At 36.4% G+C, this 55,631-nt stretch overlaps 3 protein-coding genes across 8 annotated transcripts; 2 read left to right on the plus strand and 1 right to left on the minus strand.

Annotated features, from left to right (window-relative positions):
* Positions 1 to 193: 193 nt before the first annotated feature.
* Positions 194 to 6,311, plus strand: LOC140821554 (uncharacterized). Of its 2 annotated transcripts, none has more exons than XM_073182058.1 (17): positions 194 to 545; positions 1,002 to 1,136; positions 1,747 to 1,906; positions 2,142 to 2,238; positions 2,618 to 2,668; positions 2,867 to 2,922; positions 3,019 to 3,100; positions 3,200 to 3,262; positions 3,832 to 3,879; positions 4,455 to 4,516; positions 4,766 to 4,844; positions 4,920 to 4,985; positions 5,083 to 5,145; positions 5,409 to 5,474; positions 5,559 to 5,603; positions 5,679 to 5,755; positions 5,975 to 6,311. In XM_073182058.1, exons 1-17 carry the CDS (start codon positions 371 to 373, stop codon positions 5,988 to 5,990), a joined length of 1,341 nt encoding a protein of 446 aa, XP_073038159.1. In that variant the 5' UTR covers positions 194 to 370; the 3' UTR covers positions 5,991 to 6,311. The 2 variants fall into 2 exon arrangements, with proteins under 2 accessions (XP_073038159.1, XP_073038158.1); XM_073182057.1 differs by having other exon boundaries at positions 5,972 to 6,309.
* A 1,608-nt stretch (positions 6,312 to 7,919) lies between these two features.
* On the plus strand, positions 7,920 to 13,907 carry LOC140821556 (splicing factor U2af large subunit A-like). Of its 5 annotated transcripts, none has more exons than XM_073182063.1 (15): positions 7,981 to 8,096; positions 8,202 to 8,290; positions 8,550 to 8,651; positions 9,110 to 9,381; positions 10,077 to 10,190; positions 10,529 to 10,599; positions 11,204 to 11,274; positions 11,354 to 11,398; positions 11,469 to 11,528; positions 11,889 to 11,949; positions 12,037 to 12,149; positions 12,315 to 12,761; positions 13,026 to 13,164; positions 13,277 to 13,482; positions 13,567 to 13,907. In XM_073182063.1, the coding sequence occupies exons 2-15, from the start codon at positions 8,288 to 8,290 to the stop codon at positions 13,702 to 13,704; spliced, it is 1,842 nt and encodes a 613-aa protein (XP_073038164.1). In that variant the 5' UTR covers positions 7,981 to 8,096; positions 8,202 to 8,287; the 3' UTR covers positions 13,705 to 13,907. The 5 variants fall into 5 exon arrangements, with proteins under 5 accessions (XP_073038162.1, XP_073038160.1, XP_073038165.1 ...); XM_073182060.1 differs by having other exon boundaries at positions 7,982 to 8,096; positions 8,538 to 8,651; XM_073182061.1 differs by lacking the exon at positions 8,202 to 8,290 and having other exon boundaries at positions 7,920 to 8,096.
* A 2,154-nt stretch (positions 13,908 to 16,061) lies between these two features.
* LOC140821549 (uncharacterized) lies at positions 16,062 to 23,118 on the minus strand. The gene is made up of 27 exons (XM_073182052.1): positions 22,584 to 23,118; positions 21,632 to 21,770; positions 21,430 to 21,501; positions 21,260 to 21,331; positions 21,083 to 21,154; positions 20,888 to 20,959; positions 20,632 to 20,703; positions 20,449 to 20,520; positions 20,285 to 20,356; positions 20,142 to 20,210; positions 19,951 to 20,022; positions 19,770 to 19,841; positions 19,613 to 19,684; positions 19,464 to 19,535; positions 19,312 to 19,383; positions 19,154 to 19,225; positions 18,996 to 19,067; positions 18,857 to 18,928; positions 18,699 to 18,770; positions 18,529 to 18,600; positions 18,370 to 18,441; positions 18,221 to 18,292; positions 18,060 to 18,133; positions 17,824 to 17,955; positions 17,415 to 17,750; positions 16,742 to 17,112; positions 16,062 to 16,593 (listed from the first exon to the last, which is right to left on the minus strand). The coding sequence occupies exons 1-27, from the start codon at positions 22,699 to 22,701 to the stop codon at positions 16,228 to 16,230; spliced, it is 2,973 nt and encodes a 990-aa protein (XP_073038153.1). The 5' UTR covers positions 22,702 to 23,118; the 3' UTR covers positions 16,062 to 16,227.
* Positions 23,119 to 55,631: the final 32,513 nt, after the last annotated feature.

Genomic DNA, 55,631 nt, shown 5'->3' on the forward strand with positions numbered 1-55,631 from the left:
TTTTAAATGTTTGAAATTTAATAATATAACATGGATATTTGAGATTTAGATGTTTAAAATAAATAATAATGGGAATATTATTAATAAGGGCATTTACGTAAATATGAGGGTAACATAGGACCCCACAAATTCAAATCGCTACTGTATATATAAACGACAGTTTGCCATATTGCCATTCTTTCTCCTCCTCTGCTTTTCAACGAACGCGAAAAACTCGCAATTTTCATCACAAAACACCAAAAATTACCTCAGATTCGTGCCTCTTCGTCCTCCTCAGAATCGAATCCTCCAACGGCGCCGCGAAGCGGGAATCGGATGGTTTCAAGTGCATGAGATAAGGCGTTGTTTCGCAGATTGCTGTGAAATTGAAATGGATTACGTAACGGAGGATTACATAGATGATTTTTACTCTGAATCTTCGGGGTTCGATGACGAGTACGAGTTTGATGCGTCTCGGTTCTTCGATTTCACGAGGGCGGAGTTTGATTCTGAAATTGAGGAGGCCGAACGCTGGTTTGAAGTTTCTGGCGACTATCCCAACTCTCGTGAGAACCTTTCTTTTTCCTTCCTTTTTTGTATCGGGATTGGGAAGTGTTTTTTCGGTGCTACGATTTGTTCATATGAGGTGGTTTTAACGAGAGCTACATGCATGTTCTTGTTTGAAAGTAGGCCTTAGAACATTTGGTTCTCATTTCCATCATTCATGTTTTAATTTTAACATGGCAAGTTGAAAATGAATTGAATACGTATTGATTTGATCATTTTTGTTTTTTATCGGCATGAATGCAGTTGTGTTCATGAATGTAATATAATGACGTCTTTCTATTTCTTAAGTTTAAGGACACAAAGAGGATGAAACATTTCAAAGAAAAGACAGAGGAAGAATTTTGAGGGAGCTATGTATATTATATAATATGGAACTCGGCAACATTTGAATCTATTTGTTCCCCATTTTCCCAACGCTTTGCTGATTCGAGTTGTTTTTTTTCTTGTTTATTCAGCTTTTATCGTGAAGTTGAATTTGGAAAAATTACTTTCTGTCGAAGCTGTGTATGATAATGCGAGTGCAAAAGGTAGCAGCAGTTTAGATATCGACAGCATACAAGGATTTCCCACCTCAGAAAAGAACACCAAAGGTATTAAAGTATTTTTACTGGTTTTCCATGTGAAAGTATTGAAGAATATCTGCAATTTGAAATTTTTGTTGTTAATGTTCAGAAATGAGTGAATCTAGCTCTCTAAGTAAAATGGCTATCTCAAATATACAGATCACGCGGCATAGGCTACTCAATATAATACTGCTTCATACATTTGATTCCTGGTTTTCGATGCGAACTATGCTTAAAGGTCTAAGATCAACTTTATATATGGTGTTGTCTCCAAGGCAAGCTTTAGAAGATGGTTTTAAAATTTGTCTTCTGGTTTTTCATTAATATTTTGCTATACCTTTACGAGTTCATTTGTTTAGTGCTTACTAGTTCTCTGTCAAACTTAAGGTTTATTACTTTCCGTAATATTCTCCTTTCTGTGCATCTTCTTAACGTTAAAAGGTCCACAAGGACATTTTTTTCATTTTTGGATATGTTAAACATTTTTTGCTTGGGTCATTTTTTCATTTTGGTTGAGCAAATAATGACTCAGTTGCAGTTAATCTAAAGCAAAAGTGGCGTACTTTATTGCTCTATTTTTGGATTCTTTATGCATTGTTCTCTTTTTTTGAAAAATGGAGATTTTGTTTCTCTGTAGGAAAAGGTAGTCAAGTGCTACAAGATACCTCAAAAGCTAAAAAATGGTCCGCTGGCAAACTATTTCAAACAAGGGGTTCAACTTTGATGAAACCTACGGCTAGTCATCTGGCAAAACAAAACAAAATGCAAGACATGAATTCCAGCTGCTCATGTACAAGGTAAGTCTTCCAAGTTGTAAATATTTACTTATTTAATTTATTATTGGATTTTCTTCTGCTTCTTCATCTTTAGAACTGGGTGATTCAGATAGACTTGCGTATCCTAGATTAGCATTTTTGGATCGTATCAGTTGAGTTAGTTCTTGTTAATTCATCTAATATAAAACACCCTTTCTTTCTTTCTTTTTAAGTTGCTATCTTACTTTTATGCATCTTCTTTTTCTTTCTACACTAGGTTGAAGAATTCAACGATTAAGGTTGATGGAAGGCAGAGTGGATTTGATAATCTTGCTACCAAACGACAAAAACTTGAGATTGGCTACTTAAGAAAGGTACATTGGTGTTCCAATCTTTCATTGTGTTCAATATCCTTTAAATGCTACGACTATTAAATTTTCACCAAATTATAGCAACCTCATAATTTTATCTCCCCATGCAAAGAACAGTAATAGACTGATGATATTCACTGCCATTCATCATGTTTGCTTGAACAATGTCTCCGAAAAAGGAGATCTTTGCTTTAGCACCATTTTTTTATTATTGTTTGGTGGTTTGATCATCTTAACTATGATTTATCAACTTGTAGAGCTTCTTATAATTAACATCTGAAGCTGAGAAAATGATTTTCCTCTTTGTTACTTAAAAACATTTTTACAAGAATGCTCGACTTAAATCTCATGTTAATCATTAACATAATCTTATGTTAACCAGGTTGCCCTTTTGAAGCATCAAATCGTGTTATTACACAAATCATCAAAGAAGGTACAGTTTCTTGAGAGAGAGTGTGAGCATATCCACTTGTATTGTATGATGCACTTAACTTTGGCAAGACTAGGTGTATAGGCATTCTTTTTTATCTTAAAGACATAACACTTTGAATTTTGTTTATTTTATGTGAAGCACAAAAAAATTTGATTCGACTATAACTCACTTATATTTTTTAATTATTTATGTTTAAAGGTTACGGTTCCAAGAGAACCTGAACTGGAGACACAGCTTAGAGCCCAACGCCGAAGGTATCTTCAATTTTTATTCATATATACAGTTGTTGAAATTACAGATATGGCACTTATTTTCTTATGAACTAAATATTGCCCATTCTTGAACGATAGGTCCAAGAATATTTCTGCACCAAGTGAAAATGAAAGAACGAAGGGAGACTGTACCTCTAAAGTGCATCCATTGAACAAAAAAGTTGGTATTGGAAAACTGAACTTCTTATGTTAATAGAAGTTCAAATACGTCGTGAAATGCATTTAATTTACAACCATTGTTATTTTTTCTTCTTTATAGATTCTGCGAACTTCTTCCTTGCCTAAACCAATAAAGAGCCAGCCACAAGTGCCACAGTTTCAAGTAAATATCTCAAACTCATTCAGAGTCATGCTCTTTATGATACCGAGGCAAAAATATCATATGGAATTTTCTAAATGTAGAAATTCTCTTCTCTATCTATTGTCAAATTCTTTTGTAAATATAGCATGCTGAAATACTCAAATAATCAAGAAAGATCAAAAAAATTCCCTTCCCTTGCAGTCTTAATTATGAATAAGTGGATATTTGGTGATGCATTACAACATAAAGGTCCCTCTATAAATCTTGACATATTTCATCAATGCTATCTGCAAGTGCCAAGAATTTTAGGGTGGATGAAACGGATATGAGTGGAAATGTTGAAGAAAAAATACTTGATTTTCTTACTTCCCACCCATTTGTATCAGTCTCTATCCTTGAAATCTAGTACAACGCAGTGCACACATCAAGGGCCTGTTGAGGTCTTCAATTAATTTTCTTCCTCTCGCATAACTATGTTATTTCTTTAGAAAACAAAATTTCATATATCTAGAAAAACATATACAAATTTCTCTTTTTTGATATTTTTCATGGTTATGGATTACAACTTCATTTTTATCCATGCCCATCAGGTGTTTAACTTAAGGACTATGCAGAGGGCCAGTCAACATTCTGCTAAGGTAGGTCGTTTGTATTATTTTGCATGATATTGGTACTATTATTTGGAAGCTGTTTTTCCCACAGTATATCAAAATGATCCCGTGCAAATGTTTATATCTCATCTCATTTGTAAAATGTAAGACTGGAAATAGTGGTGCAAGTGGGGTAGATTTGTTATCTGACGTATATCAATTTAAATCTACATAGCTTTTTCTAAAATTAGGCTAAAAATTACTGACTGGAAATGCAGTTTACTCTGTTTTATCCTAGTTAATTTGCCATTAAAGAGGCTTTTACTCACATTTGAGAATAAACTTCGAGGAGTGACTAGAAACTGTGGGTCATGTAACCTTGAGTAAACAAGAGCCACTTGAGCATAGTATAACTGCTGGTTGCCTGGTCGAGTATTGCATTTACGCCATCATCACGAAGAAGATAAACAGAAATTAGTGACAACCACTAAAAGTTAAAGTATCTTTCAATGACAAAACAACAGCTTTCAAGGACAAAGACATGAATTACTTGCACGTACTCAATCTGTATTCATATGTTTTTATCGGTTCAGCATGAAACTAAAGATGTATTATCATGACAGGTATCATCGCCGGCAAATAAAACCAACCCACATGCATCAAGTAGTGCCACAGACTTAAAGAGGTCAGAATGTTGCAATTGTTTTTTGGTAAACGTTAAATGAAATAAGGGTCTTCTCATTCTATCACTTCACGTCATGTTGCATAGGATATTTGTGTTGGTATCTCTATGTCTTCAATGTTGTTTTATCCCAGTCATTATCATATTTTATGCAAATGATGCCTTAGCATGGTCGTTTATGTAGATTCGATTTTGCCTTTTTTGCCGACTTTAAAAAAGTATAGTTTGCTCTAACATTGTACCTTTGTTCAGGCCAAGTTCTAGAGGTTCCTTGAAGCCTGAGAATCATGTGGCATCAATTAAGTCTAAAGGCGCTTTTCTCAGAGAGAAGGTCTGGTTTCATATTTGGACAGGAACATTTGAGCTTATATCAGGACATTTACTCGAAAAAATATTCACTCTGCAGGTGTCCCCAATAGCAGCAGATGTTGATCCAATTGACGATGTAAATCAGGAAGCCACGACTCTAATGGTGGATTTCAGCACACTGTACACTTATACTCAATAAATTCTTCTACTCATGGAGTAAATTTACCGTTCTTCTTTATATTGAAGACCAATTGTTTCAGGAACCCAAGTTTTCGACCAATGACAAGCTCTTGGAGATTCCACCTACAGAACAATTTAATATGGTAAATTAAATAGGACAAAAAACAATTTATATGTAGGGCGGTATTTAAAAACTTTTAAAACATGATTATATGCATGATATAATGTTTAGAAAAATGAATCATATTGAAACTGAAATTTGTAAAAGTTTGCATACCAAATTTCGCTCAATTAATAGGCTCTCCCACCAGTTATGCGTGCTAGATTTTGTGGATTATGAGGCCAAATTTGTGATTTAAATTGATCTCTGAATCAATGTTACTTTTATTCTCTCTGTATTTTTCAGCTCTCTCTAGGACCAGATATCAATAGCAATAATGCATCCCAACTGCAAAGGCGTGTATCCATCAAGGCAAGTTTAGAAAGGCTTTGCTAGGATAATTCTTGTTTTGACAAAAGACTCATAATAAATTGTCAAAGTTCAAATTTAATACAGGCATCGAAAGAAAATGCTCCTAATTCTTTCCAACCTGAATTCTGGGTAAGAAACACTCTTTCATGTCAGAGTTCGGGATCCATTTTTAGCTAAATCTGACTCTCAAAAATAAAACTGTAGAGATGCCATGGAAAGCCTACTCCATGTGGAGATTCTATGAAAGTTCATGAAACCGGTAGTTGGTCGAACTTGACTAGGTAAATTCAACTTACGTAACTTACCCAAAAGTGCAAGTTTTTTGAATCATATATCATGCTATAGTTAATTCCTTGAAGTATATTTTAAAATTTACACAAACACAACATTGCGATATTTCATGAATTGTATAAATGCCGATGATTAGCTTTCCTCAACTTTGAAGGATAGTATGTCGATTTTTTTTGTGTTCTTACTTAATCGTCGACTCATTTCAGAAGCTTGGGGATACATTGAGAGATCATACTCCCACCAGAAGCAGCTAACTTATGTTGCTCACTTCAAAATCACATTGAAGTTCTTGGAAGGACACATTTTTTTATGTATATACACCCCTTTTTGATGAAGTGTCTTGGGGTCGTCGCTGGAATGAAAGAATGTCACATTAAATTTACGTTGATTATTGGGATCAAAGATATTTATACTTCATAAAAAAAAATATGTAGGATAGATAGAATCAACTCGAGTACGGAACAATTGGGATTTGGGAAGGGATTGAGTCATAGAATCATGTTTTCTTTACTTCTTTTCATCTGCTTTTAATATATATAAGAATTTATATGAATCAAATATTTATCCTGTTTTGTTTCAATGAAGTGTTGGACTATGTGTTAATAGTTGCTTTGGCATTGGGTTGGGAGTTTACATGAATAAATTGTAATTTCTTTATGAAACTAAAGAAATTAGAATTGAACCTATACCTCAAAATTTGTTTGGAATATTTTAATGTTGATACGAGGAAAACTAATCTAAAAACACATTTAAAATATATTTATATCTAAAAAATTATCATAACTATTCTTGAATAGAAAAACCCAGTCTAATCTCTTACCTTGTATGTAAAAAAAAATGGAATTGCAAAGATTTTCCAAAGAGCCCTTAGCTCATTTTATTAACAAATCATTTATTATATTTAATTTTTTTTTTGTTAAACGGTCGGTGGAATTTTATGTTGTCTCTTAATTTACCACCAAAAGTCTGCATTTTTCTGGTGGCGTTTTTCAAATGATTTGATACCAATAGATGTTGATCTGATGCAACATCATGTACCAACTTCGCAAAGTTGCTCACATTTTGAGTTTCACGAGAGTATTATTCATGCTTTATTTTGAAGTCCGAACTCGAAAGCCATTTGGAAAAAATTTGGTTTCGGGATAACTATTAAGCAAGTAGGAGATGTTGGTACTACAAATTTCATCGAATGGTTGAAAATGCAAATTGATAGGAAATCATTTGAGAAGTTGGCAATTATCACATGTGCAATTTGGAAATCCCGAATGGAACAGGCGCTCAAGGCTAGTAACAACCCAATGCACCGGAACGTAACATGGACAACCGAGTGGCTCTAGATTTCCACCGAGCAAATGAAACATCAAAAGTCAGTACTAATAGCGATCCAAACAGAAACGAGGCAACCACTTGGCAGCCCCGTCGTACTATACATTAAGATTGGAAGTTGATGTCCTGTCAATTATGAGAATCATATGTTTGGCATTGGAGGAGTGGTTCGTAACTAAAATGGACATGTCCGTTAAGGGTTTTCAGAAAACAAATTCTAAGGCAGACATCAGTGAAAGACGGATAATTAAGAGCAATCAAGAAAGGACTTGAGAAAGCAATCCAATAATGTGAGATGATTAACCAGATAGCTTTAGATTCTTTGTTGGCGATGCAAACAGTTACAAACCTGAAGGAAGGCAAGGATACTCAGATATGAGCGTACGAGAGATTCAGAAATTAATTAGATACGACTGGATTAGAAATCATTAATGTACGATGAACAACTAAATTTACATGTTTGTTCAAAAAAAAAACATATACCTTAGCATTACTATATATTTGATTGCGTTAACTATTCTGATAATTTTTCCATAATTAAAATAAACAATGGAAAATAGTACTGACTAAAATTATTTTAAAAATAAATTGTTAGTATTTAAAAAATAAAACTGTTAGTATTTGGAATATAATAATGAAATTTCATCTAGAAAATCTTTTTTTTATAAAACATCTGATTTATATGAATTGATTGTGATTTCATATTATCAAATTATTTAATTCGATATAACTGTGTGTGTGTGTGTGTCTATCTATATATATATATATATATATATATATATATATTAGTTAGAGATAATGAAGAATTAATTTGAAAAATAATATATATTAGATAAATAAAAACTTACATCGATGGGCAAAAGTGGAAAACGAAGAAGAAATATGTGATATTTAAAGCGCGCAGATCGAAAATTTTGTAGAAGAACGCAGAATCTCATAAAACACAGAACTAGGGTTTCTAAAAAGAGTGCGATTCAATTTGTGCCAAATTCGTCTTCTCTGATGGTATGCCCCCCCTTCTCTCTCCCTCTGTATGCACGCGCGTGTTTCTCTTTGTGCGTTCTTTGCTTCCCTATTGATTTGTGGATCTATCTTTGACGAATTGTTTAGTTTTTTCGTCAACCGCATGGTTGTGGAATTCAGTTGACCCGAATTTTGACGAAATCTCTTGTGTACGCAACATGAATTAGAGTGATATGGTACTTTTCCAACAATTTTGTTATTTAATTGAAGTTACTGATCTTTTTCGGAAAGAGTTGATTGTGTAGGAAACGTATTGTATGTAATTATGACATTTTTTGTGTTAAATCAAATAAAGAAGGTTTGGAATTATTAGAAGAAATAATTCAATCCCATTTTGGATGTATTGAACTTTATTTTTAAGTATCATTGGTTGAATTTCATGGCTGGGCCAATGGCTTATTGATGTTTACTTAATGAATTTAGATGTCGACTCAGGAAATTGCTGGGAACTACTACTCTCCACCTCCTATGGACTCACCAGAAGCTGCAAGCTTGCAGCAACCAGCTCACAGAGGATCATCGAGCCCAAATTCCATGGTATGCGACTTTAACAATGTCATTATTTCAGCACATGTTTTTGTGTGGGCACTATGACTTACAAGAAAGGTATTATACCAGGTAATTGTGTTTGGAGGCTTAGTTATATATTAGGATTTGATTTCCGAAAGGTTTGAATCTCAAAAATTTATACTCAAACCTATGAATACTTAATTTAGGCAACCATAAAAACACTTGGTTCGGTGACTATGCAACAAATGTCAATCTTATAGCATTTGTTGATAGCTTACCTTTCCCTTTCAAATATCAATAATTAATCCGTCAGTTCGTTATGGGATGTTTCATAATCATGATATTCTTGTCTTGCTTTACCAACAATTGATAGAAATTTGCTGCGATGTCTGGGAAAAAAAGATATATACTATTTATGGTTCTTTTCAATTATTTTTTGGTTTGACTTGTTTATGATTCATTCTTTGTGATGGTGCTTTACGCAGCATACCTCTGTGGACCATGAAAAAGATAGAGAGAGGGAGTCCTCCAGAAGCAGGGATAAGGGTCGAGAAAGAGGTCGTGATAAGGGCCGAGACAGGGACAGGGAGAGAGACCGGGACAAGGACAGGGACAGGGACAGGGACAAGGATAGATATCGTGATCGAGATCATCATCATCGAGACCGTCAGAAGGATCGGAGTGAGAGAAGGGAGAGGGAGAGAACCAGAGATCGAAATGATGATGACGACTATTATAAAAGTCGAGACTATGAGAGGTAGAGAAACTCTGACTTATTGGCTGTTTTATAGTACTAATAGCCTCTGTCTGTCTTCTTTTATTTGCCCCTCACGATTTTTAAAGTTGACGGATTTTCCGTACTGTTTTGAGTTTGTGAATCCAGTATTACATTCTATCTGTCACCTGATATATTAACTGAGGAAAAATGTGTGGCTTATTCTGTTAGTTGATGAGTTGCTTGAATTTGCTGAAAGTAATATGTGTGAGGCGCTTTACTTAACTTGCATTCACCTTCTATACTGCATTGCTGCTTAGATGTTACAGTCAGTGTTCTCCAAACCGGACCGGACCGGCCGGTCGGACCGGTTCAACCGCGAACCGGCCTCCAGACCGGTCCGGATATAAGTAAAAAACCGGAAAACCGGTTAAACCGGAAAAAACCGGTTAAAACTCGGTTAAACCGGAAAAAACCGGAAGCAGTCGGTTCCAAGCAGTGTTTTACTATTTTATGTATTATATAAAATAAATAAAATATTCATTTTATTGATCCGGTTCGACCGTTCGGTGGAACCGGTTGAACCATTTTTTAAGGCTTGACCGGTTCGATTAACGGTCCGGTTATAAAAACACTGGTTACAGTGTCTGTCCTTTCTATTAATCTTACAGATATTGTTTCTAAGCCATCGTCTACAAAGTGTGATTTTCTAATTCTGTTTTTTTACGGACTTGCAGGCGGAGAGACTATGACAAAGATAGGGATGACAAACCCAAGCATAGGTCCCGGTCTCGCTCCAAGCCTAGATCAGATCATAGATCGGGGTCACGATCTCCTTCACGCTCTAAAAGGTAGTTTGTGATTGTAATCTTCCCCGGTTTCTTTTTAAGAAACCACTTGACTCAAGTCGACTAGCTCAAACAAAGCTGAACCGCATCCCCTCGGTTTTTTGTTAGTAGTACAGAATTATTAAGCCCGCCATATTATGGTATGTAATGAGCTTTATAACTAAATTTAACTCAAATCACTTCATCTGCTATACAAAGTTAGTGTACGCATCCATCTTTCTACCTGGCATCTTCATCATTGCCATCAAGTTTATTCATTGGTCTTAATTCATGAACCAAAATCTCTGCCATTATCATCTATAGTTTTTATTCTTGTCATTGATGAATATGTATTTTTACAGCAAAAGGACCAGTGGTTTTGACATGGCACCTCCTGTTGCATTGCTTCCGAATGCTGCTGCGGCTAATGCAGGTACATGCAACAATTGTTTTACCATAATGTCCATTATGATAACTATTATTCTTTCCCTTGATATAGTGTGGAAAGTTCATATCAAATACATGGTTTCATTTTGGTAAGCGTACTCAGTTCCTAAATTCATATATATCTCGATATGGAGCATTCTTCTCTAGATTGGCTATTCAGTTTTCCTTTAATTATCTGCTTGGTAACTGAAACTGAGAGGGTTTTGGTTTCTTGTTGTGTTTGGTGTTTGTTTGTTTGTTTTGTATGTCCTAAGTTATGTACTAAGAAGGCAATGTTGGGCTACTAGCCCCACTGTGCTGACAATGAGCGTGAGCCGACCTCTGTAGCTTTTTTGTACAAGGCAGAACGAATACAGGTCTTGTCCATCTTCAACCAGGATTTGCATGCTTGGTAGATTTTATAAAGAATTTTAATAGAATGTCATCTTTCCTTCATAGTTACATTTATTTCCAAGATGATAGTTGGTCTAAGAAATGATTTTTTTTTGTTGCATGAAGACACATTATAGAAATCGATAATTCTTGTTGTTTAAGATTAAGAAGAGGGTGTACTTAAATTCTTGAGATGTAACTTGGTTTAGCTTCTACAGGTCAGATGCTTGGGACCACCCCTGCCATTCCTGGAATGTTTCCCAATATGTTACCTTTGGCACCGGGACAGGTTTTTTTCCAGCTCTTTCAATTTTCTTGTTGCAAGTTTTATAAGTCAGCTTCTAAGATTAATCTTGACTTTGTTGCAGTTTGGAGCACTCCCCCTAATGCCCGTTCAGGCAATGACTCAGCAGGTTGCGTTGTCTATTTATTTTTTTCATGTGTTGTCTTGGATTTTAGTATCATGAAATATTGTCTTTTCAGGCTACCAGACATGCTAGACGAGTTTATGTTGGAGGACTTCCTCCCTCTGCCAATGAACAGGTAGGGTACTCCATCTCAATGTATTTATCATATTGGGTCATTAGTTGGATATACGGCTATCTGTCTTTGGCACTTCATAGATGTTTGTAAAATGACTCCATTTCTCTATAACTTCAAATAACGAGGACACAAGGCTATCTTTTAGATAAATCTTATTCTTTTTATATTCAATTTCATTGCTAGTGAATAGACTCTGGCAGTTAATTGCATGTACCCTTGCTATGGTTATTTGAGCTGTAGACTGATTAGCTTCTATTATGTATGTATAGTCTTTTCATACTGCCTTTTTTGTCCCTTACTTTTACTGGACTTTGAATTTATTTGCCACTTTACTAACTTTTACTTTTGCGATGATGGCAGTCTGTGGCGACCTACTTTAGTCATGTTATGTCAGCAATTGGTGGAAACACCGCTGGTCCAGGTTGATCTATCGAAATTATGATTTTTTCCTGAATTTTTTAATTCTGAAATGAGTCGCAGTGAATAAAATTGTTCTATTTCATTTCAGGGGATGCTGTTGTAAATGTTTACATCAACCATGAGAAGAAGTTTGCCTTTGTGGAAATGAGATCTGTTGAAGAGGCTAGTAATGCTATGGCTTTAGATGGAATAATGTTTGAGGTATTGAGCCTCTTTTGTACCTTTAAGTTGAGTGGGGGCATGTTAAATCGAGTTATTGACTTCTATTTTGAATTCCTTTTCAATGGTATTGTTATATTTGATGCACTACATCTGTAACCATAATTACGTCAAAATAGTGCGCGCTTTATCTACTCATTTGTTCAGGGTGCACCAGTTAAAGTGAGAAGACCGAGTGATTACAACCCTTCGTTGGCTGCGACTTTAGGCTCTAGTCAACCTAGCCCCAATCTGAATCTTGCAGCTGTTGGGTTGACACCAGGATCTGCTGGGGGTCTCGAGGGTCCTGACCGTATATTTGTCGGTGGCTTACCATATTATTTTACAGAAGCGCAGGTTAGGGAGCTGCTGGAGTCTTTTGGACATCTCCGGGGCTTTGATCTGGTTAAAGACAGAGAAACAGGGAATTCCAAAGGCTATGCATTTTGTGTTTACCAGGATTTATCAGTTACAGATATTGCCTGTGCCGCACTAAATGGGATAAAAATGGGCGATAAAACACTTACTGTTAGGCGTGCTAACCAGGGTACAGCTCAGCCTAACCCTGAACAAGAGAATATATTATTGCACGCCCAACAACAAATAGCATTGCAGGTAGTGTGATTTTATTTTGTTTGTCTTGTTCATGTTTTTTAATTGATATTGCCATCCTCAAAAATTGTCCATTTTCAGTAAGACATTTTACAGTGCCAAAATAAACTTTACTATTTTGAAATTTAGTTGTATGAAGACCTTTGTTTTGATTTGGCATATTTTACTGCTTCCCTCATTGTTAGTGTTTGTCCTATTGTGATTATTTATTTCGAATAATAATTGCCCAGCTTAAATTAGGCTCCAAATTATTTATTTATTTTACAGAAACTCATGTTACAACCCAGTGTAGTGGCGGCTACAAAGGTTCTGTGCCTTACAGAGGTGGTTAGTTCAGAGGAGCTCAATGATGATGATGACTACGAAGATATCTTAGAGGACATGAAAATTGAGTGTGGAAAATTTGGTAATCTTCTTCAATAACCATTAGACCTCTATAACTCACGAGCTTTCAATGTTCACAATCTTCATCTACACTAAATATCTTTTCGTTTTGTGTTCTATTCTCTGTTTTACAGTGTTCTCGGGTCCTATATTCTGCATAACAGAAGCTACCAACACAGAAAATTCCAGAACCTTATATTTAAACAAAAACCCACATACTTTCCCGTTTTATTCAAAAACAAGTGTCTCAGCCCTTGATTTAAATTATGCAGGTACTCTTGTAAATGTGATCATCCCTCGCCCACCTCCCAACAATGAACCAGCTCCAGGTGTTGGAAAGGTCGGCCTCTGAGATTTCTTTTTGTGCATACATTATGTCATTGAATTTTTGTTGATTAAAAAAAACATCAATTTTTTTGTTCAGGTGTTCTTGGAGTATGAGGACGTTGAAGGTTCTACGAAAGCTCGACAAGGACTACACGGAAGAAAATTCGGGGGAAAAGAAGTTGTGGCTGTTTTCTATCCAGAGAACAAGTTTTCCGAGGGTGTGTATGATGGCTAGTCCATAGCCATTCGCTCTGAATGTCCAATGCAACCTTTTCCTATTTGATTTTATGCTTTGCTTCTCTTTTTTTCGCCTTTCTTTTGTTGGGAAGACCTTTTGTATCAGCTCGAGGACTCGATTTCCAACCAGGTTTAGTGTTTTCTTGATGTCTATTATGATAATGGTTTTACCCAGTAAGGTAATTTCAAATCTTGGCTACATGACTCTTTCGCTTTTGTCTATTCTTTTTAGCCTTTAGAACACCGAGATCGGTCGTTATTTATAATGTTCATACCATCGTCCAGATTTAATTTTTCTAATTTTTTTGGGCAAAATTAATTGTGGATCTTATCTTTCATAAAACGATGTTCGATCCTCGATCTATAACGACGTTTGAAATTGTGATTGTATTAAATTAAGGATAAATTTATGAAATATTATCTCTGTTTCAACGAAGATTCAGTATATAGCCACATTTTTTAAGAACACAATATTATAATTTTAGTTCTCTCTGTACAAACTCAAATTTACGTTTTTGTCATTTATTATTTAAATAAATGTATTGTTTTATCAATAAAAATTATACATGTCTTCTCGAATATAATTTTTTTAAAATATTGTTTCTCAATTATCATAGAATAAGCGTAAATATTTATTTTGACATACAAAATATCTATTATGTAGTTTCATATATTTGATTTCGTTCTTTCAATATTTGAAATATATCAAAAAATATTATATTTTTGAGTAATCACCACATATTAAGACATAATTGGTCTTTTCGTTAAAAATACATTATGATGACTTTTCGTCAAATATTTGTGGACTCGAATTATGTCTTATATGTATTAATTTAGGTATCACATTTTTACTTCACAAATGTTTCATCAGTGCCACTCAATATTAACTTCAAACTATATTGTGGCATCCCCAAATAATTAGTTTCTTACACATTTGAAGTATTCAGATAATCAAATCAAAGATTTGGAACCCCAAAATAGGTACTTTATCGGTCAAAATAAGTCAAAATAAGTATTTTTTCTAATTCCAAGATGAGTGAAAAACCGTGTTTTTTCAAAAATTATATGACATGAATAAGTCGTCTTAACTCATTTTCAATGAAAAACCAACAGTTACTGAATTTATGGTGATCACTCGAAAATCAAATATTTTTTCACATTTGATGTATTTAAAGAGTCAAATCAAGAATTTGAAACTCCAAAATATGTACTTTGTATGTGAAAATAAATAATTAATCTTATTTCATAATTAGTGATGAACTATTTTTTTTATAAAAAAAAAAACAATGACATGAATAAGTCATCTTAATGTATTTTTTATGAAAAAAATCAATTATGACTTAATTTATGGTGATTACTCGAAAATATAATATTTTCTATATATTTCGAGTATTAAAAAAGTGAAATCAAGTATCTGAAACCTCATTATAGGTACTTTGTATGTCAAAATAAATACCTACGCTTATTTCATGATAATTGAGAAACAATGTTTTTTTTTTAAATTGTATTTTAAATTAAGAAAAAATGTGTAATTTTTGTGATAAAATAATGTTTATTTAAATAATAAAAAGATGAAAATGTAAATTTAAGTTTGTGAGAGTTAAAACTAGGAGAAGTCGGTGAAAAATTCTTAATCAAAACATTTCTTTGGGTTCATTCACTATCCACAAAATTATAGTACTATGTCATACAAAATATAGTACACTTCATGTAGAAATATGACACTTCATATAAAAATGTGGTACTCTAAAAATATTCAGAGATTGAATAGATAAAAAATCGACGGCTGAGAACTGAAGACCAATTCCCCGTTAAAACTACAATTGTATCATTGTCGGGTATTATTTCTTAAAAAATTACGACTATATACTTGATCTTAATTCAAACATTCACAAAAATAATTTCAATATTTTACTGTTAAATTAACCCATGAGAATATTGAATAACTTGGATATAATTCTGAATAAAAACTAAAGAAATCAAGTATACTTCGATATAATAATACATAAAACGAACCAGAAAGATCGTTTGGATAATAAAATGTCTTTTTTTCTTTCAAAATGATTTATTAAACTTAAATCTTTTCTGGGTCTTATTAAATTTACTATGTCACAAAATATTATATTTTAATGTCATAATTAATATAACATTTGACCATTTGAAATTTTTTTATTAATCTAAATTTCTAAATGGTATCTTATTATACATATTCTAACATTATAAAATAAATCAAGTGTTCAAAATAGTTTAAAAATTAATAAATTGAATAATAAATCAGATCAGCATTAAATTAGAGACCACTTAATATTTCCAATAGCGTGTCTACTCATTTATGATCCCTATCACACCACTGAGGAATGGAAACAAATTGCATAAATATAATGACAGCGGGTGAAATTTTGTGCTCTCGTTCAATTGTCCGAAAACTAAATTTTCCATGCACGCCCGATAACTGTGTTAATAGCTATGCACTTTCATTTTTTACCTTGAATGGAACAAAAAACGAAGGTAAACCAAACCATTAAACACTGTTCTTGGATATCACCTCTCCAAATCTTACGTACCATTGGGCATCTGATGAATTGTTCTCTGGTTCGCCTTGCCGACGAGGCATTTCTAGATGGGGTTGTCCTTGACTGATCACAAACTGTGCATAGTCGACGCTTTTCGGAGGAGTCGAGCGAGGTTTTGATGGTGGAGGTGGTGGTAAGAATGACAGAAGAACTCCTGAAACCTCGTGCATAGTTGGTCTTTCGGATGGGTGGCGTTTCGTGCAAAGCAACGCCAGCTGAAATGTTTTTCTTACATGAGATAAATCCATGCAAGTCACTGATACTTCAGGGTCGAGGGTTTCCATTATTGTGTTGTCGTCTGCTTTAGACAGCACCTGAATATATAGCATAGAAGGACAAGGTTATCTTTAGATAAACCTAAATAAAGGACTAGTAGTTATAAGTTTAGCGGTGTTTACAGGTTAAACATGATCAAGTTATACACCTCAAAATGGTATTAAAAAAGGGAACAAATAATGTTACCAGGTGATGCAAGTTTGAGTCGTTGTCAACAGCCTTCTTTCCGGTCAATAGCTCTAAAAGCACAATGCCAAAGCTATAAACATCTGATTTTTCAGTTAGCCTTGAAGTCCTGGCATACTCTGGGTCGATATACCCTATTGTTCCAAGAACATATGTAGACGCATGTGTTTTTGCTGAGGGTAAACATTTTGCGATTCCGAAATCAGATAGATGGCCCTCGAAATTTTCATCAAGTAGGATATTTGATGATTTCACATCCCTGTGAATAATTCTGGGGTTGCAATCATGGTGCAGGTAAGCTAGACCTTGTGCAGCACCAACAGCAACTTTCAGACGAGTTTCCCAGTCAAGTTTGACCTTTTTCGATGCACCTATCATGTATTTCAGCCAAATATCAGAAACGTGGATTGTTTAAAATTAATTTGAAAACATGAAGAACAGATGCTAGTTGTGCTTTAATATAGAAAGATATAACACGAGATTTTCAAGATTCTGATCATATTGATTGAAGGTCAAGTAGTGTCGCTTACAGAAAAAGACGTGGCATCATATTAATCTTTTAATTCTAAGAAAATGAGTGACAAAGCAAAAATCCAAGCGAACTTAATGTCAAAGCAAACCCAAGCGAACTTAAATGCATTATTACAAGTAAACTTGAAGAGAAATTACTAACCATGAAGGAGATCCCAAAGAGAACCATTTTCCATGTAATCATAAAAGAGAAGATCTCCCTGGGGAGATAAGGAGTAACCGTGCAAGCTGACAAGGTTTCTGTGCCTTATGCGGCCAATAGTCTCAAGTTCAGTCTCAAACTCACGAGAGTTCGGATACTGATTATAGAGTCGCTTAATGGCGATAGGCCTGGAATTTTTTAATTCACATTTATATACCGTGCTTGAAGCTCCATATCCTATTATGTATTTCTCACTCAAATTCTCAGTGAGTCTCATTATATCCTCGTATGTATGAATAGCCATATCCATGTGAAGAACAACCAGTTTTGACGAACCTGTAGATGAAACACACGTGAAAAACAGAAGAAAGAAAGAAAAAGAGAAGTGATAAAAATAGTTCCACGTGACCTTGCATACTGTTATTAGAGCCCTTTATGAATGGCTTAGGTTGGTTGGTCTTGTATATGGTAACCACGATCAATGATAACATAGTAATAAAGCCCAACGTGATGCAAACAACTGCTGTTCTTGAAAACATGGCTAGTATAGAGATCAGAGGTAACAGTAGGTGTTAAGATCAAGGGTAAGAACAAAATACAAGAATTATGCAATAACATCAGCAGTACCAAATCATATGTTAGTACCTTTGGATTTTGGGGGATATGGATAGCATATTGAACCCAACCAGTGACCACACAGTAAAGGGTTCCCAATGAAGCTGGATACAAAAGATCAAGATGACCACAAAGACAACAACGAAGATGAGAAACAGTGTATTACGCATAGATGATTTATTTTATCTTACCTATCAGGTGGAAAACGAGAGAAGTTTCTTCCGAGTGGAACTGAACCGGTAAAGTTGTTATAAGAAACATTCCTAAACAAAAGAAGCTTTTGTTACACCAAGAGACTTGGAAAAATGACGACTTCAAACAATGAAATAATAGAACTCACAATCTGTCAAGACTCAAGCAATTGCTCAGTTTATCAGGTATTCTTCCAGTTAGATAATTGTTATTTAGAATGCTGCAACACAGAGCAACTTGCCTTAGGCATAGAATCAGTCAAGTGATTGCATGGGAAAAAAGGATAAAGTTGAAAAAACAAACATACAGAAAAGCAAGATTTTGCAGCTGCCCCAACTCTTCAGGGATGCTGCTTGACAACTTGTTGAACGACAAATCCCTGAAAATGATATGCGTGTAAAGGACACCACATCTAGTATGTTTGTACTTAAGTAATTAACATTTTCAGTAAAACTACATTTTTAGATAGAAGCTTACAGAATCTGAATGCTCCTTAGGTTCCCAAATTCGATAGGTATGGATCCATCAAGATGATTATGACTTAAGTTCCTAAAATTAGCAGAGTTTGCATATGATTACAAATACCACGACAAGAATAATCTATTTCACTGCTGTAGCCTGTATACATGTCTTACAAAATAAGAAGGTGTTCCAAATCACCAGCAGAGGCAGGAAGAGATCCTGAGAAGTCATTGTTCGCCAGGTCCCTGAGAGAAAACCGTCATACAAAGATTCCCAAAGACATAGAACATTAAAGGTTAAACTTCAACTCACAATGTATCAAGATTGATAATGTGCCCAAGCTCAACAGGTATAGAACCATGAAACTGGTTGGAGGAGAGATTCCTGCAGAAAGCAGATCAAGAACAAAATTTCAGAATTTGTACATGAAATACACAGGTAAAAAAACAACTATAAGATGAAAAACATACAGATATGTAAGGCTCTCTAGGTGTTTTAGCCCAGATGGAATGGATCCATTTAATCGGTTGCCATGCACATTTCTGAGTAAAACCAACAAGATAAATACATGATTTACTCATGTTTTGAAATGAGTATGTTTGAATTAAATATGGATCCAAAATCTTACAGTTGATTCAATGCCGTGCATGAGCTGAGATTTTCAGGAATTGGCCCTTCCAGATTGTTATTAGCCAGATTTCTAGCAGAAAATGATACACTATCAGTTTGTTCACTAGAGTAGAGAGGAAAAAGTAAGGCAGTTAGTAAAATGCGACTCACAGTTCAAAGAGTTGTTCCAAATTCCCAAGTTCAGCAGGTATACCTCCAAGCAGTTGATTGTCATTTAATTGCCTACAAGATTAAATCAATCAGCAATGGAAATAAGGAGAATATTAACATTCGTATATTTTGCAGTGAGAATTTCTCACAAATAGCTAAGCTTCGTCATATTTCCCAGCTCAGGTGGAATAGGCCCAGTAAGTTTGTTACCATGAAGGTACCTGAAATAGAGAAGTAAATGTGATATAGTACGAGGAAAAAGAGAGATGCTTGATAATTCATAAACTCAAATTGCCCAGAACTAACAGCTTTCCGGTGTAAGTAAGATTTCCAAGAATTGCGGGAATAGAACCGACTAATTCATTCTCACTCAGATCCCTGAAAAAAAATTGATGACAAATTATATTATTTAAAAATGCCTGCAAAATTGATCAAAGACCAGTTTTGTTGGTGCAAAACAGGTTCTGATTGGAATGTCAATGCTTACAAGACAGCAAGTGCTTGCATCAGACCTATCACCTCAGGAATCCTCCCGGTTAGCATATTTCCTTGCAAGGACCTGTCCAGGAATCAACCAGTCACATGGATCATTGATCCTATGATCCATGCATTGTATAGATACATCTTGCAACACATTGTTATCGATGGGCAAACATAGAATCAACACATTAAACTTACAGAGTAGCTACTTGCAGGAACCCAATATTGTAAGGAATCTCTCCAGTGATTTGATTATATGAGATATCACTGACACCATTAACATTTAAATCATTATTCTAAATTGTTCCAGTAAACTATAAAATGCCTTATCAAGAACTTACAGGATCTGGAAGCTAGTGCAATTACCAATATTATCTGGTATAGTTCCAGTCAGGTTATTGCCCCTTGCATCACTGCAATACTCGAAAAAATCTCGAACTTGGTTCTGGCAACGACTGGTTGCTTTACTAAAGTTAATAAAGTTAAAAATAACATATGTACTTACAAATACCAAAGGCCGGTCAATTGGCACATATCAGGGGACAATGTGCCAGTAAGCAAATTTCCTCGCAAGCCACTGTTAAAATAAACTTATGATAACTGAACACTAATAGGGATATTCTAGGGAAAAAAATGCAAGGGAAAGAAGAATGGCTGGCGAGTAAAGAATGCAGCCCGCAGGACTTACAGATATTGGAGCACTTCATTCCAGTAGATTAATCTTGGTATCTCACCTGTAAGCTGGTTTCGAGCAAGGTCTCTAGGAATACCCACAAAACAAAGTTTAATCTCGTCACAAAATCGACAAATAAAAACACTTTAAAAGTTCTGATTTCTACTTTTAAATGCAAACTTTCCAATTAAGTTCTTTTGAATAAGTAATTTTTGCTGCTGATTGGAGTGACAAGTCTTGACGTGGAAATTTAACAAGTAGACCCACTCACAGTGTCTTCAAGTTAGGAATTTGGGTTAACGTTGAAGGAATTGGACCGGTCAACTGGTTGTTCTTTAGGTTCCTGTCAGAACAAGCGTCTTGTCAAACCATGACCACCATTAAAAATCAGCTCTCGCGTGATGCGTAAAAAAATTTAATAATCACAATTTACAACTGAATAATATACGACACTACAGTTACTTACAGTACTTCGAGCTGCTTAAGCTTAGAGATTGAAAAAGGTACATCTCCATCTAGCAAGTTGTCAGACAAATCCCTGAAATAAGACACTTCAAACCTAGGTAAAATTGAAAAGGACAATCGTGGCAACAAAACACCTATCCAAACTCATAAATAGTACCAAGAACCGTGTATAACTTACAGCAGAATCAAAGAGACACAGTTGCCAATCTCATCTGGAATCTGACCAGTTAATTTATTCCCCTGAAGATCTCTGCAAAATCGAGAGTATACAAGTGCATTAAAGAGTTAAATATCACTAAAAGTTACCAGAGAAGAATAACTTCACTATTTTTATCGTAAAGATCTTACAAGGATTGAAGACTCTTCATTTCCCCAATAGCTGGTGAAACTTCTCCACCCAAGTTCAGATTAGACAAATTTCTTCATATAACCGTCCATAATACAAGTTAGAATCAATAGAATTCAGTGAAAACCACGTATAACCCAATGATCTTTATATTCATTATATTATATTATAGATTAGAAAAAGAAAAAGAAAAAAAAAACATACAATGCTACGACAGAAGTGCTGAAATTGCCACAATATACGCCGCGCCATGAACAGAAGTCTTCATTTTGAACATAATCCCAATCCAAAAGTACATTGACCACGTTGCTAAAAGAAGCTTTAATGGACATCAATGCTTGGCCTTTTAACAGCAGTCACAAATTAGGATAGAACAAAAACTTCATCCAAATATCCATTCAGACATTATTGAAAAATAGATCAAAAACAGAATCCACATTTAAAACAAAGACAAATCAAGTGGTATCCATCTCACACCTACAAATCCAACGCCAAAAATAAAAGTAAACAATATTTAGCATTATGACTTTCCTATATGACAACATTTAATCCCGCTTCTAATAAAACTCGTGTGTATCAAATACTCATAAGCATAACAGGCAATCGGTTAAAAATATTCGAAGTATAGAAAGAAAATCACCGCAACAAATTTGAAATAGGATTTTCCAACACCGACTGCATATCCTCCATAAAATAATACAAAAATAAATTCCAGTCAAGAAATGAAGAAAAAATATCAACATTCGGAAGGAGTAAATATTGACCATTTGGGACTTGGAAAGAGCTTTAAATGTTCTGAATCCATAAATATCAAACAGTTTTCCAAACAGTTCTAAAACCAAAAAAAGGACATGGAACTTAGGGAAAAAAACTCATTCTTCATGTCTGCGAAGAAAGAATATTCACTGGCTACCAAAAAATTCAAAATTATGATTCAAATAATTTTACGATGAACAGAGAATGGTAGCACAAAAAATGTAGAACACTACTCAAAGTTGCATTCTTCACAAGCAGAAAGCTAAAGGCCAACTTTACAAAGATTAACCGTGTAACCCATCAAACCCGAAAGGTCAAAAAGGATGAGCAAAAGAAACAAAAACACAATGTGAAGAAAAATATATACATTTCCAGAGTAATAATCATAACGAAAAAGAACCTTCATTGCCGAGAGACGAAACCAGGGGAAAGAGAACCAAGAGCACCGCCACATACAAGAACAGACCAACTTCCCGTTTCCTCCTCCTCCCCATAAACAACCCTTTTCCCTCCTCCATGCTCCCAACCCACCCACGAAAAATAGGCCGAAACACACACAGAAACACAATAAAAATGTGTTATTCCAGCACAACTTCAAACACCCAACCTCCAAATCTCATCCATATCTCCTCTCAACTTTCAGCATGAATATTTGTCACCACAAAACCGCATCAAATACGTGCAAATGCGTACGAAAGCGTCCGTAAAAACCAGCAAGAAAGTTATGGGGGCAGCGGAAGCAGGAGTTTAGCGTAAACTGTAAGGCAGAGTAATAAGAGAGGAGAGAGCGAGTGAGTTTCTGTGCAGAAACAATAATGTTCCAGAGATGCGTTTAATGTATTTGGCAACAACACACTGCAGAAACACTGTGCAGTACCCAAAGACTACGCCATTTGCGACATTTGCTTTAAGATGAGAGAGAGAGAGAGGGGATTCAGTGTACGGATAGTGACAGATAAACGGCGGTGAAGCGACGTTAAATAGTCGTTGCGGGTCATGGGCTGATTCGCTGCCGCCGTCATCCGTACCGCCGTTACCCCAAACTTCTTGATTTTTTGGACCTTAATTATTATTGTTTTGATAGATATGATATATCTAAATTAAATTATATTTTATTAATGAAATTCATATTGTTTTGGTCTTTTTACAATATATATGTGTATATATATCTATATACATTACATGTAGCATCGAAATTACCGTAATTATACGATCAAAATCTTTTAAAATAAATAATCATTCAAAAGATCGATATTGATCTCTCAACTCATCCGATTATTGTTTTCTAGCAATTTAATTTGGATTCATTATAGAATTTTTCACTAATAAAATCAAATTGTCAAAATTAACCGGTGAGAACGAGGAATTCAACCAACGTATATCAATATTTTAGATATCGAGTTCGGTCGATCTCGAACATTTGCATCAATCGGGATCGAGGCAAAGTTGAGGACTTTTGATATTATTATTATTTTTATATATTTTTCGAACTTGTAAAAATAAAAAAAATCATAAAAATTAATTATTAACTTTTCTTTAGTCATTTAATGTTTTGGTGGGAAACATTTCTCGAGCACATCACTAATGCATGCATGTGGAGTGGGGGAACCACGGTGGTCCTATAGAGATAGGGTGGTCGCGGCGTCCGATACACGGTCATCCTGTACGCGTGGTTATTATAGCTGGGCGTGCTGTGTAGATTATAGGGAGTCAGAAAATGGATGGTTTAAAGGACACAACAAAAATTGCTATTTCCACTCTCCCCTCTTTCCTACTGCCAGAAAGGGTCATGGTACATAATATTATATATTTTGTTTTCTTGTACTACCTTTTGTTCTGATTCGAATTATAAAATTATGAAATGATTAAGAAATAAATGATAAAAAACAATTATTGAAATAGAAATATAATATATAATGATAAATAATATTATGTTTGGTATAATAGTTAAGAATTAAATAATTAATAATCTTTTGATAAATTGACAAAATTATCCATCCACTCCGGACGGTGTGGTGGCTGGCGACGGGCGGTCGGTCGGTGTGCGGCGGCGGTTTTCGGCCGGTAGTGGTCAGTGGTGGTGAGTTTGGATATAGGAGAAGCATAAAATTGGAAAAATATGATGGATTAAGAGTTAGATAAATAATTTTAGAGGGTGATGAGTGATTATTTTATCTCAGTTAATATAACCTAATCATTTATAAGAGGGATTAACTTGGTTAAATAAGAATCTTACAGAACATGAGATTGGGTGGGTTAAAAAACCATAAACTCATATAATTTCTCGTACCAAACTTAGCCTTAATATATAATATATAGTCAAAAACTTGTGTGAGACGGTCTCACGAGTTGTATTTGAGAAACGGTTCTCTTATTTGGGTCATCCATCAAAAAATATTACTTTTTATGCTAAGAGTATTACTTTTTATTGTGAATATAGGTAGGGTTGACCCGTCTCAAAGATTAAAATCTGTGAGACGATCTCACATTAAACCCGCTCTAATATGTAAACGTGACTAAAATCTTAAATTATAATGCGATTCATATTTGCAAAATATCAATCAATTTTATTATTTCCACTTTGTCTCAATATATATTAGAAAAACGATTTTTTTTTTTTGCGCTGAATTAATGATTAATCAACATTACTCATACAACTAAACTAAAAACCGACTATTCAAAATAGTATTCTGATGATCTGATCAAACTAATTTTTGATTTTGTTTCTTTTCTCGAGTTATAAGTTGCATCACTTTGATTTCAAGATTTTTGTGTGCGGAGTGCAAACGTAGCGACTAACAATTGAATCATTTTGAATTCAAGATTTTGGTTACTTGAATGTAAAATCCCATAATGAGTGTGCAGTAAACTAAGCAAAATTCATCCCAAAATGCTAAAAATCTCAACTCAATGAAAAATTCTTGAATTTTTAGTCCAACTGATTTATCATTGAAGACATGTCAATTTTTTTTTTTAATTTTTTACATAAAAATATTCTCGTCTAAAGAATATACATCATTTTAAATGGCAAAAAACACCCATTTCTTACAAGAAATGTGACAAACTTTTCACCTGTGTACAACAAGACAGAATCCATTCTCCTGATAATCTTGAAAAGAAAATCAAATTTACCCAGTAAAACTGTGACACTGCAACAAAGTTTTCAAAATTATGTAGGGAATCATTAAAGGGTATCATTTTAATGAATTTTGCTTTGCTGATAAAGGGAAATAATATATACATACATGGTCAGAGAATATATTTTGTAACTTGTCGCCAAATTTCATTTTGACTGCAGGCAGATTTTTCCAGTGTCCCCTCTCCTCTACGTTGAGATTTCTTTGTTACTGCACGGTAATAATTGAGATGCCGAAAAAGTACGACACTTTTAATTCAAGATCCCTTGGCTTCATGAATACTGCATGTGAGAAAGGTCAATGTTTTCAAAATATACAGCTTATTACCATATCTGTGATTGACAAAAGTTGCTTTTACTTTGTTACTTTTTGTGTTTGGGGTAAGAAGTTCCACTTAGAAATTAATAGGAAAAAAAAAAACCCAAAAATTAAATAAGGAAAAAAAGTTGGTGTGCATGCATTATTGCATAGATGATTAAACTTTAGGCTTGTAATTAAATTTTGGACATAAGTGTATTTTGCCTTATTTAATAAGATGAACTTCAGAGTTTTTTCAGCTTTGCAGATTCTTTTGTCTGCGTTTTTGCATGGTCCGAGTCATTCTTTGAACTCAATTCTATATATAGTTATATGTCTGGAAATGAGTAGTGGTCCATACTTTGGATATTTATCCCAGTCTATGGTCACTTTTGGGATTCATATTGATTATAATTGAAGAGATCATGTACATCGAATAATGTTCAAACCATATTTTTTTAAGAACTGATAATTTAATGTTGATGTTACGAGTTGAAACAAAACGTAGAGGCAAACCCTTTTTTTTTATATTTACCGATGATATAATGTTTCCATGAGTTGCGAATTGGTATACAGAGTTTATGTTCGTCAGACCGTCGCACCATATAAAATATGGTGAGTTGGGAACTTTTTGTCCAGTTAGATTACATATAAAATTTGGTTAGGCTCGTTGTGTCGTCGTGTTAGTCTGTTTTGTCATCTCTATCGACATGTTATTGAGATAAAAAATAGTATGGGAATTAAAATTGTCTTTGTTGGGAAAAAATATGGTGTTTAAGTTGTTGTATACTTTAAAATATTTTAATTTGATCATTTCGGCAACATGTACTTTTTTTGTAAAACACATATAAACATTTCTTATTAGTGATCCTATAATATTTTAATTTAGACAAAAACTTATGTGAGACGGTCTCACATGTCGTATTTTGTGAGATGAATATCTTATTTGGTCATCTATAAAAAATATTACTTTTTATTGTAAATATCGATAGGATTGATCCGTCTCACAGATAAAGATCCGTGAAACTATCTCACAAAAGATCTACTCTTTAATATATATACATCTTTCGTTGTATGAAAAAGTTAGAGTAAGTTAAAATTATAGAAATATTTATATTTAGCCATTAAATCATCATATGATATCACCATGGTTCATTGAATATCCCTTAGCTTCATGACTAGAAAAGTAGTGCATGTGAAAGGTCAATGTTTTCAAAATAGCTTACCATATTTGCGATTTAGATTAGTTCCTTTTACGTTGTTACTTTCTGTGCATATATAGATTTTAAACTCGTCTATTTAAACTTTTGGACTGTAATTAAATTTTGGAAAGAAGTACATTTTGCATTATTCAGCCTATTAAAGGTCAATGTTTTCAAAATAGCCTAGAACCATTGATCTTAAAACGGTTCATTCCATCCTACATGTAGGGACACTACCTCATGATAGAATCAAGGGTCCAAATTTAGCCACACATACATGGTGTCCACTAAATTTTTTTAAAATCACATATGTGTGTGAATCTTGTTCATCCAAACCATGTGGGGCAGTGCCCCCACATATATCATCGAATCTACCCTTTAAAACAACCATTGATTTGACTAAGCTCGATTTGAGCTCGATTTGGGTTCGAGTTTAAATTGTTCTCTTCGAGTAATTATATATCATGTTTATGTTTAGAGGATATATAAATAAGATTATTTTTGTCTACATATATACAAAATTTAAACTCTAGCTAGTTTATCTACAGTTGAATTTAAATTCATTCATGTGAGAGTGAATGGATTTTAATATGTTGTCTATTCACTCTGCCTAATTTCGTGTTCACTAACGAGATATGACTCATTTATTATATATGATTAAAAATATTAAACTGTATATCTAATAAATGAGTGACAACTCATCGGATGCACGATGAGTTATATATTTATATGTGTGTGTTGTGATTGATTTGATACACATACTTTTGAAGATTCATGAACACACAGTTGCGTAAATAAGTAAAAATTATTTATATTGAAGGATAGTTACATATTTTTCAAAAATACTGATTGATTAATTAAACATGTTGAATTGATTTGAGTTAATTGCAATAAATATAGTAATGACTTATTTAACGTTTTTATAAATCAAATCAACAAGTAAATAAAAATTATTTATATTGATAGATAAAAATATCTTAAATAAATAGAAGTTATTCGAGCTTAAATACTAATTCAAAGAAATAAAACGTTTTTATAAATCAAATCAACAAGTAAATAAAAATTATTTATATTGATAGATAAAAATATCTTAAATAAATAGAAGTTATTCGAGCTTAAATACTAATTCAAAGAAATAAATCAAAAAAATCTCAATAATTACAAAATCCATAAGAGTGAGTCTCATGTGAGACCGTCTCACGGGTCATAATCCGTGAGACGGGTCAACCCTACCCATATTCACAATAAAAAGTAATACTCTTAGCATAAAAAGTAATACTTTTTCATGGGTGACCCAAATAAGAGATCCGTCTCACAAATTTGACCCGTGAGACCGTCTCACACAAGTTTTTGCCAATCCATAAATATCTATGATTTTTTTTATAAATATCTATACAAATAATGCAAAATAAATCTACAAATATACTCTTTAAAATTATGATACACAAATTTTCAATCTTTTCGATATCGAATAACTTGATATTTTCATGAGCTGAATTTGAACTTGAAAATGAATATTCGACAAAGTTAAAATAAAAAAAATAAATAAATCAAGTCGAGTCGAGTCAATGCGATTCATTCACACATATTAGAACTGTGAAATTAGATAACGAACATAAAAAATTGATGGGAAAAAGTCATCATCAAAATATTTGTTTAAAAACGAATTTATTTTTTTATTGGAACAGCACAAAAGCTGGCTCTGTAGGGAGGGGCAGCGCAGAGCCTACGAGTAATTAAAAGAATCATGCACAGCCTTCGAACAGCGGTGGCTGCAGGCAGCAAACAAACAGCGAAGCAGAGGCGCATCGGCCGCCGCCAGCCTGCGGCTCAGCTTGGCATCCTCTATTATTTCTTTTTAAGTTCTTGAAAAGGATATTGTTGGCCGTGGAGTCTCTTTCAGTGGTTTCTACACTTGATGCCCTATTCCACTTGCCTTTATTCATACAAAACTAGGGTGTCCACTACCATTATGACAACAGTGATTATTTTGTGAGTTGATTTTAATAGTTTATATTTACGAGAAACATAAAAATAATAATAATTTTTAACACAAGTCGAATATTTGTCTCGTAAAATTGTTGGTGAAACGGTATCACATGAGTTTTGTGTTATAAATAGAGTGGATCTCATTTGAGGCCGTCTCACGGATCTTAATCTGTGAGACGGGTCAACCCTACCCATATTCACAATAAAAAGTAATACTCTTAACATAAAAAGTAATACATTTTCATGGATGACCCAAATAAGAGATCCGTCTCACACATATTACTCGTGAAACTGTCTCACACAAGTTTTTACTTTATAAATAGTAGATGTGGTCACGATTCAATTTCAATTATTATAAATTTGAAAAAAAAAATCTTTATAAAATTGGGAAAGATTTATTTATTTATTATTATTAAATTTTAAAATTGTAGTTGAAGTGGGGACATGGATAAAACTGGAATTGATTCCAACCAAAACGATAAATTGGAGTATTCTAATTTTTTACTCCTCTTGATTAGTACCGAATGTAGTCAACGATTAAAGACAATTTCGGATTAGGACTCAATGGTAAAGTTCAATCATTTTTTTAAAGTTTTGAGAAAATATTTAATAACTATATAATAAAAATTTGTGTGAGACGGTCTCACGGATCGTATTTTGTGAGACAGATCTTTTATTTGGGTAATCCATGAAAAAATATTGATTTTTATTCTAAAAATATTAATTTTTATTGTGAATATAGATAAGACTGACTTGTTTCATAAATAAAGAGTATATATAGAGAGTATATTATATATTGGATTATTATATATTGGATTATTAATCTATGATGTCCTTAATGACCATCCCGATTTTGAAATATCAATTAATTTTTACGAAAATACTATGTTCATTCTATACAAAAACAATATAATTTTAAACTTACTTATTTCTTCAAATAAAATAATCCACATAAATATCGTGTGTATGCCATGTCCAACATTTTGTCTATAAGAAATTAAAGAGGGGATATTTATTAAGGCATCATAGGACCCGTGATAGCCATCATATCATACAAATATGTTGAAGTTTAAGACACATAAATGTGGCTGACATTCTTTCGACAATATCTCCCCCTTTCCATTGTAGCCCAATTGGTATTAGATCCAAATTTTACGATGAAATCTCGAAACTCAACTCGAACTCAAGTTATTTTATAAAAATGTTATTCATATTTCTGTAATTATAAATATTTTTTCGTGATTAAATAAAAGAGTTGGTCTTTTCTCCCGTAGACGTAGGTAATTCAAAGCCGAACCACATAATCTCTTTGTCTCTCATTTTTCCTTCTATGTTTGAGTCTTGGTACACTAGATTGTGAGGAGGAAACGCGTTAATCATCTGATTGATTTGGAAACAAATCTTAACAATAACATTATCTTGACATTTGATAAGTCAACATATAAACAATTTTAAATGAGTTATAAAGGTTGTTAAAAAACTTAAAATATATAGTTTTTATAAGAGCACCTATAAAATAAATATGTTCTAACTTATCGGGCTTTGTAGGCCTTTTAAGTGTTTTTCAGAGTTTGCCTCTTATTGAGATTGTTTTTCTTCTGAGGGGCAGATCATTTCTTTCCCTTACCTTGTGGGTCATTTTCGTCTGACGAGATGCCCATGAGAAAAACAATAATTTCATGTTTTATGGTGATGTCATAAGTTATAGGCGTATTGACTAGCTCATCAAGGCTATCATCTATCTTATTCAAATTGAAGTTCACCATAACCCCGTCAAATGAGGAAGAGAAAGACAACAAATCGATGTCATCAACTAACTCGTTAGGAATCACATATTCCAGGCCCACCACATTTTCAGTAAGCTCAATCATATGTACATCACGCTCATAGGCCAGAGCCCCATCTTGCATGCATGTAGTCATGAGCTTTTAAAATAGTGTGCATCAATGTACGAGTTTAATATACCATGCAACTCTTGCATGTTTATTCGAATGTCAGCAACATTCAACATTTCTTCAAACTGTCCCTACAGTTCATTTGACATAGAAGCAAGCATGTTACACTTTAGCTTGCATACTATGGTCCTACCATCTTGCATGCTTTGTCAGTTCAACAGGACTGACATTAGTGTGTATGCTATTTTCTCTGAATTCAGAACAATTTTCCCAACCAGTCTTGAAAATTAGATTCGATTAGCTTGTTAATAACAAAATAGGATTATGTGACGAAATCGAAAATATACTGATACGGAAACAGAATAATGGTTGCTGATTATTTTAAAATAATTTTAAGATATAAAATATGGATTTCATTTTATAAATTACCCTCCTACTATTTTGACATTTCCACCACCCTCTGATGAAAAAGGGAAATCGTATTTTCTTAGTAGGCACGTAGAGTCCAATTAGCCAATTATAATCCCGAATAATATCAGCCAATTATAATTTCTAAAAGGTAGAGTCCAATTGCATCCCTATGCAACCTCCGCGTGTTTTGCCTCACGTTTAATAAGGACCTGTGGGGACCCGGGCTCTAACTCTGTTCTTTGGGATTAAATGGATCATTAATATAAAAAAGTGGGTCAAATTTTCGCTTTTCAACATTCATTCTAATGTTATATAAACAACTGTCAAGTCTTTATTTAATTTACAATCATACAAACATGTCGTATACTAATACATAAATCCAACTAGTGTTTAATACAATACCAAATACAAATAGTCCAAGTCAACTAAAACCACTAGTCCTCTGCTGCGCCCGTAGTCTCCACGCTATATCAATCTCGTCTCTGTCTCGACCCAGATCCTGCCCCACCTGTTGTTATGCACACATACAGACATAACAACAGCCGGAAACTCCGGTGAGAACAAATCCCAGTATAAACATGTATACATGCATATAATCAATCTAAACATGCAACATGCTATGATGAATGTCATCCATATAAACATGCAATGCAATGCGAATCAAACCATATCTGGACTCGACTCGACTAGAACTCTAGGGATCCCGGTGTGAATAAGACGATCTATCACCTACCCTCCCAATCGGGGTGACAGTATGTCTTATTCCTAGACTCCGGCCTGATCTGTATCCACATCTACAATAGGAGAATGATCTTCCCCTAAGCTGTGATATCACCGAACATCTAGAAGTTTGACGGATCTGTCAAGACTCCCTATCTTAAATGCAATGCACGACAATCTGTAAACAATGCATAATCATCTCAAAAGATTTGAATACAAGTCTATAAACAAATCACAATCATAATTCAAGATAAACAATAAATCTAGTATGTGATTTTGGTTGGGAAACTCAAATGAGATCTCATTTGAGTTGTATCTCCCCAAACAAAACATGGCTTATACCTTTCGTCGCACAATCGTCGAAGTCTCGAAGACGAATCTGTCACTATCAGATCTGAAATACAAATGGGAATACATATTCTATTAATCTCTAATCTAATCAACCCATATCTAATTCTATACATGATCTCGGTACAATTTGACAGCATAACGACGTAATTCTTGATACCGGTCAATTCAATTCTCAACATATATCAACATAGATTATATCCTCAATTCATAACCATCACAATATCTAAGTCAAGATCTCAAAATCTGCATAATCTCATCTCAATATATGTTAAAATTCATAACAAATGCAGGCGATATCATTTCTTCGATCCGCTTACGAATATATATTCAATAACTTCACAAGAACACATAATCTAGAGTAATTCATAATGTCCCCAACATCCATATCTCAAATCATGTAGGAATTGAAGGAAACTTACATCACCTTGTAGCTAATACGGAGGGGAGTTCAAAACCGAAGTCGGATTTATGTTTGGATGATTGAATCTTGTAAAATCAAGTCTTAAAATTATTGAAGCTTGGAGGGGATTTCTGAGGTTTACGTTTTCCTTCTTTCGTTGCTACTGAGGAAATGAAGAAAACTTATATATATTGCATGTAATCTCCTACGTGTCTTCTTTAAAACTTTAACACATTTCAGACGGCGCTCGGGCGGTAAAAATGTACCGCTCGGGCGCGGAAGGTTCTGCCCAAAACATAATTTTGTTGAACAATGGCGCTCGGACGGGCTCTTTCTACCGCTCGGGCGCCACTCATTCTGTTCAAACCTTGCACCCTTCACATTATTTGATCAATCTAATCTCGGGATGTTCCGTCTATAACTATATCAATCCCGATTAACTAACAAAATCGCAATTTTATAGATTTAACATTTCCGGGCTTTACATTTCTCCCCCTCTTAGATATAAGTTCGTCCTCGAACTTGCAATAAGAATTTAAATCATATGAAAGGTGTAATGAAATCGAAAATTGAATAAACACTCACATCATAGAAATAACTCGGGATGTTTATGTCGCATATCTGCTTCTGTTTCCCAAGTCGCTTCTTCGATGCCATGACGACTCCATTGGACTTTCACTAACGGGATAGTCTTCGTCCTGAGCTTCTTTTCTTTCCGATCAAGAATTTGTATCGGTTGTTCAATATATCTTAAGGTCTGATCAAGCTCAGCTTCGTCAGGCTGAATGACATGAGAAATATCTGGCATATACTTACGCAACATTGACACATGAAAGACATCATGTATCCCAGATAGCGAAGGAGGAAGAGCAAGTCGGTAGGCTCGGTCACCAATCTTCTCTAAGATCTCGTAAGGACCAACGTATCTAGGAGACAGCTTCCCACGCTTGCCAAATCTGACAACGCCTCTGAATGGAGAAATCTTCAAAAATACTCTGTCTCCTTGCTCGAATACCAACGGTCTACGTCTGACATTGGCGTATTTGGCTTGCCTATCTTGTGCCGTCTTCATTCTTTTCTGAATGACTTTCACCTTCTCAGTCATGTCACGAATCATATCCGGCCCAAGTTCTGGTACCTCTGAAATATCATCCCAGTATAGCGGAGATCTGCACTTCTTACCATATAAAGCTTCAAACGGTGCCATCTCAATGCTCGTCTGATAGCTATTATTGTAAGAGAATTCACAAAGAGGTAGAGAATCTTGCCAACTAGTGCCAAAATCTAGCACTACGGTTTTCAACATATCCTCTAAAGTCTGGATAGTCCGCTCTGACTGTCCGTCTGTCTGAGGATGATAAGCAGTACTCAGGTGTAATATCGTACCTAAGGCCTGTTGTAAACTGTGCCAGAAGTGTGAAGTGAATCGTGAATCACGATCTGATACGATAGACTTCGGTACACCATACAATCTAACTACCTCTCGGACATATATCTCCGCCATCTGATCATGTCGATACGTCATTTTGTACGGAATGAAGCAAGCTGATTTGGTTAGTCTGTCAATGATGACCCAAATCGCATCACAGCCTCTAGAGGATCGAGGTAATTTCGTCACGAAATCCATGGAAATGTGATCCCATTTCCATTCAGGAATGGATAGACTCTGAAGTAACCCTCCGGGCTTCTTTCTCTCCGCTTTTACCTGTTGGCAATTCAAGCACTTAGACACAAATTCTGCAATATCTGACTTCATTTGCTTCCACCAGAACTGTGTCTTCAAGTCATTGTACATCTTCCGACCACCAGGATGAATGCTAAACCGGTTGCAGTGTGCTTCTGATAGAATCTGATGTCTCAAATCTGAAACATCTGGCACAACAAGTCGGTTATTCACATACAGTACATGATCATGTACCTGGTATTCTGACAAATGCCCTGATCTGACCATCTGAATTGATCTCTGCACATTCTGATCCATTCTTTGTGCTTCTTTAATCCTCCAAATCAAATCAGGTTCAATACGAATAGTAGCAAGTCGTAGTGGCCTACTATCTGTATCAAATTCTAATCCAGACAAACAGCAATTTTCAACCAACTTTGTAACACCTATCGTCGATAATGATAAGGAACAAACCTTTCGACTCAAGGCGTCCGCTGCTGCATTTGACTTCCCTGGATAGTATTTGATCTCGCAATCAAAGTCTTTCAGCAGATCAAGCCATCTACGCTGCCTCATATTCAGTTCTGATTGAGAAAATAGATACTTCAGGCTTTTGTGATCGGAGTAAATCTCAAATTTCTCGCCATAGAGATAGTGACGCCAGATCTTTAATGCAAATACGACAGCCGCCAATTCAAGATCGTGAATGGGGTATCTAACTTCATGTGGCTTCACTTGTCTCGAGGCGTATGCGACCACATGACCTTGCTGCATAAGAACACATCCCAAACCTCTGTGAGAGGCATCACAATATACAACGAAATTACCCGTACCTGAAGGTATCGTCAGTACTGGAGCACTAGTCAGCTTCTTCTTCAATTCCACGAAGCTAGACTCACAATCCTCAGACCATATAAATGGCGCATTCTTTTGTGTCAATTGGGTGATGGACTTCGCAATACTGGAGAAATCTTTGATAAATCTTCTATAGTATCCTGCTAGACCCATGAAACTGCGTATTTCTGGCACAGAAGTCGGTCTTGGCCAGCTGATCACAGCTTCCACTTTACTGGGATCTACAGCAATATCATCTCCAGATATGATATGTCCCAAAAAGACAACTCGATTCAGCCAAAATTCACACTTTGACAATTTAGCATACAGCCTTTCATTCCTCAATGTCTGCAACACAATTCTGAAATGTTCTGCATGCTCATTTCTGTTCTTTGAATACACCAGAATGTCATCAATAAAGACAATTACAAAATCATCTAAATACCTCTGAAAAATTCGGTTCATCAAGCTCATAAATACCGCTGGAGCATTTGTTAAACCAAAAGGCATGACAATAAATTCGTAATGCCCATACCTGGTTCGAAATGCTGTCTTCGGTATATCCACATCTCGAACTCTGAGCTGATGATATCCGGATCGCAAATCAATCTTAGAATAAACGGAAGATCCCTGTAATTGATCAAAAAGATCGTCGATGCGCGGCAATGGATATTTATTCTTCATTGTCGCTTTGTTCAATTGCTGATAGTCTATACACAATCGCATCGATCCATCTTTCTTTCGCACAAAAAGCACTGGTGCGCCCCAAGGAGATATACTGGGTCGGATATATCCCTTGGCTAGAAGATCTTCCAACTGTGCTTTCAGTTCTTTCAGTTCAATAGGTGCCATCCTATACGGAGCTCGGGATATAGGAACAGTACCTGGCATAAGATCTATGTTAAAATCTACCTCTCGAGCTGGAGGTAACCCCGGGATTTCATCTGGGAACACATCCACAAACTCCCGTACTACTGGTAAATCTGCCAATGCCGGGCTTGATTTCTGTACATCTACAGCATAAACAAGGAACCCATCTGCTCCTCTCTGCAACAATCTATTCATAGTCAAAGCCGAAATCAAGGGAATCCGAGATCTGGAACCCTTTCCGTAGAACTTCCACTCTTCTGCCATTTCTGGTCTGAATCTGACAATCTTGTGGAAACAATCCACGGTGGCTCTGTACTTTGTTAACATGTCAATCCCAACAATGCAATCAAAATCATCTAACCCCAGTACTATGCAATCTAGATCAATTTCATGACCCTCAAATTGTAAGATGCAATGTCTAACCGTAGTCACAACTATCAAACCACTTCCCAACGGAGAAATAATAGACACTACATCCGACATTGACTCAACAGGCAAGGAATGCAATAATGCAAATCGTTCTGAGATGAATGTATGCGATGCACCAGTATCTATCAATATATAAGCAGGATAACCGCAAAGAGAACAGTTACCTGCTATGACATCATCTGGGGAATCTTGTGCTTGCTCCTCTGTCAATGCAAACACCTGAGCCTGTTGTCGAGGAAGTTGGCTCACGGTCTGGCTACCTCTGGCTCTAGGCTGCGTCTGTGTCTGTGGTGGCTGGAAGGAATGAACAGATGAAGCTTGCCTCTCAGGCTGAGCTACGGATGCAGATGACCCTGCACCTTGAAATCTTTGTGAGCTTCTTTGGGGACACACTTTAGCGAAGTGCCCCTGTTGTCTACATATGTTGCATCTCCCTATCACTCCCTGGCACTGTTCAGTCGCATGTCTACCCCCACAAGAACTGCAGTAGACACCTGTATACCTTGTATTCGGATCAAAACCACTCTGTCTGGATCCACTGGAGCTCGATGAACTGCTCCCAGGTCTTTTGAACTGCTTCCCTTTTGCTTTCAGCTGATCCTTCCGCCCGCTGCTACTACCACCGGTATCGAATCTAAGAGGAGGTTGTGCTAGAGGTAGTGGTGGTCTCGGACTCGGAGCAACATACGGAGCACTCCGTTGCCTAAGCAATCCTGCTTGTGCTCCTTTGGCACGGTTCAATGCCTCAGCGAAATTGTTGGGTCTTCCAGTATTTACCAACGTAAAGATATCATGATTTAAGCCGTTTATAAACTGATCTGCTACGGCCTCATCACTACCTGAAACATGAGGTGCAATGCGAAGCAATGAAGAAAATTTAGCGACGTACTCTTCGATGTTCAGTTGCCCTTGCCTCAAGTTTGCAAACTCAGCGCCTTTATCTTTACGGTAGGATATAGGAAAGAATCGCTGATAAAACTCTGTCTTGAACACTTTCCATGTAATCTCCGTGCCACGCTATTCCAATGCTCTTTTGATATTCAACCACCAATTCTTAGCCACGTCTTGCAGTTGATGGCCAATGAGTTTCACTCTTTTCTCATCATTGTATTCTAGAGACTCGAACAACATCTCGATATCCTCCAACCAGCTTTCACATTCGATGGCGTTTTCTGTACCCCTTAAGGTAGGTGGTCTGAAGGACTGAAATCGTTTTAACAGAGTCTCCATGGGTGTAGCAGTAACGTCCATTGGATCCCCGGATGTGCTACCCTGTTCTGGTGCTGTGGGTCGTAGAGACACTCCTGCTCTTCTAGGAGGCATGTATCTGATATTCAACAAATTAGTATACAAGCTATACAAACTGTCTCAGCCCTCCTCTGATCATTTACCTCTGATCCAGAATCGGCTCTGATTCAGTCTTTACTAATACATGCTGTAATGCAAGTCAGATAACAATACAACATGCAATAATGAAAGCAATAAATCATGCTAGCACATCATAAAGCAAGGAAGAAGACTCGATCTACCCCGCTCATTCTATCTTATCTCAATCTAAAGGATCTATCGCTCTGATACCACCTGTTGTGGGGACCCGGGCTCTAACTCTGTTCTTTGGGATTAAATGGATCATTAATATAAAAAGTGGGTCAAATTTTCGCTTTTCAACATTCATTCTAATGTTATATAAACAACCGTCAAGTCTTTATTTAATTTACAATCATACAAACATGTCGTATACTAATACATAAATCCAACTAGTGTTTAATACAATACCAAATACAAATAGTCCAAGTCTACTAAAACCACTAGTCCTCTGCTGCGCCCGTAGTCTCCACGCTATATCAATCTCGTCTCTGTCTCGACCCAGATCCTGCCCCACCTGTTGTTATGCACACATACAGACATAACAACAGCCGGAAACTCCGGTGAGAACAAATCCCAGTATAAATGTAATGTCCAAGAATTTGATTACCGTAATCTGAGATGATTTGTTGATTATGAATGGATATGAGTATAGTTGGACCGCTCCGAGACCAAATTGGTTAAAACATATGAGTTATGTGATTTTCGGGCAGAACCTGTGGCGCCCGAGCGGTAGAATATTACCGCCCGAGCGCCAATGTGTGATAAGAATAATGCTCGGACAGAAAGTATGGCGCCCGAGCGGTAGAAAACTACCGCCCGAGCGCCAATGAATAATAAGATAGGTATCCGGGCAGAAAGTGCCGCGCCCGAGCGGTACTTTCTTACCGCCCGAGCGCGAGACGTGTTGCATGCGGGGTGTGCCATTTGCTTTGTTGCATGTTACGGGTATATATATATATAGGAATTGCAATTATTCCTCAGAATTAGAGAAAGGGGTCGAAGCTTTGGCACAGAAAATCCTTACGCCTTTTGTGAGAAATCCGCCCGTCCGATTTTGAATCCGATTTCGGTACTGAGTTCCTATCAACGTAGGCTACAACTGGACGTAAGTTTTTCTACGTTTTGATATGTTTTGAAATTATGGTATCATCAGAATCTGATATGATTCTTATATGATGTTCTTGGTATGTTAGACATCTTATAACTGAAACCGGACTGAGGAACAGATACCATATGAAATTGTTATGATTTTTAGAGTTGAGTTGAATAAGAATTGATATCCAGATTGAGTGATTAGCGAGTATAAGACGTTAGAATTTATATCTGACTGATATGGTATTGCTGGATATATTGAGATTATGATGATATGCCGTTGAAACAGAATTTGATTGAATTCTGATTATATCCAGTATTGATTTAGTGGTTTATTGATATCATACCCTCGATATTGTTATTGTCAGATTGAGTATTGACAGGCTTTGAGTTCGAGAATTCGACAGGGTCAGAATATCAGAAAGAAAGGTATAAATTAATGTTGAGTTGGGATTGCACAACTCGAGTGAGGTTTGACTCGAGTCTCCCTAAATCACATACTTTCATTTATTGCATTGATATTTGCAATTGATGAGACTTATGATTGTAGTCTATTGATTTATAGCCACTGCATGTAATGACTGCTGATTCGCTAGTCGTCGATTGATTTGCTTAGATACTGAATGCATGTATTGATTACTGAGTCGTTGAGTCATTGGCTGATTCGTCTAGTCACAGGCTGATTCGTCTGGTTATTGACTGATTCATCTAAACTTAAGCTGATTCGCTTAGTCACAGGCTGATTCGTCTGGTTATTGGCTGATTCGCCTAATTCTTGACTGATTCGTCAACTCTGCGGTTGATTCGCCCAGACACTGATATATGAATTATATCGATGTCGTTTAGGGATTGATTCATTCCTATCGACTGAGATTCGATATAATTACCTATATCCAGACATCGGAATCCCTAGGTTAGAGTTGAGTCGAGTCTGAGACGACGCGTCAGTGAAGTCGAGTCTGAGACGACGCGTCAGTGAAGTTGAGTCTGATACGCCATGTTGAATTACATTGGTCATATCATTCATGTTTATTGAATGCTTGATATTGATTTATGTTTCTGATTTGAAACATATTATGAATAATTCTTATATGCTTTCGTGTATTCTTTTATATGATTGCATGTATACATTGTTTATAATGGGATATTTATATCTCGCCGGAGTTATCCGGGTGTTGTCTTGTTTTGTATGTGTGCATGACAACAGGTGGGGCTGGATCAGGGTCAAGAAGAGGATGAGAGAAGATTAGATAGCGTGGAGATCCGGGCTTCGAAGCAACATAGGATTCAGAACTGATATGTAGTTGAACCTAGTTGAATTCTTGTAGATAACACAAGATTTGTATGTTCATGTTTAATATGTAATTTGAGTAAATTACATTACGTTTCCGCTTTGTATTTTTTAAAAAAAAAATTTAGACCATGTTTTATAATTGATTAATTAGTCCCAATAATGATTAAGAACTGGATTAGCGTCCGGGTCCTCACAATAAACATGTATACATGCATATAATCAATCTATACATGCAACATGCTATGATGAATGTCATCCATATAAACATGCAATGCAATGCGAATCAAACCATATCTGGACTCGACTCGACTAGAACTCTAGGGATCCCGGTGTGAATAAGACGATCTATCACCTACCCTCCCAATCGGGGTGACGGTATGTCTTATTCCTAGACTCCGGCCTGATCTGTATCCACGTCTACAATAGGAGAATGATCTTCCCCTAAGCTGTGATATCACCGAACATCTAGAAGTTTGACGGATCTGTCAAGACTCCCTATCTTAAATGCAATGCACGACAATCTGTAAACAATGCATAATCATCTCAAAAGATTTGAATACAAGTCTATAAACAAATCACAATCATAATTCAAGATAAACAATAAATCTAGTATGTGATTTTGGTTGGGAAACTCAAATGAGATCTCATTTGAGTTGTATCTCCCCAAACAAAACATGGCTTATACCTTTCGTCGCACAATCATCGAAGTCTCGAAGACGAATCTGTCACTATCAGATCTGAAATACAAATGAGAATACATATTCTATTAATCTCTAATCTAATCAACCCATATCTAATTCTATACATGATCTCGGTACAATTTGACAGCATAACGACGTAATTCTTGATACCGGTCAATTCAATTCTCAACATATATCAACATAGATTATATCCTCAATTCATAACCATCACAATATCTAAGTCAAGATCTCAAAATCTGCATAATCTCATCTCAATATATGTTAAAATTCATAACAAATGCAGGCGATATCATTTCTTCGATCCGCTTACGAATATATATTCACTAACTTCACAAGAACACATAATCTAGATTAATTCATTATTTCCCCAACATCCATATCTCAAATCATGTAGGAATTGAAGGAAACTTACATCACCTTGTAGCTAATACGGAGGGGAGTTCAAAACCGAAGTCGGATTTATGTTTGGATGATTGAATCTTGTAAAATCAAGTCTTAAAATTATTGAAGCTTGGAGGGGATTCTGAGGTTTACGTTTTCCTTCTTTCGTTGCTACTGAGGAAATGAAGACAACTTATATATATTGCATGTAATCTCCTGCGTGTCTTCTTTAAAACTTTAACACATTTCAGACGGTGCCCGGGCGGTAAAAATGTACCGCTCGGGCGCGGAAGGTTCTGCCCAAAACATAATTTTGTTGAACAATGGCGCTCGGGCGGGCTCTTTCTACCGCTCGGGCGCCACTCATTCTGTTCAAACCTTGCACCCTTCACATTCTTTGATCAATCTAATCTCGGGATGTTCCGTCTATAACTATATCAATCCCGATTAACTAACAAAATCACAATTTTACAGATTTAACATTTCCGGGCTTTACATGTAAGGCTCGAGAATTATCAGCTGTTATGGATGTGAGATTCACAAGTTGGAGAATGCATGACATTTGAATTGAAATTGTGAGGTTTGGGCCGAAGCCATACCGCACCCGCGGTGTTAGAGATACAGCACCCGCGGTGCATTGAAAAGAAATTGGTGAATTTGTGCGAAGCCACACCGCACCCGCGGTGCTAACAGAACCGCACCCGCGGTCCGAGAATTTCAGGAAATGCAAGGGCTGCCGTGAGCACAGCGCACCCGCGCTGCTAGTGTACCGCACCCGCGGTCGTGCGTGTCAAATGAAAAATAAACCACTTGTTCCTTGTCATGCATATATGATATGTGTCTTCTTTCCCTTCTATTTCAGAAACTGAGAGCCGAGAGAATGCTTAGGAGAAAGCTTCATGTCCTTTTTTATTTGAACTTATGATTTTGAAGAATTTAACCATCCGATTTCAGATACGACTTTGGTTTTGAACTCCTCTCATCATTTGCTATTCAAGGATGTAAGTTTTGGTTATGTTCAGCATGTTTTAATATATATGTGTTGGGAGAATTCATGATTTTGTTAGAAATATGAGTTCTTGATATGTTGAGCAGTATAGAATCACAATCGGATTGATTTTCGGACACCGTATACTATTATTCGAAATTTCAGCATGTATGATGTTAAGATTGTACAGATTTCAGCTTATGTATTGAGGTGTTGATGAGATTATGAGTTGATGGTGATTGAGTATGTTATTGTGGGGTTATCGGTATCGAAAGAATTACGCCGTTACGCCGTCGAATTATATTGAAACCGATTTCAGCCTTGTATATTGAGTTGCTTGAGATGTATATGACTGAAGTGCACATTGTTTATGCCATTTCAGATTTGTATTGGCTATTGTGAACTCGAGACTTCGACTACGACACCGACTATTCGACAAGAAAGGTATAATTCATGTGGTCACGGGATTGCACAACTCGATTCAGATTTGATACGAGTTTCCCTAAATCACATACTAGATTGTTATTACATTTGATTATGTAATGTCTTGTTTATTGATTTATATTCGAGTCCTAAGATAGGAGATATTGGCAGATTGGCCAAAACTAGACGTTTCGGTGTATCGACGCATATGAGCAGATTTGCTATATGTGTAGATCCTCGATACAGAGTTGACCGAAGTCTAGGAATAAGACGTACCGTTGCCCCGAGTGGTTGGGTAGGTGACAGACCGTCTTATTCACACCGGGATCCCTAGATTAGAAAAGAGTCGAGTCAATATTTAAATGTTGAATACAGATTTGTATTCTTCTACATGTTTAGATTTACATTCATGTTATTTGATATATGCTATGCATTTGTATATGATTATTACATTGCATGCATCCATGTTTTATACTGGGATATGTTCTCACCGGAGTTATCCGGCTGTTGTCGTGTCTGTATGTGTGCATGGCAACAGGTGGGGCAGGATCTGGGTCTCGAGCTAGATGAGAGATGGATGATAGCGTGGAGATCTCGGGCATTGCAGATTACTAGTGTTTTATTGTGAAACTTGTACTACTCATGTTGGTAGTTGATATTTAAACACTAGTGTATGGTTGTATTAAACAGACTGGTATGTATCTTATGTCGTTTAGTTAATATATAGACTTGTTATGCTTTAGTTATACATTTGAATTAATGTTAAAAGAAAAATTTTGACCCACATTTTCGAACAAAGATCCAATTAAATCCCAAAAGAATTGAGTTAGAGCCCGGGTCCCCACAACAGGTGGTATCAGAGCAGTAGGTTCTGTAGACTGAGATAGAATAGAATGAGCGGGGTAGATCGAGTCATCTTACTTGCTTTTGAGATGCTAGCATGATTATTGCTTTCCCTATTATATGTTGTTGTATTATCTGAATTGATTTACAGCATTTCAAGCCTGAATCATAACCGATTCTCGATCAGAGGTATATGATCAAAGGAGGGCTGAGACAAATGATAGTGATTGTGTACTAATCAGCTTGATAATCAGATTTATGCCGCCTAGACGAGTACCACAGCCAGTAGCAGGACAGATGCCGGAGCAGGGTAGCACATCAGGAGCTCAGATGGATGTTACGGCTACTCCGATGGAGACCTTATTGAAGAGATTTCAGTCTTTCCATCCGCCTACCCTGAAGGGCACAGAGAGTGCAGTAGAGTGCGAAAGCTGGCTTGATGATATCGAGATGTTGTTTGAGTCTTTGGCATATACTGATGAGCGACGTGTGAAACTGATAGGGCATCAGATGCAAGAGGTTGCCAAGAGCTGGTGGTCGACTACGAAGAGAGCCTTGGAGCACCGAGGCATTGATATCACGTGGAAAGTCTTCAAAGATGAGTTCTATCAGCGCTTCTTCCCCGTTTCCTATCGAAAAGATAAAGGAGCTGAATTTGTGAATCTGAAGCAGGGACAGTGGAACATCGAGGAGTATGTTGCTAAATTTTCTGCATTGCTATGATTTGCACCGCATGTGGCCAGGAACGACGAGGCAGTGGCCGATCAGTTCATCAACGGGCTGAATCCTGATGTTTTTACTTTGGTGAACACGGGACGACCTAATACTTTTTCAGAGGCACTGAACAGAGCTAAGGGAGCCGAGGCTGGCTTGACCAGGCAGCGAGGCGCTTCCTACGGTGTTCAGGGGCAGAGACCGCCACAGTCCACGACCGTACAGTTTCCACCACCTCCTCCTCGTTTTGACAGTGGAGCTAGTGGTAGTGGTAAGAAGGAATTTCTGAAGGCTAAGGGCAGACAGTTTAAGAAGTCCGGGAGTAGTTCATCGAGTTCGAGTGGATCTCGACAGAGATGTCAGGGTTCAGATTACAGTAGCGTATATTGTAGCTCGTGTGGAGGACGACATGCCACGGAGCAGTGTCAAGGAGTTATGGGACGCTGCAACATCTGTAGGCAACAGGGACACTTCGCCAGAGTTTGTCCCCAGAGAGGTGCACCACGATTCCAGAGTACAGGGTCATCAGCACCAGTGCCACAGATGGAGAGACAGGCATCCTCTGTACACTCCTTCCAGCCACCACCTACACAGACCCAGCAGAGACCAGGAGGTAGTCAGACGGTGAGTCAGCCTCCCAGACAGCAGGCACGTGTCTTTGCCCTGACAGAGGAACAGGCGCAGGAGGCGCCAGATGACGTCATTGCAGGTAACTGTTTTCTTTGCGGTTATCCTGCATATGTGTTGATAGACACAGGGGCATCACATACATTTATATCTGAACATTTTGCATTGAGACATTCATTGCCTGTTGAGTCGATGTCGACAGTAGTGTCTATAGCTTCTCCCTTGGGAAGTGGTTTGATATCTGTGACTACTGTTAGACACTGTATGCTTCAGTTTGAGGGGCATGAGATTGATCTTGATTGTGTAGTACTTGGGTTAGCTTATTTTGATTGTATAGTTGGCATAGACATGTTAACCAGGTACAAGGCCACGGTAGATTGTTTCCACAAGATTGTCAGATTCAGACCCGACATGACAGATGAGTGGAAATTCTACGGCAAGGGTTCCAGATCTCGGATTCCCTTAGTATCTGCTCTGACTATGAGTAGATTGCTTCAGAGAGGAGCAGAGGGCTTTCTCATATATTCAGTAGATCTACTGAAGTCGAGCCCAGCATTGGTAGATCTGCCAGTGGTTTGCGAGTTTGCAGATATATTCCCAGACGAGATTCCAGGGTTGCCTCCAGTTCGAGAGGTTGATTTCAGCATTGATCTTGTGCCAGGCAGTGTTCCTATCTCGAGAGCTCCGTATAGGATGGCACCGATAGAGCTGAAAGAGTTGAAAGCACAGTTGGAAGATCTTCTGTCCAAGGGGTACATTAGACCGAGTGTATCACCTTGGGGTGCTCCGGTGCTTTTCGTCAGAAAGAAAGATGGTTCGATGCGACTGTGTATTGATTACAGACAGTTGAACAAGGCAACAGTGAAGAACAAGTATCCTTTGCCGCGCATCGAGATTTGTTTGATCAGTTATAGGGATCTTCGGTATACTCGAAGATTGATTTGAGATCAGGGTATCATCAGCTCAGAGTTAGAGACGTTGATATTCCGAAGACTGCATTCCGAACCAGGTATGGGCATTACGAATTTATTGTTATGCCTTTCGGTTTGACGAATGCACCTGCGGTGTTTATGAGTTTGATGAACCGCATTTTTCAGAGATATTTAGATGATTTTGTGATTGTGTTCATTGATGATATTTTGGTATATTCGAAGAGTCTGACTGAGCATGAAGATCATCTGAGAATTGTATTGAAGACTTTGAGGAATGAGCAGTTGTATGCTAAACTGTCCAAGTGTGAATTCTGGCTGCGACAGGTTGTCTTCTTGGGGCATATTATATCTGGAGAGGGTATTGCGGTAGATCCGAGTAAAGTTGAGGCTGTGATCAGTTGGCCGAGACCGACTTCTGTGCCTGAGATACGCAGTTTCATGGGTCTAGCCGGGTATTATCATCGTTTTATACGAGATTTCTCCAGTATAGCGAAGCCTATCACTCAGTTGACCCAGAAGAATATGCCATTTGTGTGGTCTGAAGATTGTGAAGCTAGTTTTGTTGAACTAAAGAAGAGGCTGACTAGTGCGCCTGTATTGACGATTCCTTCAGGTACAGGTGAGTTCGTTGTATATTGTGACGCATCTCACAGAGGGCTAGGATGTGTTCTTATGCAGCGAGGGCACGTGATAGCGTACGCCTCTAGACAGTTGAAGCCACACGAGACTCGTTACCCGATTCATGATCTTGAATTGGCGGCGATTGTATTTGCACTCAAGATCTGGCATCATTATCTGTATGGCGAGAAATTTGAGATCTATTCCGATCATAAGAGCCTGAAGTACCTCTTTTCTCAGTCAGAGTTGAACATGAGGCAGCGACGATGGCTTGATCTGCTGAAAGATTTTGATTGCGAGATCAAGTACCATCCAGGAAAGTCGAATGCAGCGGCAGACGCCTTGAGTCGAAAGGTATGTGCTCTTTCCTTGTCGACTATAGGTGTATCGAGTTTAGTAGAGGATTGTTGCTTGTCTGGATTGACATTTGATACAGAGAGTAGACCGTTGCGACTTGCTGCGATTCAGATTGAGCCAGATCTGATTTTAAGGATCAAAGAAGCACATAGAACTGATCCGAGCATTCAGAGATCGATGGATATGGTCAGAGCTGGTCATATATCAGAGTATCAGGTTAGAGATTCTGTTCTGTATGTGAATAACCGCTTAGTAGTGCCAGAGATTTCAGATTTGAGACGACAGATCATGTCGGAGGCACACTGTAGTTGGTTCAGCATTCATCATGGTGGCAGGAAGATGTATAACGACTTGAAGACACAATTCTGGTGGAAGCAGATGAAGACAGACATTGCAGAATTTGTGTCTAAGTGCTTGAATTGCCAGCAGGTGAAGGCAGAAAGAAAGAAGCCCGGAGGTTTACTTCAGAGTTTGTCTATTCCTGAATGGAAATGGGACCACATTTCCATGGATTTCGTGACGAAGTTACCTCGATCTTCGCGGGGCTGTGATTCGATTTGGGTCATCATTGATAGACTGACCAAATCAGCTTGCTTTATTCCGTACAGAATGACCTATCGACACGATCAGATGGCAGAGTTGTATGTCAGAGAGGTCGTCAGATTGCACGGTGTGCCGAAGTCGATCGTATCAGATCGTGATCCACGATTCACTTCTCACTTTTGGCACAGCTTGCAACAGGCTTTGGGTACGACTTTACACCTGAGCACTGCTTATCATCCCCAGACAGACGGACAGTCAGAGCGAACTATCCAGACTTTAGAGGACATGCTGAGAGCTGTAGTACTAGATTTTGGTACTAGTTGGCAGGATTCATTGCCGTTGTGTGAGTTTTCATACAACAACAGCTATCAGACGAGCATAGAGATGGCACCGTTCGAAGCGTTATACGGAAAGAAGTGCAGATCTCCGTTGTACTGGGATGATATTTCTGAGGTACCAGAGTTGGGGCCTGATATGATTCGTGAGATGACCGAGAAAGTGAAGATCATTCAGAGGAGAATGAAGACAGCACAGGATAGGCAAGCGAAAAACGCCAATATCAGACGCAGACCGTTGGTATTTGAGCAAGGAGACCGAGTATTTTTAAAGATTTCACCTTTCAGAGACGTTGTCAGATTTGGCAAGCGTGGAAAGTTGTCTCCTAGATACGTCGGTCCGTATGAGATCCTTGAGAAGATTGGCGATCGAGCTTACAGACTTGCTCTTCCTCCTTCATTATCTGGCATTCACGATGTTTTTCACGTGTCGATGTTGCGCAGATATATGCCAGATGATTCTCATGTCATTCAGCCTGAAGAAGCCGAGCTAGATCAGACTTTGAGCTATGTTGAGCGACCGATACAGATTCTTGATCGGAAAGAAAAACAGCTCAGAACGAAGACCATTCCGCTTGTGAAGGTGCAGTGGAGTCGTCATGGCATCGAAGAAGCAACCTGGGAGACAGAGTCTGAGTGAGACAGAAACATCCCGAACTATTCATATGATGTGAGTCTTCCTTTCAATTTTGATTATACTATGTTATATATATACTTGCATGATTACTTGCTTACGAGTTCGAGGACGAACTCCTGTCTAAGAGGGGGAGAAATGTAAGGCTCGAGAATTATCAGCTGTTATGGATGTGAGATTCACAAGTTGGAGAATGCATGACATTTGAATTGAAATTGTGAGGTTTGGGCCGAAGCCATACCGCACCCGCGGTGTTAGAGATACAGCACCCGCGGTGCATTGAAAAGAAATTGGTGAATTTGTGCGAAGCCACACCGCACCCGCGGTGCTAACAGAACCGCACCCGCGGTGGTGCAACTGCACCCGCGGTCATGCAAGGACCGCACCCGCGGTCCGAGAATTTCAGAAAATGCAAGGGCTGCCGTGAGCACAGCGCACCCGCGCTGCTAGTGTACCGCACCCGCGGTCGTGCGTGTCAAATGAAAAATAAACCACTTGTTCCTTGTCATGCATATATGATATGTGTCTTCTTTCCCTTCCATTTCAGAAACTGAGAGCCGAGAGAATGCTTAGGAGAAAGCTTCATGTCCTTTTTGATTTGAACTTATGATTTTGAAGAATTTAACCATCCGATTTTAGATACGACTTTGGTTTTGAACTCCTCTCATCATTTGCTATTCAAGGATGTAAGTTTTGGTTATGTTCAGCATGTTTTAATATATATGTGTTGGGAGAATTCATGATTTTGTTAGAAATATGAGTTCTTGATATGTTGAGCAGTATAGAATCACAATCGGATTGATTTTCGGACACCGTATACTATTATTCGAAATTTCAGCATGTATGATGTTAAGATTGTACAGATTTCAGCTTATGTATTGAGGTGTTGATGAGATTATGAGTTGATGGTGATTGAGTATGTTATTGTGGGGTTATCGGTATCGAAAGAATTACGCCGTTACGCCGTCGAATTATATTGAAACCGATTTCAGCCTTGTATATTGAGTTGCTTGAGATGTATATGACTGAAGTGCACATTGTTTATGCCATTTCAGATTTGTATTGGCTATTGTGAACTCGAGACTTCGACTACGACACCGACTATTCGACAAGAAAGTTATAATTCATGTGGTCACGGGATTGCACAACTCGATTCAGATTTGATACGAGTTTCCCTAAATCACATACTAGATTGTTATTACATTTGATTATGTAATGTCTTGTTTATTGATTTATATTCGAGTCCTAAGATAGGAGATATTGGCAGATTGGCCAAAACTAGACGTTTCGGTGTATCGACGCATAGGAGCAGATTTGCTATATGTGTAGACCCTCGATACAGAGTTGACCGAAGTCTAGGAATAAGACGTACCGTTGCCCCGAGTGGTTGGGTAGGTGACAGACCGTCTTATTCACACCGGGATCCCTAGATTAGAAAAGAGTCGAGTCAAGATTTAAATGTTGAATACAGATTTGTATTCTTCTACATGTTTAGATTTACATTCATGTTATTTGATATATGCTATGCATTTGTATATAATTATTACATTGCATGCATCCATGTTTTATACTGGGATATGTTCTCACCGGAGTTATCCGGCTGTTGTCGTGTCTGTATGTGTGCATGGCAACAGGTGGGGCAGGATCTGGGTCTCGAGCTAGATGAGAGATGGATGATAGCGTGGAGATCTCGGGCATTGCAGATTACTAGTGTTTTATTGTGAAACTTGTACTACTCATGTTGGTAGTTGATATTTAAACACTAGTGTATGGTTGTATTAAACAGACTGGTATGTATCTTATGTCGTTTAGTTAATATATAGACTTGTTATGCTTTAGTTATACATTTGAATTAATGTTAAAAGCAAAATTTTGACCCACATTTTCGAACAAAGATCCAATTAAATCCCAAAAGAATTGAGTTAGAGCCCGGGTCCCCACATTACAGGACCCAATAATATGACGTCGTTTATTTTCGCGTGTCAAACCAACCCATCAATATTGAATTGTAGTAGACGGTCGCCATGAGTTCCCCCAATAATATGAGCCGAAGTCATGGGAGTTCTACTCAATTCATATCATATGTCCGGTGGAAGTCACAGCTTTCCGGCGTACATGCCTCCCCAATAATATGAGCCAGACACTGTCCGCGGGTAGCGATCAACATGCAACCACGGTTGATGGAAGGCAAGGAAAAATTAAACTCTTTTAATTTTTACTTTTTCGGTTTGATATAAATTTTGAATCATATTCAAAATGAGAGATTTTGATTTTAAAATTGTCTCATCATTTTATTTTAAAAATCGCGTGCCATGAATTTGTATGTTTGCCGGATTCATGCAACTATATTATCTAATAATATACATACATGCATACTACTATATATCGCATATATCATAATACGACATTCAACAATAAATAAGGATGATCGATCGCCAACACTATTAGATCCATGTGAGCCATACATGGATCCAGGTCCAAAACCTAGGTAAATGCAGGGATGCAAATGCAACAATTACAAAAGCTTCCAATATTTTACATGTCTTCATCTTGATCATCGGGCCCACCATCTTCCAGTCTTGATCTCCCACTATTTCTAATAATTACATTTAAATAGCCATGTCACATAAGGGATACATCTCATGGGGTGGGAACGGGCCATAAACCAAGCCCACTTTAAAATATCAAATCTTAACAAAATGAATAAAACAATAAAATATCCTAACATACACCTAACACATTTGTCAAAGCTCTCGATCATCCTTCATGTATTTAATATCAAATATTAACATCAATTTAATTAATTGATAAATCATATATCTAATAATTTTATCACTAACCACCACAATTATTAAAAGATTTAATAAATTAAATAAACTCCTTTATTTAATTTCCAATTAAATCAATAATAATTGATTTCTTGTAAAAACTCATTTTTACCATAAATAATTAAAATCATATTTTAATTATTTATTTCACAAGAAAATTATTAATTTTCTAAAAATCAATTTCCAAAATAAAAATTGAACCAATTTTCAAAAATATCAATTCTACCCAAAAATTTGAAAAATCAGAAAATTGCACCCTGGACCCAAACAATTCAAGCCCATAATCCAAAACGGTTCCCGAGATATTCCCGGGCAGCCGCCCCCGCTGCCCGAACGTTTCGGGCAGCCGCAAGGGCCCTGTGCGTGCAGGGCGCGCACAGGCGAGCGGCGCGCGGGAATCGCGCGCAGCGCGGCGGCACGCTGGGCGCGCAGCGGGCGGACGTTCCGTACGCCGCGCGCGGCGGCGCGGACGCTCCGCACAGCGTGCGCTCGCGCAGCCGCGCGCTGTGCGGACGCTCCGCACAGCGCGCACGCAGGCGCGCACAGGGCGCTGCCCGGAACAGCCCCCAATTTTTATTTTTATTTTTGGTTTCGAAAATCTGGAAAAATAAATTTATGGTGCATCAATTTTTTTGAAAATTTTTTTTGTGTGGTTAGAAACAAATTATTCAATATAATTTAAAATCATACGATTCAGAAAACCTGGCTCTGATACCACTGTTGGATGTCGGTTTCTACACGCCCAAACGCAGCGAAAATTTTAAAAATTTTATTTATTTTGACAATCAAAATATATTTTGGGCGCTCGTATGATTTTATAATAAACATTCATAGGATGTTAAAGAATTATACCTTTGGTGAATAATTTCACGTGGCTCCAACTATTCCGGTGTTAGCGGATATAGCTCTTGTTGAAAATCCCTACGAACTTTCTTCGATCTCCTTATATCAAGTCCACGACCAGAAGATTTGATCCTCTTCCAAATAGCACTAGAATATTTGGAAGATATTTTGCGCATGAGAGAAAATAATTGAGAGACGGCTCAAACTTTTATTCTTTTTCTTGGCCGAGAAATATTTTGGGAGAATTGTTCAATTGTGATTCTCGAAAAATCCCAAATCCATGAATTGGAGGCTACCCTTTTATTCTAGATAATTGCATGCCATTAGAATAAAATATTCTAATTATCTTTCTAATCTATTATTTACTTAATTAATCCAATTAATTAAGTAAATTTAAGATTCTAAAATGCATGCCTTATCAAATACAATCTCGATGCATATCTTATGGTGGCTAGGTTTTTAGGTCTCCCATTTAAATAAAACATCTATGGCCTAATTACCATAATAAAATAATTGGACCCATTTAATTAACATTAATGAGCTTAATTAATTAATTGGACTAGTCCAACTAGTTTAATTAATTAATCAAAGTCCATTAAACTTTAATTATTTAATATATTGGATTTGTACTCCTACAAGCCCATTAAATATATTACCCACCATATTTAATTTATTATTTAATAAACTCAACCTTTGAGCTTTAATAAATTAAATACATTATAAATTCAACATTTGAATTTATTATTTAAATTACAAATTCAACTCCTTGAATTTTTATCACCTCCCAAATTTAATATTTAATAAACCCAACATTTCAGTTTAATAAATTAAATTCTCATTTTTTTATAAATTCAACACCTTGAATTTATTCTCTCAAAATTTAATTATCATAAATTCAACTCCTTGAATTTACTATATAATATAAATTCAACTCCTTGAATTTATTCTCTCAACGAGAACAAACGATCCAGTGCTTGTGTGACCCTCAATGGTTCAGGGATACAGCTAGCCGTGGGTTCACAACTCTTTGTGATTCAGGACATAATCCTTTATTCGGGCTTACCCTAGTTAGCCCCATTCTTTTCATCAACACTTTGATCAAGAATGTCAGAACTCATTTCTGATTGCACCCATCGGATCATGGTAAGAGCGTCTAGTAGCATCGCCCCATGATCCCCTAGGTATCACTGATAGTGCCTGCAAGAACCAGTCGATTATGATTAACGTACAGTACGGTCCCTTCATCTCATATATCCCGATTGAATCTGCAACCATTGGTTCATCGAGGGTTGCATATTAATTCGATAACTATGTGATAACTATAATAGTGGCATCGCGTGTACTATTTGAGAACTATTTCTCTAACGTACATCTCATACTCTGGCCAGAGATTCCATGCACTATTATTTCATTAGATCACACAAGATATCCACACCCGTAGGTGAGCGGTGAATCCCCGACTACAATGCACTGGCTCCTATATGTGTCGCGACTGTACCCAACCTCGCCACCTGATGACTCTTCTGGAGTCGGTAAACGAGTCAAAGCACAGCCCTAGCATATAGAGCCTCAGTGTTGTCCCGGGTCATAAGGACTAATGGTGTACAATCATAACCACGGACTTATCCTCTCGATGAATGATAACAACTTGGAAAGTCCGAGGGAGGGTTGTTCGGTATAATCATCATATGACTACCCATCTGTATGTTTGGACATCTCTATGCCCTTACCAAGAAACGCAGTACACAACATCACAGATGCTAGTCTCGAGCTCAAGCGACCTTTATCCATGTTTTAGGCGGCTGAATCGACTAGTAACGAATTTAGAATATGCAGTGTTTACAAATGAGTTTCAACATCGAATTACGATTCATTTGTATTAAAGCATAATCAAGGACTTTATCTATGCTGCTTGCATGGGTATACAGATAAAGTATAACGAAGACCATAAAAAGTTAAATTATATTAAAATAAAGATTGTTTATTTCACTTGAGTCAATAAATTCCCTAGCCAACCGTTGGCTTGCAGAGCATCTACTCTTACAGACACAAGAGCTTGTGAAGACATAGGCCAGACACAAACGTTTGACACGTGCGTTACACGGTCAATAGGAGAGTGTGCTGTGTATCCATTACATACTGCCCCATTAAATTTTTTTAAAAAACTTTTTTCAAAAAAGGTTTGGCTATTTGAATATATATATATATATATATATATATATATATATATATATATATATATATATATATATATATATATATATATATATATATATATATATATATAAATACATCCTTCCAATAATTAAATTTTAATATAATCACTATTGTTTATAATTTTAATTAACTATCCAACTCTATATTTTACATTCTCTTAATTCTTTTTCTTTTCCATTATCTCAATTTTAAAAATTGAAAATCATATTTTTCAAAAATAATTGAAAACTTTTATTCTATTTTAAAAAAAACTTGTCTATTACTCCATTTTTCTATATAGACCATACACACATATTTTTATGGACTACATACACATACATCCATGATTTTTTTTTCCTAAAAAACTCTTTATTTCTCCATTTTAAAAAGGTTACCCAAGGAGCCGTTGCATGTCAACCAATTTTTTTTTTATATATTTAAAGCCAAACGGCTCTTTCATTTATTTTTTTAAAAATTATATATGAAAAACTATAATTTATTTACTATAAATAATAATCAATTTCCACGAATTCGTTCCAACACATTTCTCTTTAGCAATCACACTCAATATATCTTTTGTACCTTCTCATATTCTCAATTTCATTTTCATCATTTATTTCTTGAATCCTAATTTTTATCTAAATGGGTGACAATAGTCAAAACTCACAAAATCGACCTCGATTTGTTTCTTCTACACAATATCCACCACAGTTTTCAAATCGGCCATTTGTTTCAAATTTTCATGGTTATGAAAATCCTTCGAATCATCCAAATTGCTCCTCCGAGCTCCATATCCACTGCACAAGCTGTCCATGACTCAAACCGAGAATTTCATGATTACATCCGAAGAATTTCGAACTACTTAACTCTCAAGTATATCATCAACTTTATGCCGACTTAGTTGAGCATATTTGAACAGAGTACACAACAAATTGTGAAGTCACTTTATCACAAATTTCAAAATATTTGATTTATATGTCGTAACTGTGTTTTCATATGTTGTACGTTTTCATTCAAATTATTAATAACTTTTTAAATTTAAATAAATGAAACTCATAAAATAATAAATAAAACTATTAAATCTTAATTAATTATTAATCAATAATATTATGTTATTTTAAATAATTATAATTTATAAGTTTAAAAAATGACAGTAAAGAGCTCAATCCAACTGTTCTTTTATTTTTTAATAATATTTTAATTAATATTGAAATTAAGTTATTTTTAAAATAATAATACTATTTATTTTCAATGATATTTATTATAAATTTTTAAACAAAATTAGAAAAATATTTAATTAATATAAAATAAAAGAAGTGAATAAGTGAACAACGAGACTCATAAATAATGAAAGTTGATATTAAATGAATGTGAGTGTGTATTAATAATGAGAAGATGTTAATATAATGATTATGTGGCTCATAAATCTCATACTTTTCGAAGATATGGAAGGCTAATAATATAAATTAATGACTACGGATACAGATGCCCTAAAAAAATATTACAAAAATATTATAGGCGTCTGATTTAATT

This window comes from Primulina eburnea, unplaced genomic scaffold, assembly GCF_022965805.1.
Source record: "Primulina eburnea isolate SZY01 unplaced genomic scaffold, ASM2296580v1 ctg629_ERROPOS887756, whole genome shotgun sequence".
Lineage (NCBI taxonomy): Eukaryota > Viridiplantae > Streptophyta > Magnoliopsida > Lamiales > Gesneriaceae > Primulina > Primulina eburnea.

What these genes read in the sequence shown, in the direction of transcription:
- LOC140821554 (XM_073182057.1), top strand. Translation starts at nt 371, where the DNA reads ATGGATTACGTAACGGAGGATTACATAGATGATTTTTACTCTGAATCT. An exon ending in CTCAGAAAAGAACACCAAAG is followed by an intron (nt 1,137 to 1,746) that starts GTATTAAAGTAT and finishes GTTTCTCTGTAG; the next exon opens with GAAAAGGTAGTCAAGTGCTA. An exon ending in AGGAAGCCACGACTCTAATG is followed by an intron (nt 4,986 to 5,082) that starts GTGGATTTCAGC and finishes CAATTGTTTCAG; the next exon opens with GAACCCAAGTTTTCGACCAA.
- LOC140821556 (XM_073182059.1), top strand. An exon ending in TGCTGCTGCGGCTAATGCAG is followed by an intron (nt 10,600 to 11,203) that starts GTACATGCAACA and finishes TAGCTTCTACAG; the next exon opens with GTCAGATGCTTGGGACCACC. An exon ending in CTCCCTCTGCCAATGAACAG is followed by an intron (nt 11,529 to 11,888) that starts GTAGGGTACTCC and finishes CGATGATGGCAG; the next exon opens with TCTGTGGCGACCTACTTTAG.
- LOC140821549 (XM_073182052.1), bottom strand. Translation starts at nt 22,701, where the DNA reads ATGGAGGAGGGAAAAGGGTTGTTTATGGGGAGGAGGAGGAAACGGGAA. An exon ending in TGTGTCTCTTTGATTCTGCT is followed by an intron (nt 21,155 to 21,259) that starts GTAAGTTATACA and finishes GTCTTATTTCAG; the next exon opens with GGATTTGTCTGACAACTTGC. An exon ending in TTGACCGGCCTTTGGTATTT is followed by an intron (nt 20,357 to 20,448) that starts GTAAGTACATAT and finishes CGAGTATTGCAG; the next exon opens with TGATGCAAGGGGCAATAACC.